We start from the raw sequence: 72,089 nt of genomic DNA, 5'->3' as shown, positions 1-72,089 counted from the left end.
AGGGTTGTCTTAGTGTCGATTTTTTGTTTGTGGAAACTTTCTACTTACTAAAATGGTCATACAATCTTAGAATGTCCTAATTTAATATGGGGAAGTTCGTCTTGGACATCTCATCCTGTATGTTGAGGCTCACTTCTATATCATTAGTAATTTTGAAATTATGGCATATTTTTGGTCTAAAGTTTTGGTATAAAAAATTCAAGCTCAATTTTCAAGGCCTTAGATGCTTCGGATGGGCTCTGAAACTTTTTTTATTAGAACTTTGATGAGTTAGGAATAGTAGATAAGAAGTTGAGGATTTTGGAATAGGTTTTTAATATCCAATCAACTCAACTATTAGAAATTTAAGGTCTTCTAAAGCTGGTCCATCTGAAAAGCCCAAATTAAATTTCATGATTATTTTGATCCAACTCTATATGTAGTTTTAGGGTTGGTCAACCTTAAGGGTTAGGGTTTTATGTCTAGAACCTTCTTGAGTGGTGTAAAATTGCCTATATAAGGAAGGCTCATATATTGTCTAGGAAATTTCTAGGTGATAGTTGAATCTTTTTCTTGTATATTATTGTGAGGAAGGTGCTTATGTGGGTTTTTATATTGTATTTTAGAATTCTATAATTCCACATTTGTAGAGATAATAATAATCCCATTCTTTTCACACAAATTTTGTCTTTACTCTATTTATGTTATCTATGTGAGATATTAAGAGGAGAACCTTTCATTATTTATGCATTCAAAGAAGTTCTATGAAGGAGAATCTCATCAAGGAGAAGCATGGAGGAGGATTAACTAGACATTTTGGTAGAGATAAAATCAATGCTTTGGTTAATGATAATTGTTATTTGCCACAATTGCACCAAGATGTCAATAAATTTGTCTAGAGTTATAGAGTATGTTAGTTGAAAAAAGGAGTAAAGTAGAATACTAGGTTGTATCATCCATTACCTATACCAAATAAATCATGGGATGATGTCAACATGCATTTCATTCTTAGTTTACCAAGGACTCGGTGAGGGCATGATTTAATTTTTGGGGTGGTTGAAAGGTTTTCAAAGATGTATCATTTCATTCCAAGCAAGAAGACTAGTGATGATGTTCATGTGGCAGAGTTGTTTTCTAAATAAGTGGTGAGACTACATGGTTTTCCAAAGAGTGCAATTTCAGATCAATATACCAAGTTTGTTAGATATTTGTGGCATAGATTATGGGAGAAATTAAAAATATATTTGAAATTCAATCACATTGTCCATAGACTAATGGATAGATAAAGGTTGTGAATAAGATTTTGGGAAATTTTCTAAGATATTTAGTTGAAGATAATCCAAAAGAATGGGATCTTATTTTACCATAGGCACAATTTTCATACAATAACTCTCTCAATATAGGAGTATTGGTAAATCACCATTCCAAATTGTGTATAGGAGAAGCCCTAGAAATGCTTCAAAATTGAGAAATTTGGATAAAGAAGAGAAAAGTAGTGATGAGGCTAAAGATTTCGTAGAATATTTGAAGCACATCCATGAGGAGGTGAGGAATCACATTACAAAGATGAATACATAGTACAGGGCTAAGGTAGATGAGAAAAGGAGGCATACAAAATTTTAGTTTGGGGATCAAGTCACTTATCATTTGGGGAAGGAGCATTTTCTTGTAGGTGCATATAAAAAACTAAAAATGAAGAAGATTGGACCATGACAGATATTGAAGAGAATATCGATGGTGTAAGAGAAATCTTACATCATGAAAAATAATTTCTTTTATGTATCTTGAATGATAGTTGTCTGAATGTAGAGTTATTTTTTGTGGAAGGTTTCTACTTAGGAACTTTTTAATTCCATATTAGAATGTCCCAATTTTGAAGGTGGAGGATTCATCTTGGATATATTAGCCTATCGATTGAGGTCCCCTACCATATCATGAGTATTCATGAAGTCATTATGGATTTTAGGTATGATTTTTTCATATAAAACTTTAATCTTAGTATTGAAGGCCTTAGAAGCTCTAGATGGGCTCTAAAACTTGGTTGATTGGAGCTTGCATGAGTTAAATACTATAGATTAGAAGTCTAGGATTCTAGAATGGGGTCATAATAGCCAATCGGCTCAGTGGTTCACAAGTTATGGTCATCAAATTTGGGGGAGCCAAAAATCCCAAACTAAAATTCATTATTATTTTGAGCTGAATCTATGTGTAATTTTAGGATTGGTTGGCCTCATGAGTTAAGGTTTTATGTTTAGAACCTTCCTGAGCAATGTAAAATTGACAATATAAGCAAGGCTCGTAGATTGTCTAGGACAATTCCAGCTGATAGTTACAACTCTATCTTGTAAATTATATTAAGGAAGGCACCCATGTGGATTCACATATTGAATTTCAAAACTCTATAATTCCACATTTGTGGAGATACTAAGTAGTGAATATTTCATTCTCACAAATTGGTGTTGTTACTCTATTTATGTTATGTATTTTCACTATTAAAGTGAGCACCCTTCATCAATTATGCATTCCAAGAAGCTCTATGGGGGAGAATCTCATTAAGGAGAAGCATTTTGGAGATTAGCTAGATATTTTGATAGAGATATATCTTTTTCTTTGGTTAATGAGAATTATTACTGGCCATAGTAAGAATTTTTTATAGAGTTGAAAAGTATGTCAAATGAAAAAAAGGAGTAAAGAAAAATATTGTGTTGTATCAACCATTATCTATACTAAAGAAGTCATGGGAGAATGTTAGAATGGATTCAGTTTACCAATGACTCAATGAAGAAATTAGTTAATTTTTGTGGTGGTTGACAGGTTTTTAAACATGGTACATTTCATTCCCTAGAGGAAGACTAGTGATGTTGTTCATGTGGAAGATTTTTTTTTCAAAGATGTGGTGAGACTACATGGTTTGCCAAATATTACAGTTTTAGATAAAGATATCAAGTTTTTTAGGTATTTTTGGCATACATTATAGAAGAAATTGAAAACAAATTTGAAGTTCAACTCATCATATCATCTACATAATGATGGAAAAATAAAGGTTGTGAATAGGAGTTTGTGATATTTTCTAAGACGTTTGGTTGGAAATAAGCCAAAAGGATGGGATTTGATTTTACCACAAGCAAAATTTATATACAATAATTCTCTCAATAGGAGTACTAGTAAACTACCATTCTATATTGTAGATGGGAGCATCCTAAGAAATGCTTCTAAAATAAGGAATTTGGATAAAGGAGAGATAAGTAGTGCTAAGGTTGAATATTTTGTAGAACATTTGAAACACATCCATGAGGAGGTGAGGAAGAATATTAAAAATATGAATACATGGTATAAGTATAAGGAAGATGAGAAAAGGAGGTATAAGGAATTTTAGGTTGTGGATGAAGTCATGGTTTATTTGAGGAAGGATCATTTTCTAGTAGGTACATATAACAAGCTAAAAATGAAGTTTGGACCATGAAATATACTGAAGAGACATGATTTTGGAAATACCTATGAAGTAGAGTTTCCTGTTGAACTAAATATTTTGGTACTATTTAACATTTAAAATCTTACAAAGTATCATGAAGGAGGTGATGGAGATGAAGTCATAGAAGCATAGTGGAGTATTCTAACTACTACTTTGGCTACAAAGGAGATTGAGGAGATATAGGATAGTCATGTTGGTAGAAGTACAAGGAATAGAACATATGAAGAGTATCTGGTTAAATGGAAAGAGAGGCTAGTAGAAGATTCATCATCCTTGGTAAGGGAGGAGGTTAATCATCCTAGTTTTTCTTTGAACACCTAAGGCATGATAGGGTCACTTCTCAAATTACCTTGGGTGTTGGATGTAAGAGCATCTAATGTGTAAGAGAAATCTTGCATCACCCAAAGATATTTATTTTTCTCTATTTTAAATAAGGGTTATTTCAGTGAAGATTTATTTGCGGAAGCTTTCTACTTAGTAATTTAGTCATACAATCTTGGAATGTCCCAATTTGAGAGTTGGAGGTTCATCTTGGATATATCATCCTGTCTATTGAGTTTCACTACCATGTCATGAGTATTTATAAAGTTATTTCAAATTGCTGGTATAGATTTTTGGTGTGAAAACTTTAGGATCAATTTTGAAGGCCTTAGGGCTCTAGATGTGCTCTAAAACTTAGTTGATTAGAGATTGTGTGATTCAGGCACTATAGATGATAAAGTGAGATTTTTGAAAGGGGTCATAATAATAAATTGGATCAAGGGTGTGTAAGTTATGGTCTTCTAAAGTTGGGCCACCCAAAAATCCCAATATAAAATTCATAAATTATTTGAGCTAACTCTATACGTAATTTTTGAGTTGGTCAACCTTAAAGGTTAGGTTTGTGTCTAGAACCTTCCTGGGTGGTGTAAAATTGCCTATATAAGGAAGGTCCATAGATTATATAGTATATTTTTGTTGAAAACAATTATTCAATTATATGTTGTCATTGATGTTACACAAATGTTAAATTCTAATTGAGTGGTGTCAGTAGCAACCGATCTCAAAAGACTCTACTATTAGCTGAGAAAAATTTTAGAAGAAACCAAGTTTAGTGATCAAGTGCAAAGAGAGCTAGGTCATTCATTAAAGGATTCATGTGTATACCAAGTCAGGTTGATTACCAAATGGGTTCAACGTAAACAAAGTTACGTCAGTTATCATGGAACTGTGTGGTAACCAAGTGATCCAGTTTTAGTGTCATCCCACCTACAACAAAATAGTTTGTTTATTATTTGGTTTATGCAAGCTGACTTAGTGGATGTTAGTTCTTTTTTTTTAAGGGTATTCAAGAAAACTTGACATTGGGTTTTATATATATGAAAGGTCAAGTTATGGATTGAAATATGAATATGTGCAAGAAGATAAGTAATGAACAAAGAAGAATAACTAATTAAGGGCAGAACACCCAAGGAGTTGCAAAGAATATTCTGATCAAGAAGGATGCAAAGGATAAGCCAGAAAAATAATCTAAATCTACAAGTCTTTTACTTCATTAATCAATTTAATCATCGTTACTCTCTAACAGTTGTAGTAGTGAAAAAATCTAGAGTTGACTTAATAGACATTTTGTAAATCCTCTAACAAGGTGGCATTTCTAGATTGAAGTTTCTTAAAGACCTCTAACAAGGTGATTCAAATCCTTTAATAGGGTCACACATAATAGTGTGTTTTGTGACCTTTAACAAGGTTGGCTCCTAATAGGGCTCACTTTAGAAGAGTGAAAAGTTGTGAGTAGTTGCATTGGTGGTTTTCCCAAATAGGGTTTCCATGTTAAACCTTGGTGTCTCATGTGTTTTTGTCATTTTATTATTGCTTTATCTTTTTACAACTAAGTTACTAAAGGTTAAAACACATTAATATCTCAAGATTGTTTTGTTAACCAAGTTATAGTAAATATTTAGTCTTAACTAAGTTGTGCAAGGATTTGAATTAATAAGAAGTTTGTATTGACATCTAAGGCATTTGGAATTGTTTTAGTGGTAACTGATTCACTCCTTCCCTCTTAGTTACTCCTCTTATATTTCCAAAAATTGGTATTAGAGACGTTGATGCTAATAGGAAAGGTCTCAATGACCTAAGCTAAAGATCAAGATGTCTTACAGAAGAGAGAACAAATAAAACTTCAAAGCATGGCAGGAACTCATGAAGTTTCATTTGGGAGCCATTGGAGATACAAGCCTATGCTTCTTGGAGAACCAGTATGTGGCACCTCCTAATCCTTTGACTATGGATCATATGGTGGATTAAAAAAATCACAAAAAAATGATGATTGACATTGATTTTTCTCTCAATTATTCTAAATTTGATGAAGTCAAATATTTTCCTACTACTCATGAAATGTGGAACAAGATGGAAAAGATCTATGGAGGAGATGACAATATGATGAGAGCCAAAGCAGAAATTCTAAGAGGCTAATTTGATCAAATGAAAATGAGAGAAGATAAAATTATTTTTAAATATAGTAAAAGAATCAAAGAAAGTATGAGTGCAATCAGAGCTATAGGAGGAAAAATAGATGATGTGACAGTAGTCAACAAGGTATTAGAAACTCATCTTCCTATTTATGCAATCAAAGTTTTAGTTATTCAAGAAATGAGATGTGATCTCAAAAATTATATAACTTTGGCTTCTCTAGTAGGAAGGTTAACATCTTTTGATTTTGATAACTTTGATAACTATCTTCCTAGATCTCGCAACATAGAATTAGGATTCAAAGCAAAACTAACTCTTGGTAAAAAGGGAGGAAACTCAAAAGGAAAACAATCTAATAGCAAAGAAGAAGAAGAATCATATAATGGCCTTGAAGCTATTGAAGCCCTACTTGCAAGAAGGTTTCCAAAAGTAAAAGGTAAATATGAAGGAAAATTTTCATTATTTTTTTTGTCTTGTGAAGAAATTGATCACATTGCTACAAAGTGTCCAAACAAAGAAGACAAAGATGACAAAAAATTCAACAAGTTCAAAGGAAGGAAATATTTCAAAAGCTACAAATACTACAAAGATAAAGGTAATAAATCTTGTTATATTGCTAAAGATTCTAATAGTGATGATGAAGATGAAATGGTATACTTTGTTATTAAAGATGAATCAGATGATGAGAATAATGGAAATAAGGCATTTATTTCTCATGTTAGAAAAAATGACACATAGATAATAGATAGTGGTCGTTCTCATCACATGATTGGTGATAAAACTTAGTTTGAACACTTGGAGCACTATCATGGTGATAGCATTAAATTTGGAAAAAATAAACCATGTTATGTGAAGGGAAAAAGGGTGCATTGCATTAACTAATGAACTCAAATGTGACAACACTGACTGGGTTAAAGGACTAAGACACAATATTCTAAGTGTGGCATAGCTGAACAACATTGGGTACAAGGTAGAATTCATGAATCGAAAGGCCAAGCTTCTAGATGGTAAATAAAACCTAGTTGGAAATGGAACTCAAACAAAAGGTAATCTATTGCATCTATATCTCACTAAAAATTCATGCTTTTTGTAACAAGTAGAAGAAATTTGGCTATGGTATAAAATAATGTGTCATGTAAACTTTGACAATTTGGTTACTATGAGTAAGAACAAAAGAGTAATGGGTATTCCAAATTTGAAGAAACCTGAAATGGCTATGTGCAAACAATGTCAAATCAGAAAGATTGGTAAAACTAGTTTCAAAAGTAAGAATTACAATAATGAAGAAGTCTTGGAACTAGTTGGTACAAATATTTTTGGACCAATAGGCATAGAAAGCTATAGTGGATATAAATATTTCATTTTGTTTGTTGATCATTATTCTAGGATGATGATAGTAATGTACTTGAAGTATAAATCTAAAGCTTTTCAAAAGTTCAAGTGATATCTAGCTAGAGTTAAAAAAGAAACAAGAAAGAGTTTAAAATATCTAAGGCCATATAGAGGAGGAGAATCCATCTCTAATGAATTCAATGAAAGAGGAATCAAAATATAGGTATCTGCACCTAGTACACCTCAATAGAATGGCATAGTAGAAAGAAGGAATAGATCCATCATGGATTGTGAAAGAACACTAATGATAGAGAAAAATGTTGCATCCAAATACTAGAAAGAAGCAATCAACATAGAAATTCATACCTTGAATTGAGCTCAATTGAAGAAAGGTATAGATCGCACACCTTATGAATCATGGTATGGCTATAAACCTAATGTTTTTTATTTCAAGGCATTTGAAAGAAAATGTTATATCTTGAAAGACACAAGGAAAGGAAAATTTGATGCAAAAAGTGATGAAGGCATATTTCTAGGCTATTCCAACAAGAGAAAAGAATATAAATGTTTGAATCTTGCTACTCACAAGGTTATAGAAAGTGTACATGTAAAAATTCATGAGTTTGCATAAAAGAGTGGAGAACAAAGCAACAAGGATCTTGAAGGATACAAAAATTTTGTTTATTTTGATCCTGATACTTTACCAAAGGTACAAGCAAATGTGATTGGTCAATAAGAAATTTCTACACCTCAATAGATTGTGCTACTAGAGTCACCTAAGTTTGCAACACAACCTAAGTTGTAGCCAATGAAACCTAAATTAAGTCCTAGAAAGAGGAACCTGAGTCATAGTAAGATGAAATCAAGTCTCAAACAATGGAACCTAAGTAGAGTTCAAAATTTCACAGAACCTTTGAGCATTGTGAACCAAGTGAAATTAGTCCAAAATATAGAAGAAAGGAACCTATACTTGCTAGATAGTCAAAAGGCATCATACACCTAAACAAAAAAATTAGAGATCAGACAGGAGACACAATAATAAGGAACAAACTAAAAGGTACATGTTTTCTTATTAAATTTGAACCTAGAACTATTAAAGATGCATTGAATAATGAAAGTTGGATAGAGGCAATGAATAAAGAAACTGAGAAAATTGAAAGGAACAATACTTGGACTCTTATTCCTAGACCCAAGGGAAAAAATGTAATTTATTAAAAATGGGTATTTAGAAAAAAAAATTGAATGAAAATGGTGAAGTATCAAGTAATAAGGCAAGGCTAGTATGTAAAGGATATGCTCAAGAAGAAGGTATAGACTATGGAGAAATATTTGCTCCTATTTCTAGACTTGAAGGGGTTAGAATAGTGCTTGCATATGCTACATTTAAAAGATTCAAAGTGTATCAAATGGATGTAAAATCAACTTTCTTGAATTGAATCCTAGAGGAAAAAGTTTACATTGATTAGCCTAAAGGTTTAATTGATCCAAATAAAAGAGACATGGTTTGTAAGCTACAAAAATATTTATATGGTCTAAAACAAGCTCCTAAAGTATGGTATGAGAGGCTACATGGATATTTGGTAAAGATTGGTTTTGAGAGAACCAATGATAATAGTAGTTTGTATATTAAAGAAGGACTGGAAAATAAGATATTGCTAGTAGAACTATTTGTGGATGAAATATGATTCATAATTCATGATAACTTATGTAAATCATTCTCTAAATAAATGAAGAAAGAATCTGAAATGTCAATGTTTGGAGAGATAAAAATTCTTTGTTGGTTTGCAAGTTCATAAAATGAAGGATTACATCTACCTTAGTCAAAATATATCAAGGAGATATTGAAGACCTTTGAAAAGGAAGATTCCAAACTAGTTGAAACACTTATGTGTATTGGACACAAATTTTCTAAGGATAATGATTCAAAAGAGGTAAACTAGACTACCAACAGATCTATGATTAGGAAACTTCAATATGTTGTTCACAAAAGACCTAATATTGCATTAGCAATTAGTATAGTTATAAGGTTTTTTACAAATCCCAAAGAAAAACATATGATGGAAATCAAAAGAATTGTGAGATATCTAAAAGGCACTCAAGCATATGGTCTATATTAAAAGCAAGGAGGAAACCTTGAGTCAAAAGTCTTTACTGATGCAGATTGGTCTAGAAGCATCGATGACATTAAAAAAAACTAGTAGAGGAGCATTCTTTCTTGGAAAGAGGCCAATGTCATGGATTAGTAAGAAGCAAAATTGCATCTCTCAGTCTATTGCATAGGCAGAATATGTTATTGTAGTAGTTAATTATTCTAACATAGTCTGGATCAAGCAACTATTTTCAGGAATAAAGGAATAAGTAAAGGACCAAGTGGTTATCTACTATAATAACACAAGTGCAATCAAAATATTCAAAAATCTAGTTATGCACTCTACAACAAAACATATTGCAATCAAGTATCATTTTCTAAGAGAATTAGTTCTAAATAACGAGGTTAGATTGAATATGTGAACACAAAGGAGTGAGTTTCTTACATATTTACCAAACCATTACCTAAGAATGCATTTTTGTATCTTGAAGGAAAGCTAGGGTTCATTCCCCTATCTAAGTATAGATTAGTGATGCATCAACCTAACTGCACTGAAGATCCATCAAGTTGGTACAAAGAAGTTAGAGCTCATTGCATATGAAGCAGTACATCAAGTACACTATCAACTCATTTTATAAATTCTTTGGCATTTGATTTCAAAAAGAGAGAGATTGAATATGTCATGTTCATATCAAAATAATTTAGGGAGAGTTTGATTGATTTCATTAATCATACGAGAATAAATTTTTATAGCAGCAAGGGAGAACTTCATCAAATGGAGTCTGAAGATAACATGTTAGAGGGAGAATCTTGGAGGGAGTTCTCATGGTTGAAAAATTAGAATGAAACTAAGAATATTATAAATCATTCTATTTTCTCTAATATTCCTTTTCTTATGACATGTTGTGTTACCATCAATACCAAAGAGGGATATTGTTGAAAATAATTATTCAATTGTATATTGGCATTGATGTTACACAAATGTTACATTCTAACCAAGAACTACCAGTAGTAATTAAGCTCCAAAGACTCCAGTATCAGCTAAGAAAAAATTCAAAAGAAGCCAAGCTTAGTGATCAAATGTAAACTTAGCTAGGTTAGTCATTTAAGGATTATTGTGTAAACTAAGTTGTGTCAATTACCAAAGGAGTTCAGTCCAAACTGAGTCAAGTCAATTACCAAGGATCTCAGTAGTAATTGAGTGACTCATTTTTAGTGTCAACCAACCTACAATAGAACAGTTTTGTTTATTATTTGGTTTATGCAAGCCAACTTAGTGGATGTTAAGTAGTTTTTTGTAAGGGTATTCAAGCTAACTTGACATTGGGTTTCATATATATGAAAGGTTAATTTGTCAATTGAAATATGAAGATGTGGAAGAAGATAAGATGTGAATAAAGAAGGATATGTAATCAAGGGTAGAACATCCAAGGAGCTACAAAGAATATTCTGATCAGGATGGATCCAAAGGATAAGCCAAAATAATGATCTGAATCTACAAGTTAGTTTCTTCATTAATAGGTCAATAATTGTTACTCTTGAACAATTGTAGTAATGAAGAAATCTCTTAGCAGAGTTGGCTTAACAATCATTTTGTAAATCCTCTAACAAGGTGGCATTTCTATATCAAAGTGTCTTAAAGGCCTCTAACAAGGCCACTCCTAATAGGGTGATTCAAATCCTTTAATAGGGTCACACCTAACAATGTGTTTTGTAACCTTTAATAGGGTTGACTCCTAACAAGGCTCACTTCAGAAGAGTGAAAAGTTACAACTAGTTGCATTGGTGGTTTTCCCAAATTGGGTTTTGACATTAAATCTTGGTGTATCATGTGTGTATGTTATTTTCTTACTACTTTATCTTTCTACAACTAAGTTACTAAAGGGTAATACACATTAATATCTCAAGATTTCTTTGTTAACTGAGTTACAGTAAATATCTAGTTTTAACTAAATTGTTCAAGCATTTGAGTTAATAAGAAGTTTGTATTGACATCAAAAGGATTTGGAATTGTTTTAGTGGTAACTGATTCACCCTTCCCCTCTCAATTACTCCTCTTATATTTCCAAAAAAATATTGAGTGATAGTCACATCTTTTTCTTGCAAATTATTGTAAGGAATGTGCCAATGTGGTTTTTCATATTGTATTTCAAAATTTTGTAATTCCACATTTGTGGAGATAATAAGAAGCCCATTTTTTTCTCACAAATTATTTTTGTTTCTTTATTTCTATTATGTGTCAGTGTTATTAAGGGGTGTATCATACATCAAGATAAAAATAGAATCAAACCATGACGAAAATTGCTTTTAGAACTACTATACAGAAAGATAAAATAATACTAACCAAAAGTGCAAGCACTAGTTGAGATTTTTCTAAAGACTAGGTAAACAATATTGAAGAAGAATAAATGAAGCTTATTGAAGGTATTACTCTAATCTAAAAAAGAGAACTTATAGGAAAGAAATATTTTTTTTGTTGGCATTGTAAATAATTTGGTCATTTTTCATGTTAGTGTCCTAAAAGAGAAAGAAAGATAAAACCTATGAAACCTCACAAGTCAAAAATTAATAAAAATTGCTTCTTTACTAATGAAGATGATGAATTTAATTTCAAAGATAAAATTTTCTTGGAAAGTGATGATGAAGATATCCTACTAAAGAATAAAAAGAACTACTTGTTGACATATCAGTCAAGTTTGTTATTAGTGACACACACTTATTCAATTTGTATATAGCTACCGAGCTCATTGTTTAGTTCATAGTATTTGCCATGTAATTTAGTTGTCACCAAGTTCTACAGTTGCACCCAAGTCCTTTGGACAAATTCTAGTGTTTACTGAGTAGATTTAGTTAATGTGAAGACCAACAGTGTAAACTATGCATTTTAATTGATGTCGAGTTTATCAATGGTTACTGAACAGTGCAATGTTCACCGAGTTCACAGTGTATGTGATGAGAGTCCAGTGTTAACAAAGCTTCCCAGTGTTAACCAAGAGACTCAATTTATACTGAGCTTGAGGTGAGAATGTTTACCAAGTCATACAATATAAATCAAGAGACTCAATTTATATGACGAGTTTCATAATGTATAGTGAGTCACTAGTGCAAACCGAGTTCAAGAATACTTAGAAGTGATCAGTATGGACCGAGCTTCTATGTCTACTAAGTGCATGATGATTTTGAGTATTGATAGTGGATGTCGAGTATTAGAACCTCACCGAGTTAGTCTTCAGAACCCAAATGTCTTCATGTGGGCTGACTTTGTAATATTTGTGAAAACCTGTATGATGGCCAACTTTGTAATTTGTATAATTGGATTGATATATATGTAATTCATTTTTTTATATCCAAGTATGCATGTGTGTGAAAATATGAAGATGTAAATGCAAATTATATCAGAAAAAAGAAAAAGGAGTGAACTATAAAGGCCATAACAACATAAGGAGTAGTAGAGACATATCTATCACAAAAAGGTGATCAATACACAAAGGAATCTCATTCAAAAAACTAAGTTGTAGATCATGTAGGAGTTGATGAAATAAAACTCCACAGTCACCAAGATCACCTACATGCAAATAGCTTGCTGAAGAGAAACCGAAGGAGCAAGAGCTTGAAGCAAACAATGCAAGAGAAAATATTTCACAATAGGAAAATGAAATTGCTATGTGAATTGATGAATTTACAATGAGAGAGAGACCAAATATAAAGGCCTCATGGAAGCTTGTAGAACAAGCTGGAAGGAGGTAGAAGATAAGGTTGACAACTAAGTACACTTTCCACAAAAAGGTGGAACATGCTAGAAGGGAACAAACTCTTATGTTGTCAACAACTCATTGCTACAACTATTAACTACTAAATATTAAATAAATGCATTAACCTAAGTAAGATTAAGTAAATAGAATAAATAATTAATTATTAATTATTTACTCTAACACCCCCCCTTAAGTGCAACTTAGGGGAATGCCTTAAGCTCACAAAAACTAAGATGGAATGTAGAATGGATTCCAGCAACAAGGCCATGTTAGGTACCCATGTACAATGCAAAGAAATGTAATCTCTGAAAATGGGGAAAGAGGGAAAACCTCATGGAAAAAACCCTCCCCCAAAAAGAGGTAAGTACAAACATGCAAAAAAAAATGAAGTGAAAGAAGGAAGGAAGGCCTCAACAACACCCCCCAAGGACAACTTCCAGTAGAAAAGAGTCAAGAGATATGATGAAAACCATAAGTAAAACCAACCTCCTCATGAGAGATGCTAAAGCCTCAACCGAACAAAGGAGCCCCTGAAGGAGGGTTCAAACCAATGCAACTCCAATGTGGAAGAAACAAGGGTACATAACAAGGGAATCCCTGAATGAGAGGCAAAACCAAAAAGCCTAGCTAATGCCCAGAGGATAATGTATGAGGAACTGGAAAGGGAATCCCCAAGGTAGGTGTGATGAAAATGTCATGAACATCCACTGTAGTATCTACAACAAGTGCTCCTAGAGTCTTAATGAATGAAGCTGGATGATTAGGCAGAGTAGAAGAAGAATCTTGTGGAAGAGAAAATCCCTCAACTAGATGTGGTGTGGCAATCAAATCAGGGATCTTAGGAACAATACAAAGGTTCAAGTATCCTGACTGCACCACATGATGCTCTTGCAAAAGAGAAGAAGTGTGCTCCAACAATGGAGATGGTGGACAAAAGTGCAAGAAGGTGTAGAGACAAGTGGAAGGATCAATGGCCCCTACAGCAATAAGATATCCTATTACATGATCTCGAATGAAGATTGAATCAGCAGTGAACTCAACTTTCTTCCCTGATCCACTACGTATAATCTAAGAAATCGAGAGAAGGTTGGCAAAAAAAGATGAAACATATAATACATCATTGAATATACCATCCTAGATGTGAACTGAACCTTTCCCACCAACTGGTAGTGCAGTGTTATTCACCATGCGAATATGAGGAATAGGAGAAGCCTCAAGAGTAGAGAAGACACTTTGAGAAGATGTCATATCGTGAGAAGCACCTAAATCTAGTATCCAAGCAACTTGTGAAGGAGATGTAATGGTAGCCTATAATGCATGACCCTTCCAAATATTTGATGTAGATAGTGAAGATGTGGAAGAAGATTGAAAGGTAGACCCCTGTGAGGTAGAAGAGGATGGAGAAGAAACAATGTTCTTCTGAAGAAGAGCTTGCAAATCTGCAATTTGTTTCTCATCGCCATCAAATCTCTTCTGAAAATAATGTGCCTCATCATGAGATCCTTTCTAACAATAGGAAAAGGTAGGAGTTTCAGTCTTCTTTTTCTCCTTCTTCTTAGAAGATGATGAACTAGTAGAACAGGGATTTGATATCTACTTTGACTTCTTCTCTTGTGTATCCTTGACAAGCAATGCCTACGATTGTGAACCTAAAAGTGAATCCATCTAATTGATCTTGGACTATTCACAAGTTAACTGATCACAAAATATCTCAAATGAAGGCATCCTATGTCTATCACCCAATGCATCCATAGTGGAGTAGAAAGTAGAAGAGAAGATTTGATACTGTCCCCTCAATTTTGAGAGTATCAAAAAGATACACTCATCATCTATCTTGGTTTTCCCACATCCCAGAAAAAGTGTACGCAGAGATTTGAACTTCATCAAGAAGTCTTCAATGGTGGGAAAGATGTTAGGTGTCAAAGAAGTCAACTCTACATCTAGCTGAAGTGCCTAGAACTCATTCACTTGGCCAAACAAAGTCTGAAATTTGAGCCAATAAGCTCGTGGAGTAGTCAAACCATCCAAGTGAAATAGTAGCTTTTTTGAAATGTTCAATGCAATCAATCCCATGGCCTCATCCATTTTTTTCCTATGCTGAAGAACCTCAAAAGATCGTGTAAGAACAGGTTGATTCTCATCCAGACATGAACATAAGCCCCTTGACATGAGAACCCATGTCATTTGTGCCTTCTAGGTGTGATAGTTGTGTGGTGTGAGATGAGTCATAGATGGATCTGCCATTAAGAGAAAGAAGAAGACAAAAGTAGAAGGGTCTTATTCTAAAGTAAATTACAGAAAAGAAAATGCTCCCCCACCCCCACAATCTATAACTTGGGCACTCTTTACTTAGTGTGATTACAATAGCCAATTTAGGGCCTATTTATGAAAGTAGTATTTCTATCCACATAACATATAATCTAATTTTAGATCTGGAAAGTAGACAAAAAATATACACTTTGAAAAAAAAAATGGAACTTGATTATGTGTCCAGATGAGCCTGTACAAAGCATTTAAAGTGGCAAAAATTGGAATTTGTAAGTTGTAGAAAAATTTAGGAACAAAGATCTCAAACCACCTGCACTAATGTGTAGATCATGAAATCCTAGCCTAAAACAAAAAACATTGCTCAAAAAAATGAGTTCATATGAGGGAGATATCATTGTTTGAAAATCACCTCTGTAGTTATTTATTTTGAATCACTGCTGTCGCACCTCCAAAAAATAAAAATAAAAACCCAAAAAATATCAGATCTGTTATGCCAAACCCTCTTTCTCCTTTTTTCTCCAAATACTGAAAAAAATGCTCTTCCTCTTGATTGAAGAAAAAATCACAAACAAACTAGGGTTTTTGTCTCCAAATCGCAGCTTCAAAAAAATCCTTCAAACAATAAGTAGCAAGGAGGCTCTGATACCATGTAGGAGTTGATGAAATGTAACTTCACAGTTGCCAAGATCACCTACATGCAAATAGCTTGCTAAAGAGAAATCGAAGGAGCAAGAGCTTGAAGCAAACAATGCAAGAGAAAATATTTCATAATAGGAAAATGAAATTGCTATGTGAATTAATGAATTTACAATGAGAGAGAGACCAAATATAAAGGCCTCATGGAAGTTTGTAGAACAAGCTGGAAGGAGGTAGAAGATAAGGTTGACAACTAAGCACACTTTCCACAAAAAGGTGGAACATGCTAGAAGGGAACAAACTCTCGTGTTGTCAACAACTCATTGCTACAACTATTAACTACTGAATATTAAATAAATGCATTAACCTAAGTAAGCTTAAGTAAATAGAATAAATAATTAATAATTAATTTTTTACTCTAACATATCAAAGATCTTCTACTGCTTTATCCTAATAGGTGGATCAGTCAAATCCTTTCACAAGGTAGACCTGACAGTCTTTTGTAAATCTCTTTACCAAGTGCATACTTAATTATATGTTTGTAAATCCTTTTACAAGGTGGACCTAGCAGTCCTTATTGCTCCTAATAGGGAAGATCATCATAAGTGATCAATGTAAACTTTAACAGGCTAACTTTATATTGTAGTACTAAAGTTGTGGGTATCATCCCCACCCCAGGTTTACTTTCTATTTGGAAGGTTTCTGGTTCACCAAATCTTTGTGTCTTAGTGTTATGAATGCTTTCAATTTCTTATGCATGCAATTAGATCAAAATTTATTTGGTAGATTAAATGGTAATTGAATGATTGAATTAAAGGTTGAAATTGTTGAAGTTTTAGAAATTACTAATTCACCCCTCCCCTCTCAGTAACTTAGCTTAGTCTTGAATATTTCCAACACTACTATCACACATAGAAAATAAAAAAGTCAAATTGGATCCTAAATATTAGATGTTCACATTGCACCATTGATGATAGAAACAAATTTGTTGAGTTTAACAACTATAACGGTGGAGAAGACACAATTGGTAAAAATGCACCATGTCTTATTAAGAAAAAGGATCTATTATACTTGATGGAAAAACTAACACTAAAGATGTATATTTTGTTGAAGGATTGAAACATTGTGCAAGAGAACCTAGGTTAATTCCTAGTCCTGGTTCCACACTTTCGTTTTTGGCTTGTACTGACCATAGAAGGTCATGTGAGTTTTCTTCTAGATGGATTTGATTAGGCTCAATCCATTCTAGATGTTTTTGTTTGCCTTTGTGTTTAGGTGTTAGGAAGCAAGATTAGGGTTATGGGTCTTATACCCTAAAAGTTTGGGAAAAGGTTGGTTTTAAGTTTAATTTGTCCTCTATGGTGTATTTCCATCTTTTTGTATACTTTGGAGGTCATTTATTGTCATTTAATGCAAAGTTGGGAAAGATGTCAATTGTTGAAAAGTTGTCAAATAGGCCAAAATGGTCCAAATCAGGTAAGTTGAGATTTGAAGGCCAAATCAAGCTTAGACATAATAAAGAGACCATAATTTGTCTATTTGGAAGTTTCCAAGGGTTAGATGCAAAAGTTTCTAGAAGTTGGAAAAAGTTGTTAGCAATTTTGAAAAGTTGCATGACAATATTTGACAAGAAAGTTGCATAGCACAAGGATGAAGTTGATAGTTATTTTAGTGTCTCTCCTAATCAATTTATGTAATTCATCATGATGGATGCAACACTGATGATATTTTTTTGTAATATTTATGTGAAATTGAGTGATGTAAATGGATTATTTTAGCACACTGAAAAAAATTGTTAAATTAGGTGATTTAAAGCATTTATTGCTTCAGCTGTACTATTATATGCAATTGTACATGATGGTGCTATTTAGTGTGCATGATTTATGTCTTTGGTAGTGGCACATGGAGTTAGTAATTCAGCTATGCATATTTAACCAATTTATCCCTTTTAATTTAAATTAAACCTTCTGGTGATTTAATAAATCTAGACACATTTGTATTATGTCATCCCTCTATGGTTAATGTATCCATTTTAATTATTTAAACTAAACATTCTAGTGATTTAATAAATCTAGACTCATTTTCATTATGTGATTAGACCTATGAGCATGTATGTGCATTTAGAGGTTTGCATTTGTCATGAAAGTTATTAAGGAAATTTTGTGATTTTGGTTTAAGGGAATTTTGGACTTTATTTTATTTTATTTAATTCCTGACAGCTTTGCCATAGTTAAATTATAATTACTTCAAATAGCATGTTTTCATTTGAGTTGATTTAGGGTTTAACTAGATGACCTGGTTATTTACTCTAATCCTTTATACACTTGAAAAGTGAATAAGTATCTAAAAAGGAATTTTATTCCTCACTCCTCACTTTTTGAAATAGAAATTTGAGAGAAAATTCCAAATCCTCTTTATGAGTAAATATTGTTTTATTTGTTGTGGGAGCTACAGGTGGGATCATCGTTAGGTTTTTCTCATTGGATCTAGCTCAAGGAGACCTTGGATTGCTGCAACTTTTGGCAGTTTTTTTGAGGTTTTTCTTTTATTTCTCATGTTTATGTATTTTCCCTTGTGGCTATGAGGTAGGAATCTCCTATTTTATTATTTCAGCTCCATTTCTTCTTTCTTCTTTGGTAGTCATTTGTTATGAGGTTGAGAACTAGTGTTCCCCTCCATTTCAATATGCTAGCCCTACCTGGTTGGGCGAGTATGAGCATTTACCTATTTTTTGGATGGAGGTTTGGAGTTTTGCACCTTATGATGGCCTTTTTTACGTACGGACTCCAAACCCATATTTTATTCGATATTCATGGCTTTTTATACCCAAAGACCAAATGCATTTTAATTTCAAATTTTTTGAGTTTTGAGGTTTTCACCTCAATTTGTGTGTCGCCCAAATTTATGTGGTTTTCCTAGCATAATGTTGGTCATGGATTTAGATTATCCATAGGATGTCAATCCAACCATTGTTACATCTTTATGTTTGCATGGGGATGTGTTTCACATTCGTACTCTTAACTTTGTGTTTGGTTGAGTAATTTTATATCTGATGTTATTATTTTTGGCCAAACCCTTGTTGTTATTTCATGGATGGTAGGATTCATGTAGAATCCATACTCCTAGATTAAGGTCAGTTGAGTGAGTTCATGATGTTTGGTTTGGTTACATTATTGGGATTCATGTAGAATCCATACTCCTAGTTATAGGTTGGTTGAGTGTTATTTTGCTTGTGTTCTCATCTAGCCCTTGTTTTATGATCTTCATGTTGTTGGTGCACCATACACAATCACATGCGCATACATTTTTTGGCTTCTTGTGAGGCCTAAACTCCTAGTTGTATTTAGTGGAGTTATCTTCTCTATAGATTGGGTTGGAAATTAGCATTGCCTTTAGGCACTCATTGTGTGATGAGCATGGGTATGTAGGGTAGATGTGTGAAGTGGCTTCTCTCGTGTACCCCATCCAAGAAGTGACCAACAAGGTAGCATGAAGAGGTTCTAACAAGTGATAACCAAATTAATAAATGGGTACTAAAACTTAATGAAAGATGAGATTTTGGAACATCTGACCTCCTGAGGGAGTTGATCAAAGGCTTGAAGTACTTGCACTACCTGATGGAAAGCAATGACACTCCACTAGAGTCCTTGCATAGTTATCCATAGAGGCTCTAACCAGTGACCTAATTTATTGCATGTCTTCATGAGCATATAGATTTTATATCATGTTCTTGATTGGCATGTATATTATCCATGGGTGATTATCTTGTGTGTTTATGGTTAGATCATTATCTCCATCAGTATGGCTGGAGTGGGCCTATGAGTTCCATGTGGTTGGGAGGCATATCTACCTATACCACTACTAGGGACCCATGTATAGAGATGGTCTATTTCTAGTTGAGACCGATGCTTGATGTTCACTTAGTTTATCTAGGTTTCTAGAGTATGTTTCGTTGTGATTTATGTTTTCATTGGAATGTATGGATATCATGTTTAGATGATGTTAGTTCATTGGCGTATTCCTTTATTATGATGTTGTAGCATATGGTTAGATGATGTGATTCACTGCTAGTTGGAGTATCTATGCTTTTTTTGACTAGCATGTTAGATCTTCTTATTCTTATGATGTTAGTTACTTTTGTAGTAGTAACACCCTCATAATATAGCTTTGACTATCTAGTTAGTAGTTTGGGATGTTACATGTGGGGGATGACTAGGGCCTTTGAGGTCTCATGATGCTATTACAGTTGGGAGGAACAATGCATGAGTTTTAGTTGTGTGGTGCTTAGATGTTTATGATTTCTTTATATGATGTTTGGTTTATGAACTATGTATGTACATTGCGATGTTGCTTTCTGCATGTTCTTTCATATGTTATTATAGATTGGATGGATAGATGTTTTCTACTTCCTATTTCATGGTGTCTTTTATTTCATGCTCTTGAGTGATCATTCCTCGATTTACGTAGATCTGGTACTTCCCAGTGTGGAGATTTTATATTTTTATGCATTTTTTTCTAATCTTGTTATTGCATTGTTGGCATTCCTCACATGGGAAGGGTAGTTCCTTGCGTGAGAAATTATTTCCTCGCACAAAGTTTGTACTTCCTCACATGGCATGTTGGGAATCCTTGCATGGAGTAATGCACTTCCTCATGTAGAGTGATGCACTTCCTCATGCATAGTGATGCAAAGTCTCACATGAGATTGGAGACTAATGCACTTCCTCGCGTGAGAAACATGGAGCATTTAGGCTTGGTCGAGGAAATTTTGGTAGTTGGTTTTGGGTAGACTACTAGGTTTCCCACCTTCCTAGTTCAAAACAATTTTTTTATGGGGTTTAAAATATATTGTTTAAGTATACTTAAGATATACTTTAATATATTTTAATATTTATGATGATTCACTTGAGATAGGTTTCAGAGCTCTCCAAGTTAAGATAAAGATTCTAAGAAATTTTAGGGCTTCAAGATTTTAGACTTAACCAAATTTCAAGATTCAGCATTTAACTTTTAGCATGGTGTTTAGTAGATGAGTGGTGGTAACTTTTAGCCCTCGTCCTGTGTTTGACCATTGTAGGTCTCTACTTGTAATTTTGAATTATGTTATTGTTAGTTGGAAATGGAGTTGTATGGAAATGGACTTGTATGTTTAACCATGCTAGGAACTTGTTCTTTGGGGCCTACAAAGAACATTTCTCCTTGGTTTATTCTCTTGATTTGTGTGATTGTTGGTTTTTAAGTTTTGGTTTTGTGCTTGGAAATCTTTGGAAGTGTTTGTAATACTTCCACTATTGTAAGTGAATATGTGAGATTAGTCATGTGCCTTGTTTTATTGTCTTGTATAATTATTTCACTCTTGCACTTGGTTACTTTATGTGGTTGATAGTAACTTATCTTATGAAAAAAAAAAATTCAGTGTATGTTTTATCCTTGTGTTCCAAGGATCTCTAGATGGGGCATTATAGTTATGGTAGTTTTTTGAAACCTCTAATAAAACCTATAAAACCATGAAGGAGACCCATTCCAAGGGTTGGATATTGTAATAAGTGAAGTTTGAATACTAAAAACCTTGAATTGTTGTTCTAGAATTAATAGTTTTTTGTTTTTGTATTGAAAAAAATCTTTAATGGATTGAAAGATTCCTATTTATGTTAGATCCTCATAGTTCATTTTTTTACAATACATTTATTTTTCAAGCTGGTATGAGCTCATTTGTTCATAGTTTAAAAATCATTTGTATATAGCCAGTTTGTTGTTCCTATTTTGGATTCTTTGTGAATAATGGCTCCCCCATGAACCCTCATCATGGAATAATCATGGCCTTGAGGGATATGGAATTGGAGTCTTTTTATAGTGTACATAGAAAAGGAGAGGCATGTACAAACTTTTTTTCCATTTTCCAAGTGATGACCTAGGAAAGCTTGCAATACATGGCTAGGCAATCATAGTGCTTGCAAGATGATTTTGGTAGATTGAATGTATTAGAAACTTCAATCTAAGTGTTTTATAAGGAGGAGGGATGAATGATCAAACTATGTATGAAAGGAGGAGTTCTCAAGACAAGATTTCTTATACATTTCTTTAGACCCTAGTGAGTGTTGATATGGAATGTTAGAAACCCTTATTTTAGGCATAAAAATAGAAATGGGGTGTACGGACAAGTTGAGAACCTAAGACCCACAAAATCTTGAAGTATTCCAAAAGAGTATTGATATTGGTGATTATTTTTTCATCTTTTTAAGCTAAATTTGGATTTATGGCCCAAAAACCAAGTTTGAAGGCCTAATTCAACTACATCTAATTAGGACAATTCCCTAGTTTGAAGAAATCTGTAGAGAAACTTATGAATTTTGAGACCAGGAGTATAGTGGAAGTCCAAAATCCCTCAAATTGAATCCCTCACTCCTTGTTGAAAGTAGAATGATGAAATTTTTCGAAATTGAGAGGTTGGAGGATAAGATGAAATGTCTCCATGGTGGAAGCAAGTTGTAAAAACATTGGTGTAGTTGGGTATATTGGAGGATAAGATAGCAATACTCTTGAGGTTAGGGTTAAAAAGGGAAACCCTACTAGGCTAGAATGGAAGCCTAGGTGAGTCCTTAATGAAGAAATGTGCTAGAAGTAATCTAGTTTACATCAAATTGGTATTAGAGCCACCAAAGATTTGGAGCTAGTGGCATGTCTTTATATATACTAAAGAGTTAGTAGGGTAAGCTAACATGGTGACGAATGTAGAACTTTCCAAAGAGATAAAGGAGCATAAGGAGAGGAAGAAATAGAGGAGATGAAAACAAAATTGGAGGTGTATACACAAATCTAATGTGCTAGAAATACTAATCTAATGAAAGCATTTACACATTAAACTAACATAACATATAACAGAGACAAAGAGAAGACAAACTCAAATGAGAATGTGAGCCATGGATAGGCTCTCTCAATGAGATTTGTTCTCTTATTTTTGAGATGTGTCTATGTATAGATTGGGGATGTATGCTCAAATGCTTAAATTTTCTTCAATGGTGGAGATGGATAATAGCAAATTGGTAGTTTTGTGAGCTCTCAATTTGGCATTATAAGGGTATGGGTATGGCTTTTGGCTCTCAAAAGGGCATGGTAACTTTAGCTCAAATATTTTTGATGAAATGGCCTAAGATGGGATTCAATTTATAGGCTAAGGGGTAGAGGGACGGAGGGCTTAGATGCAAGGATGGATGAAGGCTTAAGGAGGGCTAGGATGCACTCAAAGGAGAGCACATGGATTGTGCTTGTTTAGCACCAATGGGAAGGTGACACTTGTCACAAGGAGGGTGAGTGTGAGAGGGTAGGGTAAAGGGTTGGTTAAAGGCATGATGAGTGGGGTTGAGTATGTAAGAGAGATGTAATAGGAATGAGTGTGGAAGAGGGAAGAGTGTGGAAGATGGATGTAAGAGTCATGAGTGGGTTTGTAAGAGTCTTTTATGGTTTGTAAGAGCACTCATGACTTGGTGGTTGGGATTTTTGAGGGGAGACTTTGGTTTGGATTAGGAAAGTCTTAAACTTGTTTAAGGAATGTGACAACATTAGGGGTTGGATTAGGCTTGGGTTTAGGATTAGATTAGGAATGTTAGAGATGTGCAAGTGGATGGCATTAATGAGGGTGGGTGAGTTAGTGGCTAAGCTTGGTTAGTATGGGTGGATGGGGCGGATTAGGTTAAATGGAGGATTAGAGATAGGTTAGGGGTTTTTGAATTTGAGGATTTCATTTATCAAATAGATTTATTTAATAAATGGGGATTTTTGGAATTAGATAGGAGAAAAGGATTTAATTGATAAATAATAGATTATTTGATTTATCAATTAGGACTATAGATGATTAATTAAATTAATCAACTAGGGATGGAAAAGGATTAATTAAATAAGAATTTAATTAATGATGCCTTTAGAGATAACTAAATAGGATTACTAAAGTGGTGTAATCAAATTTAGGTGTCTACATTTTGCCCCTCTTTGACATAGTGTTGAGACAACACTATTTCAAAGAAGTTCGACTGAAGACGACACGAGGAAGATGTTTTAGCAATGAGGTTGCCCCAATCTCAGATAAGAAGAGGAGAGACTAGACTTAGATGATGCCCTCTCAAGAAGGCGGCGGGGAGAGAAATGAGGCTCGATGACTTGTTGAAAAGTACAAGAAATTGAGACAAGCTGAGATGCAGGTTGGCAAAGAGAAGGGGCTGAATTAGCTCAAACTCTCACTATGGGAGAATGATAACAGGAAATCAGAGGCACAAAAGTAAAGCAAGCTTAAGACTTTCTAGGATTGAGGGGGGGAGGATGGAGGAGCGGAGCGCTATAAAAGGAATCCGTGGTAGGGAGATAGAATGATAAAGCTGATGCAATAGGATTTCAAAGAGTCAGATTGGCGAAAGATGGGTTTCGGAGATCCCTAGGACTGGGATTGTGGATCTTGAAAGATGAGGCTTGGTGGATTGATTTGATTGGTGGATCCCTAAGACTAGGATTGTGGATCTCTAAAGCTAAGCGTGAGGAGTGATTCAAAGAGATACTGATGCATAAGCTAGGGTAGGAGCGACAGATGTAGGATATGGATGGGGGATAAAGGAGATGAAGGGAATCCATTGAAGCTTTTTGAGCGGGGGGATACTTCAAAGAGAAGTACCACAATGTAGTTGAGCACTAGATTTGCTATAGGACTATTGGTTAATTCCCAAGGTTACCAAGAACATCAAGACCTTTTTACCAACCATCCAGAGGACTGACGAACTGACTCGCAACAAACACACAAGGATTGTCCTAGTATCACACATGAATCCTAGAGGAAGCAGTGTGGAAATGACACTAGGTAACCTACAAGCAGAAAAAGAAAACAAGCAAAAGACCTGATCAAGACCTTATGCTCTGATTGCCCCATTCGCAGCATACCATGATATGTAAGATCATGGCAACCTTGAGGAGGGAACAAGGATATTTCTTGGAAAAGATACTTCAAGACCCAAAAGGGAATATCCCAAATCAAAAGAAAGTGAAAATCCAAAAGAGAACCATTTGCCAACAAGATGGGTAGGATGAGGTACTAACGGACCAAAATCAGACATGAGGAAAGCTATATCCTGCAAGGATCTATTGGAGAGCACCTAAGCTAATGGATCAAGATGAGTGATGCGTTTGGCAAGTTGAACTAAGAAGGATAACACTTTGGTGACATGAGATCTAGCTAAAGGATGCATTGGAATAGCTAACCAAGGTGTGTGATATGTGCAAGATGTTGACCAAGGATGAACTAACATGAAAGCCGGATAGATAAAATGATACTAAGCTAAAGAGGATGTACAAGCTGACGGACCAAGATATGTTAGAAATGTACAAGTTTGTTCATGTTTTGGTTTTTTGTGAGATGGAAATGTTTGTGAAAGATGGGATGTCTATAATAGTTGATAGGTGGATAGGTAGATGGTTTGTGAAAAGCTTAAGGAAAATGGGATTCTTTGTGTGCATGTGATAGGATACAAGCTAGGATACAAGATTATCTACAAGATGAAGCATGGTACAAGCTTTGGACAAGATTTGGATATACAAGGTATGATACAAGATTTACAAGGTATAGTACAAGCTTTGGTACAAGTTTTTACAAGCTGAGGTACAAGATTTTACAAGCTGTACAAGATGTATTTACAAGCTTCATCAGATTTTGGATATTTGGTTGGAACACCAAGGGAACAAGCAGGTATTTTATGGGATGGTGAATGGATGGATGAGGGATAGGATAGTGATAGATAATGGATGATTCTTAGTACACAAGGTACCTGAATTACCAGGTTTTCACCAAAGTACCTATCCAAGGTGCCTGAATTGCCAAGTTTTCACCATTGGACACTTATTTCTCTTTACTATTTTTTTGTATTTTTCAAAAGCTGGGTATACCAAGGATCTTCAAGCATAGAACTTCTTGAGATGAATGATCTTAGTAGGATCATTCAAGAGTTCTCCTTCCAGTGTAGATAGCTGATAGGCTCCGGAGCCAAAGGAAGCAATGACAACATAAGGACCAAGCCATGTAGGTTCAAACTTGCCTTTCTTTTCTCGCTCTACTTGGACTTTCATGTTTTCTTTGAGGACCATGTCACCTGGCTGAAAGTGTCGTGGAAGCACCTTCTTGTTGAAATTCCTTTTGAGACGAGTTTGATAGACTGTGAGATGATCATAGGCTTGTTGTTGCTTCTCGTCTAAGAGATCTAGCTGGGTGAGTCAAGCTACTCTATATTCTTCATCTGATATTTGCCCTCGCAAAGATATGCGTAGTGAGGGAAGTTCAACTTCTATAGGTAATACCGCTTTGACACCATAGACTAGGGAGTATGGAGTTGTGCCTGTGGATGTATGAAAGGAAGTTCAATAGGCCCATAGAGCCAAATTTATTTGTAGGTGCCAATCGCGGCCGGAATCATTAACAACTTTCTTTAGGATTTTGAGGAGGGTTTTGTTAGTTGCCTTTGCCTGGCCATTACCTTGTGGGAAATATGGGCTAGAAAAGCGATGATGGATGCGAAGGGAAGTGCATAATTCTTCCATGTTGATATTTTTAAAGTTACCTCTGTGGTCAGTGAAGATGGTGGATGGGATGCTGAAGTGGCAAATAATGTGGTACAAGATGAACTTGGAGACCTGAGCTCCTGTAGCTGAGACTAGGGGGACTGCTTTCACCCACTTAGTGAAATAGTCTGTAGCTATTATTATCCATTTATGTCCATCAGATGAGAGAGGTGTGATATTTCCAACTAGATCAAGGCCCCAACAAGCGAAAGGCCAAGGTGGTGCAATAAGCTGTAGATCTTGTGTTGGAGAGTGCACAAGATTTGCATGCTGCTGATATGGGAGACACTTTCTGACAAAGTCACAGGAGTCTTCTTCAATGGTAGGCCAATAGTAGCCTGCTCTAAGGATTTGTCGTGCTAGGACAATACCACTCGTGTGGGCACCGCAAAGTCCAGAGTGTACTTCTTTTAACGCCATTGCGGCCTCATTTTCATCTAAACATCGAGAGAGAGTATCGTGATAACCCCGACGATATAGGGTATTGGCTATGATAACATAGCGGGATGATTTTCGGATGAGGTTCTGGCGTTGGGTACGTGTGAGGTGAGGAGATATGATACCATCGTTAAGGTAAGTGTGAATTTCATGGTACCAAGGGGATTGGGGACCAACCAAGATACAAACACGATTTGAATCCTCATTCGCATAGGCGGGTGTGAGGAGCTGCTTGACTAAAAACTCATACTATGTAGCTTCTTGGTGAATTTCCAAGAGCGAGCCGATAGTGGCTATGGCATCTGCTACCTTGTTCTACATTCGAGGTAAAATTTTGGGTCAACTGATCAACTAGCTCTTTGTAGGGTAATAGCTTTTCATCTTTGGTTTGATATTCATTTAAGACTTGTTTGATGATGAGCTAGGAATCGCCAAAGATTTCTAACTCATTGATATTCCATTCTGCAGCTATCTTTAACCCTGCTACAAGAGCTTCATATTCTGCTATATTGTTGGTGCTGGGGAATTGTAGCTTGAAGGCTTTTGGAATATAATCTCCTTGAGGTGTAACTAATAATATTCCTACCCCTAATCCATGAGATGTGTATGAGCCATCAAAATAAAGCTTCCATGGGGGTTGTTCTTCAATTAGGCAGATATGCTCGTCTAGGAATTCTGTGAGCAAAGGATATGCATCTACTAGAGGTGCATCAGCTAGGTGATATGCTATTGCTTTCCCTTTGATTTCCTTTCGATCCACATACTGGATATCAAATTTGCTAAGGAGAATAACCCATTTGGCCAAATGGCCTGTAAGTGCTATTCTAGAGAGAATATACTTGAGAGGGTCAATCTTGGAGACTAGTTGGATGGTATGACTTAGCATGTAGTGGCGAAGCTTTTGAGTTGAGAAAACAACTACCAAACAAGCTTTTTCCATAGGAGTATAATTGAGTTCATAACCAGCTAGGGTTCTACTGATATAGTAGATGGCTCTTTCTCTACTATAATCATCATGTTGTGCTAGAAGTGCCCCTAGAGCAGTAGGTGTTGCTGATATGTACAAGATCAAGGGACGACCAAGAACTGGTGGGACCAAGATAGGGGGATTGGCTAGATACTGCTTGAGCTGATCGAAGCTGCGTTGACATAAAGGATCCCATTTGAAGTTCTCATCCTTCTTTAGCAAGTGTGAAAATGGTGTACACTTATTTGCAAGCTGGGAGATGAAGCACCGGATAGATTGAAGTTTTCCTTGAAGAGAGTGAAGCTATCGCAGTATCTGGGGAGGAGGCATGTCTAAGATATCCTTGACCTTTTTCAGGTTGATTTGTATACCTCGTTTAGAAACTATGAAGCCTAGAAGCTTGCCAGATGTGACCCCAAAGACACACTTCTTGGGATTTAGCATGAGATGATATTGGGCCAACCTATCAAAGACTTTCTCCAAGTTAGCAAGATGATCCATGAAGGTGTGAGATTTGACTAGGATATCGTCCACATAATCTTACAAAATGCTATGGATAAGATCATGGAAAATGGCTGTCATAGCTCTTTGATAGGTAGCCCCAGCATTCTTTAGGCCAAAAGGCATCATGTTGTAGCAAAAGGTTCCCCAAGGGGTAGTGAATGTTGTCTTATGTTGATCCTCTTCTGCAACCTTGATCTGATTATACCCGAAAAATCCATCCATAAGAGACAGAATTTCATGTCCAGTTGTAAGATCTACAATCATATCTATGTTGGGCAAGGGAAAATCATCCTTTGGACAAGCTTTGTTAAGATCTCTAAAATTAGTGCAGATTCTGATGTCACCGGAAGGCTTAGTGATAGGGACCATGTTGGAGATCCACTCTGAGTAGTCAATAGGTCGGATAACCTTAGCAGCTAACATTCTTTCTAGTTTAGCTTTGACCAGTAATGCCACCTTGGGGTGCATTTTTCTAAGCTTTTGTCTGACGGGCTTGATCTTGGATCGACTGCAAGATGATGAACTACAAGCTTTGGATCAAGTCCTGGCATGTCCTGATATGACCATACAAATTGGCCAATGTTTTCTCGTAAAACCTCAAAGAGGAGGTCAGCTTGGTCTTGTGATAGGGATGCAGCAATGTGAACAAGTCTAGGGATCTCTGAAGAACCAATGTTGACTTCTCTAGTATCCTCTATTAGAATAGAAGACACCTCTGGTCGATTATCTTGAGGAGGCAATACTAAATCCTCATGTTCTACTTGTGGCTCTGGATTTTCTTGCTGAGGGGTTCTCTTTGCTGCCTTAGCTAGTCCCAGATTTACCTTAGTTCCAGTTTTGGGTGTATCGAAACTAGGTTGGGGATTTTCTCCAAAATACCCCTTGGGATCTAGCTTGTAGATGTAGGCAGAATCTGGCTTTGTCTTCTTATGAGGAGTTTCAACTCCCATGAATATTAGAAGTGCTTCCTCTGATGCGAACTCATCAATATGTATGACACTTGGTTGGTCCCAATCTATGAGTTGTGGATGAGCGAGTGGTAGGTCAATGAGATGGATTGATAGTTCTCGAAGAACAGAGTATCCTAGGAAGATTTGGTTGGGGATATTGTCATAGGCTCTCTTTTCAACTTCTTCAGGAATGTCTTCAATTTCAACAAGGTCACGGTGGATGTTCAAAAAAGCATGACCATTCTCATTGGTGCCCCCAGTTGTGGGTATGCCAAAGCCAAGACCTGACTTCATTTCTCAATTATGTGCTTCGATGGGACATTGCATGCCCCTTTCTTTTGGTCCTAGTCCACCTCCTTGATAGTTCCATTTTTTAGTGATGAGCTTATGTTCTTGGGGATACTTTTGGCTGAAGTGATCAAGGTGTGCTTAATTTCTTGGAGGTGCATCCTTATGTAACCAATTGTTGATATCTGGAGTGAGCTCTTCATGAAGAGGGGTTTTTGAGGACACAAAGGTGGTTGGGCCAAACTATTTGTATCGAAGAGGTGGAATCTCCTTAGCTTTGTGATATGTTGGTCGTCCATGGGTATGTGGATCAAGTGGGATTGCTCTGACAGAAAATGCATCTGACAGACTATATTCTCCATAGCCTTTGTTGTTGATCTTTACAGTAGATAGGGTGGAGGCGCAGATGGTTTCTGCGTCATTACAAGTGTGGGATGAGCTGGCGATGGCTGTGCCGATGTCTATTCCAGGGCAATGGTTTGTATATGAAGCTTCAACTGCATTGCAGTAACCAAAGGGTTCTGGATCGGTATGGATAGTTACCTCAGTGCCCTGATGCAAAAATTTGATGCACTGATGGTAGGTGGATGGAACGGCCTTCATAGCATGAATCCATGGGTGACCGAGGAGGATGTTAAATGGTAGGTTTAGATCAACAACATGGCAAACTATCTCTTCGATGACTGGCCCAACCTTGATTGGTAGCAAAATAGTCCCTTCTGTGGTTCTTTTCAAGTTGTCATAAGCTTTGATGGTGATAACTTCACTGATCATATCTGCCTCAGTATACCCAGCTTGTTTTATGAATTTTAGGGTGCAAATTTTCAAGGCTGATCCATTATCTATCATTACTCTTTTCACAGTGAAATTGGATACCATGATGGCTATGCGAAGCGGAAGGGTGTGATATGGCTCAAACGTGGGTATGTCGGTGGGTTTGAAAGATAGGGCACATGAGGATGAAAGGTGTCCAACAAGATTACGAAAATTAGTAGCATTGATATCAAAAGGGACACGAGATTCTATGAGAGCACTGTCAAGGATGTCTTTGTACACAGGACTAGTGCAGAGAAGGTCTAAAATGGAGATTTGGGCTGGCATGTTCCCAAGGTGTTCCAAGATATTATACCGACTTTTTGATGGAGCTAATGGTACTGATGAAACTGGTGGGCCTGCGATGTTAAATCGCGCTCTTCGAGTGGTGATTGCACACTCATTGTCTGATCTTCGGATATTGATAACATTGACAGAAGGCTCTTTCTTAGATATACAACCTATAAGGCTACCATAGTCTATATAGGATGAAGTGTGGTCATTGTTCTTCCCATGCTGTTGGTTTGGCTGGCGGTTGTTGGTGTTGTTTTGGATAGGTGCTTTTCCAAGATTTTGGTTGTTGTGTGGAGGAAAAGCATTTTGATAAATCTGTAAGTCTACATTGGGAGAGGTTTGGGCACCAATAGTGATTTCTTTCCGATCAATGAGGTCCTACACATAATCTTTCAGTTTCATGCATCTGAGGGTGGTGTGACCGTTTACCCTATGGAACTTGCAATACTCATTGTCCTTGTACCATGTAGCTTTGGATTGGCTTGGATCAATTTGCTGGGTAGGAGGAAATTTGATGAGGTTTTTCTTAGCCAATTTCTCAAAAATGACATCCAATGGCTCACCAAGGGGTGTATAGTTTCTAGGTGTGGGTTGGAATCTGGGTTTTTGCCCTGCAGCTACAGTGATGGCATTAGCTTGATTGTTAGACCCTTTAAAGTTGGGTCTTGTATTGTGGTTTTGATAGCTTTGGTTATTCTGTTGTTGGTAGTTGATAGCTTGTTGATTTTTTGTTTGATATGGTGGGTTAGACTGATTTTGGGAAGGACCAACGATATCCACATGTCTGGTGTCAGTAACCCCATCTGTTGTAACATGCTTGTTTTTGTTCCAATACCTAGACTTGTGATTGGAATGTGATTGATTTTGGTTGGCCTCTTTGTAAATCTTTACCACACCATCTTTGATGAGTCCTTGCTCAAGGATCATTCCTTTCTCTTTGATATCCTTATAGGTCTGCAAACAGTTCATGGTCATGTGGTGAGCCAAGCTGGGATGTGCATTATCAATAAACATTTTCACCACATGGCGTTCTGGCAAGGTGCAGGATATGCGGGTGGTAAGGGTTTGCCATCTTTGTAAGTATTCGGCAAGGCTTTCTCCACCTTTTTGCTTGGTGTGGACAAGATCAACTATTGATAGCTCTGTTTCAACAAGATGGGCATATTGGGCTACGAATGCCTCAGATAATTTAGCAAAGTTTTTAATTGTGCCATAGGGGATTCTGTAAAACCATTCAAGAGCTGGTCCAGCCAAGCTTTTGGGAAAAAGGTGCAAGAGAAAGACATCATTGTATGCCACGTCCTGGCAGTGCATGTAAAATTCTTTGATATGTGTGATAGGGTCTCCTTTTCCTCTAAATTTGTCAAATTTGGGTACCTCAAAGTGTTTGGGAAATGTTGTCGTGGTAATGGCTCTGTCAAATGGGTAAGGACACACATTCTCAAACTTGAATGTCTTCGAATCATTCCCTTCTTGGATGGCTTTCAAAGCTATCTTCATTTGCTCCCATTCTGAATTGATAGGTGATGGCTGGGGTGCCCCCAATGTAGGAGTGCCTTGAGGTAGGTATGCGCTAGATGGGGCCACTAAATATGGATGGCTGTGAGGGATTTGTTGATAGGGATTGTACATTGTTTGGGCAGCTACATGGTGGATGATGGGTTGCTGAGGGGGAAGTGGCACATATTGCTGCATGTGCTGCGAGGCTTGCTTTTGATATGGGATTTGAGGTTGGGATTGAGGAACATAAGCTGGCTGTGGGATAAATGGATTGCTTTGTGGGGGTAAGGTATAAGATGGTTGTGAGGCTTGGGGAAAGGATCGGGGGGCTTGTGGGGTTTGACCAATATATGTGGGTTGTGCCCCCATTTGGGATGGTATTTGCAAATAATTGGTGGTTGGCTAGATTGGTGGATTACCTCCTAGAAGTGGCATTGAAAAGTAGTTGGTAATAGGAGGTAATGGATTACTTGGTGGTGGAGGTGGTGGGAATTGAAAGCTTAGGAATGGAATTGATGGGGTTTGATAGCTTGGTGGCTAGATTTGGAAGCTTGGTAGAGTGGTGGCGGGAGCTGGGGTCACTTGGGAGCTTGGTACAAAATTGGCAGTAGCTTGTGGGATTTGATAGCTTTGTGGAGTGAAGGTAGTAGCTTGTGGATTTGTGGCTGATGGTATTGAGCTCCCAAGACCTAATGGAAATGATGGGATTGTGCTTTGGGTTGTGGTGAACAAGCTGGGAGCGATGAAAGGTTGATTACTTGGCCCCATGGGTGGTATCTTTGTTGTATATTGCTGAGGTTGGCCAAAGATGCTAGCACTGATTTGGGAGATGGGTGGATTTGGAAGGCTGGGTTGGGGAGCAGCAGCAATAGTGAAGGGGGTGAATGGTGAGGTGTTTTGGGTAAAGGGGGTTTGGAGCGGAGAGGTATGAACCAAGGATGGACTGGTGGTGGCTGGGTTGGCTTGCGGCATGGAGATTTCAACTTGGGTGGATGATGGTATGTTTGGGTCTATTGGATCATATGGATTGGCTAGAGGCTCTTCTTTTGGCATATATTGAGGATAATTTGGATCATAAGATCCTATGGGTGATGGCAGCTGCCCAAACAATGGGTGAGATGGATCTGATAATGGAGGGGGTCTTCCAAAGTCAAAGGTTCCTACATTGTCCCTTCGAAAATTAGCCATGATTGTCTCTTTGTTCTTGTCTATAATGGCGTTTACCAATACTGCATTTCCTGGTTGGTTCATGAAAGCTTCAATGTCTGTAGGTGATGGCATAGCTTTCTCTGGGCTAAAGGATGGTTGATTGCTCAAGGGGGGTGAGGCTACTCGATCCAAATGATAGGGCTCCATTGTTTCTTTCTTCTTGGCTAAGCGAGTGACGGGTGGCATGAAAAATGCTCCTAGGGATGAGATGCAATAATACTGATGGATACAAAAGGGGGAAGGCTTCTCTATGCAAATGATTTCCTAGGTTGAGGCAAAGCTATATGACAAAACCTAAGGAGGATTGGGTTGGGGATTCTAACTTCAAAAATATATTGCCAAAGCATGAAAAGTATGCTTTCTTATGTGCAAGGTTGGTGGTGATTGTGTCAACTTAAGGATAGACTGATGATCCTTTAGGAAGAACACGAGATTGATCACTTGTGGATCCCAACCTTTAGCTCAAGGTGATAAGGGATAACAAGTGACAAAGCTAGATTACCCTAGACAAAGCTCTGTCAAAGGGATAACCTTGGTGAGATTGGTGGATTTGAAAGATTTTAGGAATGGCAAATTTTTAGCAAGGTGACAACAATTTTGAAAGCTTAGATGTGCATGTTTTGGATTGTTGGCTAGATGGTTTGGTTCTAAATGAGATGGATGAGCTAATAATGCTTACAGGGATAACCTAAGATGGCTGGCTTTTCTACAAAGATGACTCTAAAGTGAAGCTTATCCAAGAATATGTGGAGAAACAAGGGTGTCTAATCATAGAAATCATGCCTAGTGGGTAAGGCATAAGCAGGATTGACTCCTGGACGTTGGCTAAATTTGATGGTGCACTCTAACCAGGCCTCTTGAAGTGCTTCGTTGACAGCTTTGTCCTTTGCTTTGTGGAGTTTGGCAATTCGTGGGCTTGGTGTTATTTCTTTTCTCTTGGCTGAAAGTTTTTGGTATGCTAGAGATGGCTTGAGTTTAACCTTGTGAAACTTTTGTTTGGGTTTGGGTTGTTCCGACATAAATTTCTAAATTTGCTTGGCTTTTGAGAAATCTTAGTTGTTTTGCTTTGACTCGTTCAACTTCTAAAATAGGCAGTGACTACGCTAAGTGTGCCCTAAGCTAAGATTGATCAAGTTTGGCAAACATTCATTCAACAAGTAAAATAAAATCAAGCGATATATAGGAACACCCAGATAGAAGTTTGTGGTTCTCAGAATGTGATACTTGCGCCAAGGAGTGTGTATGTTCTACAAATATTTTGATCAGTCACTCCAAACACATTAACATCTTAGATGGTTTTCTGCAAGGCTGACAGTTGGTTTAGCTAGGGAGTCCTCAATATATGCAAGGTATGTGAGGCCCAAGTTCGTAGATGAGACCAAAAGGATGTCACACAGCCGAGAGGAGCGGTAACCCACTTCTCCTCTTTCACTTCTCAAGGGTATAAAGTTCCTTGAGGCTTAGCCCGAATGACAAAATCTTGATCCCAAGAGAGGTGTCTTTCGATTCACCTCCCGATTCTTATACTCTGTCAGAACGCTAGAGTTGAGGTCGTCCAAGGGGTGATGAAATCCCCAAGCAGGCCTCCTAAAAAGAAACAAGGTTTTGGATCCTAATCTTATGCACCCAAGATGGCCTCGAAAGACGACAAGGGGAGAGAAGACTTGGATGACCTTGGGCTAAAAAAACATGCTTGTTCTATTACCAACTCACTCTTATGTGTGCTAATCTAGACTTTGCAAGCACTCATGTTTAAGAGACAATGTTCAATTCCAACTTGAAGCGCCAACAAAAGTAAATCGATCGAAGAATGCAAACAATAAGAAGAGTTAGGGTCAACAAAAGAAAACTCGCGCGCCCGGAGGCCCTCCACGTCAAGTATCGATTAATTTTCTTTAAGGCATTCAAGATTGAGTGTGAGTTTGTTTTAAGCCCAAAACAAAAGTGTGTGAGATTCAATTCCAAGCGCGCACTCGGAGGCTCTCCACGTCAGTTGTTGTTCAATTTTAGTGCCCAAACTTGAAGTGTGATCGATTTAATCTAGAGTTTTGGCCATTTAAGAATTTTGATAAAGTTAAATCAAATGTTCAAAGACCAAGTGAGTTAGTTAGATTGTGAAACATTTAACACCTTTTTCAAGTAGACCCATGCCCATAAATGGCGCTGAGATTGCAACCAATGGTTGAATTGATGGGTGATTAGAAAAGAGGTGAGTCCAAGGAACTACTCAAATTGATTTTTGCAAATTTGTGTTTAATTTAACAAAGTTTCTTAATTGTCCAAAAATCAAACTTTACCTAAATTGCATGTGAAAAAGAGATTTGTTTTGTTCAATTTTAGAAGCTCCAAATGAAGTGTTTGATATTGCAATGGTTAATTGATCCTTGGCATTCAAGATTGGATTTGTTGTTTTAAGCATGCATTTCAAGGAAAGTTGATTTTAATCCATGGCATTCAAGAGTGTGTTTTGAGCAACATTCATTCAATGGATAATGTGTTTAACCATTCAAGTTATTTTTTAGCAACATGCATTCAAAGACAAATGGTTAAACATTCAAGTTCATTTTTTTAGCAACATGAAAACCTGCAATAAACATGGTTAGTGGTTCCATATGTGCTCCAACCTGCAATGAAACAAAAAAAAACAATTTAGTTAGTTAGCCAAAATCTTCATTAATGAGAGCTTAACTATGGAAAAAAAAAATTTAACTTTTTTTGTTGTTTTTCCTACGCATAAAAATGCTTAAGATGGTCTAAATCGTACGAAACCACTAAAAGTCAAATTTTGATTTATACTCTCTTTTTTTTTCTTTTTTCTTTTTTTTTGAAAAACTATAGGTTCATTTGTTAGAGTTTTGAAAGCATTAAAAGAAAATGACTTGAACAAGACAGCCAAAAACTAGGTGACAAATCCTGAAAAATAGTATAACAAACGGAGACGCCAATCTGCGCAGACGCTAATCTGCACAGACGACAGTCTAATGAAGAAAGTAGCTGGCGGTGTCAGAGATGACAGTTGGCAGATTGCGGCAGCAGAGACGATAGCTTGACAGGCGGAGATGCCAAAATTTGCAGATGACAGTCTAGGCTTTCGGAGACGGCAGTTAAGCTCGCGCAGACGACAGTTATGCAGGCGAGCGCAAACTACAATTGAGCTTTCAGAGACGATGATTGAGTTTGTGCAGATGATGATTGAGATGGCGGAGACAACAGTTGAGATTGCGGAGACGACAGTTGAGTTTGCGCAGATGACGTTTTGCAGAGACGACAGGCGAAGACGCCAAACTGCGAAGACGATAGGCAGAGATGCCAAACTACTTAGACAATAGGTGGAAACGGCAATCTGCGTAGATGACACTGCACGACGTGAACCGACGGGTGCGGGTTTTTTCTAGACTTCTTTTGTTTTCTTGGTTATTTTCAAATTTTTGAGGGTATGTCTTCTTCTCTTTAGTGTGTCCTTCAAACTACAAAACAAGCAAACAACCTTGCAACAACTCAAACAACATAAACCATTAGATTGTTAGTTTTTAAAAACAACATGTAGATTGAAATGGATGAAAAAAAAATGACCCATAGCGAGGTCCCACCGGGTGTGCCAAAATGTATACACTAATCTAATGTGCTAGAAATACTAATCTAATGAAAGCATTTACACATTAAACTAACATAACATATAATAGAGACAAAGAGAAGACAAACTCAAATGAGAATGTGAGCCATGGATAGGCTCTCTCAATGAGATTTGTTCTCTTGTTTTGGAGATGTGTGTGTGTGTAGATTGGGGATGTATGCTCAAATGCTCAAAGTTGCTTCAATGGTGGAGATGGATAATAGCAAATTGGTAGCTTTGTGAGCTCTCAATTTGGCATTATAAGGGTATGGGTATGGCTTTTGGCTCTCAAAAGGGCATGGTAACTTTAGCTCAAAGATTTTTGATGAAACTGCTTGAGATGGGATTCAATTTATAGGCTAAGGGGTAGAGGGATGGAGGGCTTAGATGCAAGGATGGATGAAGGCTTAAGGAGGGCTAGGATGCACTCAAAGGAGAGCACATGGATTGTGCTTGTTTAGCACCAATGGGAGGGTGACACTTGTTACAAGGAGGGTGAGTGTGAGAGGGTAGGGTAAAGGGTTGGTTAAAGGCATGATGAGTGGGGTTGAGTATGTAAGAGAGATATAAGAGGAATGAGTGTGGAAGAGGGAAGAGTGTGGAAGATGGATGTAAGAGTCATGAGTGGGTTTGTAAGAGTCTTTTATAGTTTGTAAGAGCACTCATGACTTGGTGGTTGGGATTTTTGAGGGGAGACTTTGGTTTGGATTAGGAATTTCTTAAACTTGTTTAAGGAATGTGACAACATTAGGGGGTGGATTAGGCTTGGGTTTAAGATTAGATTAGGAATGTTAGAGATGTGCAAGTGGATGGCATTAATGAGGGTGGGTGAGTTAGTGGCTAAGCTTGGTTAGTATGGCTGGATGGGGTGGATTAGGTTAAATGGAGGATTAGAGATAGGTATGGGGTTTTTGAATTTGAAGATTTCATTTATCAAATAGATTTATTTAATAAATGGGGATTTTTGGAATTAGATAGGAGAAAAGGATTTAATTGATAAATAATAGATTATTTGATTTATCAATTAGGACTATAGATGATTAATTAAATTAATCAATTAGGACTATAGATGATTAATTAAATTAATCAACTAGGGATGGCAAAGGATTAATTAAATAAGAATTTGATTAATGATGCCTTTAGAGATAACTAAATAGGATTACTAAAGCGGTGTAATCAAATTTAGGTGTCTACAGGAGGAAGTTGTTGAGGTAGCTAATAAGAAAGATCAAGATGGTGAACCTAGTGATAGAGGTAAAGGAAAGGTTGATGAGGAAGACATCATCCCTTAACTAGACCCTTTATTGACTGAAGAACCATTCCTAAAAGAGATCAAGGCATTGGGTGGAAAATCTATAGAATGAATCCATTTTTTTAGTGGAAATATGGGCATTGATCTTGTGATGGAATGGATTGAGAGGATGGAAAACCACTTCAGGTGTGAAGGTGTTACTAAATCACAAAAGGTTAAGGTAACCAAATCTAGGCAAAGTGGATCAGCACTAACATGGTGGAAGTACCTCCAAGAAGAGAGGGAGAATATGGGAAAGAAACCCATTGCAAATTGGAAATCCATGGTGGCTAAGGAAAAGGAAAAATATTTGCCTGAAGACTATGAAATTCAATTTCACAAGAAAATGAAATGTTTAAAACAAAAGGACATGGATGTGACAACATATACTGAAGAATTCTAGAGGTTGTGTTTGAGATCAAGATTCCAATAAGAAGAGCCTCTTAAGCTAGCTAGGTATCTAAGTGGGTTGAATTGGAACATACAAGAGGAAATCAACCTATGGACACCTACAATAGTCGATAAATGTTTCTAATTGGCACTAAAAGTGGAAGAGAAGAATAGGAAGAAATCAGACACAAACTTTAGAGGTAGGGGTAGAGGTAGAGATGGTAGGAATCAATGAGGTTATGGCGGTAGAGTTTTAGATTCAAGGACCCAACGGAAAACCAAGTGGACTGAACAACAAGGAAACTAAGATAGAGGGAGTTTTAGTAGGGGAAGAAGCTCTAATAGTAATGAAAGAGGAAGAACTATTAGCCAAGGTAGAGGATCCTACATTGCAACTATGAAGTGTTATAATTGCAATCAGATGGGACACCCTACATATGCATGCCCTGAGAAGGGTTCTACTTCCCAAGGAAGTGTAAAAAGAGTCAATTATGTGGAAGAAGAGTCTAGTAACAAACAAAAAAGCATCTAAATTTCTCTTAGAATCAGAAGAAGGGGAAAACTTGATGATAAGGAGGGCATTGATTAAATAACCCATACAAGAAGAACCAAGCCAAAGAAGAGCACTATTTAGGGTAAAATGCAAGATGATTGGAAAAGTGGGTAAGTTCATCATAGACTCAAGTTTCATAGATAATAGTATATATTAGAGGAGGCAGTTAGCAAATTGAATATGAAAATAATTCCACATAAAAAATCCCTATCAAGTTACATGGCTCAACAAGGGACAACATGTTCTTGTAAGTGAACAAGCATGGGTGGAATTTTCAATAGGAAGGTATAAGGATAAGGTTTTATGTGACATTTTACCTATAGATGCATGTCACCTTCTACTAGGAAGGCCATGGTAGTTTGATAAACAAGAAATGCATGATGGGGTCAAAAACGCATACTCCTTCAAACAAATTGTATGACATTCAGGATTCAATCCTTAGTAGAAGAGGAAGAAGTGAAATCTTCAAGTCCTAATGTCATTATGGTGGGTGAAGTGGAGTTCATAAAGACCTTGGAGGAAGGAGAATGAGAAGGTTTTTCCTTAGTATTGAAACCCAAGCAAGAAGTTTCCAACAAGGCAGGAAAGAAGACAGAGATACCTAAAGAAGTTGAAGAAATGCTTGAAGGGTACAAGGATATTCTTAGTGATGGACAACCTGCTACCCTAGCTCCCAAGAAACCTATTAGCCATCAAATTGACTTTATTCTAGGAGCCACCCTTTCCAAAAAATCTTCCTATAAAATGACCCCTCAACAAAATGAGGAAATTGCCAACCAAATCTAAGAACTCTTAGAGAAAGGCCTAATTAGGAAAAGTATAAACCCTTATGTTGTACCTACTAGTTTAGCACCCAAAAAGGGGGAAACATGGAGACTATGCACTGATTCAAGAGCCATTAATAGGATAACCATTAGGTATAGGTTCCCAATACCTAGAATTGAACACATAATGGATTGTTTAGGGAAAGCAAGGTACTTTACCAAGATAGATCTGAAAAGTGGCTATCACCAAATAAGGATAAGGGAAGGGTGTGAGTGGAAAACAAACTTCAAGACCACAAAAGGTTTGTATGAATATCTTGTAATGTCATTTGGGTTATCAAATACTCCCTCAACTTTTATGAGGCTTATGAATGAGGTATTGAAAGATTACATTGGTAAGTTTGTTATTGTCTACTTATAGTAAAACTAAATAGGAGCATTTTAAACGTTTGCAAATTTTTTTCAAGAAATTGCATGAGGAAAAGGTAATGATAAATTTGAAGAAGTGTGACTTCATGAAATAGGAGTTAGTGTACCTTGGGTTTTTATTTTCTCAAGGAAACCTCAAGATGGAGCAAAGTAAAGTGGATTCCATCCTCAATTGGGCTATTCCCAAAGTTGTAAAAGAGTTGAGAAGTTTTCATGGCTTGGCCCAATATTATAGGAAGTTTATCACATTTATGTGCTATTTGTGCTACTATGTTAGACAGCATCAAAGGTGGAATGAAGAAAAAGTTTCACTGGACTCCTCAAGAAAATGAAGGGTTTGAAACACTCAAGAAGAGGATAGCCACTTATCCCATTCTTGTTCTACCTAGTTTTGACAAGCTCTTCATAGTGGAGTGTGATGCTAGAAATGTGTCTATTAGGGTAGTCCTAAGCCAAGAAGGGAGACCAGTGGTTTTTCATAATGAGAAGCTCAATGATACAAAAAGGAAGTACTCTTCCTATGACTTAGAGTTATATGGTCTAGTCCAAGCTTTAAGAAAGTGAAGGCATTACTTGCTTCCAAATGAGTTTGTAGTATATTCAGGTAACCAAGATCTCAATTTCCTTAATTCTCGAGGAAAGCTCAATAGAAAACACATGAAGTGGGTGGAATAACTAAAAGCTTAAACATTTAACTTCAAGCATAAGAAAGGAGTGCAAAACAAGGTAGTTGATGCATTAAGCAGGAGACTCCTAATAGTTCAAGAGGTTTAATTGAAGTGCATTGGTACTAATAGATTCAAGGACCTATATGCTAATGATGAAGATTTTGTAGATACTTATAAGGTATGTAAGGAGTATAAGAATAATTTCCATGGTGAATTTTCTAATTACACTTTGTAAAATTACTTATTGTTTAAAGGGGGTCAACTATGAGTTCCTAGGAGATCATTGAGGGAAATTTTGATTCAAGAAAAGCACAATGGGGCACTTAGTGATCATTTTGGGGTCAATAAGACTCAAGATTTAGTCACTAGGTTCTATTTTTGGCCTAAGATGAATAGGGATATCAAGCAATATGTTGAATGTTGTGTGGTATGTCAAAAAGATAAAGGAACATCTTCCAACGTAGGCCTTTACCAGCCCCTTCCAATTCCTAGTAGGTCATGGGAGTGTTGATTATAGACTTTGTGGTAGGATTACCAAGTACCAAGAAAGGGTTTGACAATATTTATGTTTTAGTGGATAGATTCAATAAAATGGCACATTTTATCCCTTGCAAAATAGTTCATGATGCTTGTCAAATTGCACATTTTTTCTTCAAGGAGGTGGTAAGAATCCATGGCTTACCCTTAAGTATTATTTCAAATAGGGATACATAGTTCATGATCCATTTTTGGAAAACCTTGTGGCATAAGTTAGGCACAAATCGATCTTTTGGATATGTCTATCATCCTTAGATAGATGGTTAAACTGAGGTCATAAATAGGAGTCTTGGAAACTTGCTAAGGTGTCTTACAAAGGAATATGGAAAAGTTTGGGATCAACTGATTGGATAGATTGAGTATGCATACAGTGATATAGTCAACATGTCAATTGGTCAAATCTAATTTGAAATTTTTTATGGATTGCATCCTAGAGGGGTGTTTGAACTAAGGGAGCTAAAATATGGACATGTTGATGACTTTTTCCACTCCATGAGGGAAGTCCATGAAATAGTGAGGAAGACCTTAACTGACAATGTTGAGAAACTCAAGCACAAGGTGGATGATAGTAAAAGAGATGTACAGTTCCAAGTTGGGGATCTTGTGATGGTTCATCTACAAAAATCATGATTGTAGAAGGGATTTCCTCATAAGCTTCAGATGAGAAGGTTGGGACCTTGCACAATACTGGCCAAGTGTGGAAACAATACATACAAAGTGGAGCTTCCTGAAGATATTGGTTTATCACCAATTTTCAATGTTTTTGATCTAATTAGGTACAAGGGCCCAACTCCAAATGTTGATCAAATACGTAAGGAAGTCATTTAAGAGGTAGAAGACTTGAACTTAACTCCACCACCTAAGACAATTGAAAAAGTGCTTGACTCAAGAGTTTACAAGAAAACTAGGATAGAGTCTTATTGGGAACATCTTGTCAATTGGCATGGCAAGGATGATGTAGAAGCTACTTGGATCAAGGAATAAGACTTCAAGAAGTTGGGCATAGACTTCAGCTTTATCAATCCAAGGATGGATTGAACTCTTTGTTTTTAAGGGAGTATGGTGCAGGAGCACCTAGGCTAACTCCTAGTCCTAGTTCCACACTTTGGTTTTTGGCTTGTGTTTACCTTAGGAAAGTTATTGGGATGTGTTTGGACCTTAGAAGGTCATGTCAGTTTTCTTCTAGATGGATTTGACTAGGCCCAATCCATTCTAGATATTTTTGCTTGTCTTTGTGTTTAGGTTGTTAGGAATAAAGATTAGAGTTATGGGTCTTATACACTAGAAGTCTGGGGAAACATTTTTTTAAGTTTGATTTGTCCTCTATGGTGTTTTTACATCTTTTTGCATAGTTTGGAGGTCATTTACTATCATTTGATGTAAAATTGGTAAAGACGTCAAAAAGATGTCAATTGTTAAAAGTTGTCAATTAGGCCAAATTGGTCCAAATTAGGCAAGTTGATATTATGAAAGCCAAATCAAGCTTATACATTATAAAGAGACCATAATGGGCCTATTTGGAAGTTTCCAAGGGTTAGATGCAAAATTTTATAGGAGTTGCAAAAAGTTGTCAACAATTTTGTAAAGTTGCATAACAAGATTTGACAAGAAAGTTGCATAGCACAAGGATGGAGTTGATAGTTATGGAAACTATCTAAAACCTCTAAGAAAACCTATAAAACCATGAAGGAGACCCATTCAAAGGTTTTCATATTGGAATAAGTGAAGTTTGAAATCTAAAAGCCACGAATTGTTGTTCCAAAATTAACAATTTTTTGTTTTTGGATTGCATGAATGCTTTAATGGATTGAAATATTCATGTTACTATTGGATTCTTGTATTTAATGTTCTTAAAATACTTTTTTTTTTTATTGCAAGTTGATAGGAGCTTATTTGTTCATAGTTGAAAAATCATTTCTAAATAGCAAGTTTGTTGTTCCTATTTTGGTAGTTTTGTGAAAAATGGCTCCCCCATGAACCCTCACTGTGGAGTCATCATGGCCTTGAGGGACATGGAAGTGGAGTACTTTTATAGTGCACATAGAAAAGGAGAACCCTATACAAACATTTTTTCCATTTTTCAAGTGATGCCCTAGGCAAGCTTTTAATGCATGGCTAGGCGACCACAGTGCTTGCAAGATGATTTTGGTAGATTGATTGTATTATAAACTTCAATCTAATTATTTCACAAGGAGGGGTATGTATTAGGAAAATATGTGTGAAAGGAGGAGTTTACATGACAATATTTTCTATGCATTTTATGAGACCCTAGTAAGTGCTAATATGGAATGTTAGAAACCCTTATTTTTAGGCATAAAAGTAACAAGGGGGTGTACAAACAAGTTGAGAACCTGAGACCCACAAAATATTAAAATATTTCCAAAAGGGTATTCATATTGGTGATTATTTTTCCACCTTATTAAGGGTAATTTGGATGCCTAATTCAACTAGGTCTAATTAGGATAATTTTTCCTAGTTTGAAGGAATTGATAGAGAAACCTATGGATTTTGAGACCAGGAGTATAGTGGAAGTACAAAATCCTTTAGGTTGAGTCCCTCACTCCTTTTTGAAGGTATAATGACAATTTTTTTGAAATTGAGAGGTTGGAGGATAAGATGAAATGTCTCCATGATGGAAGAAAGCTGTAAAAACATAGGTGTAGTTGGATAGGGAAGATTAGAGGATAAGATAGCAATCCTCTTGAGTTTAGGTTTACAAAGGGGAACCCTAGTAAGATGTAAGGGAAGCCTAGATGAGTCCTTAGTGAATAAAAGGACTAGAATCAATCCAATTTACATCAAAACATAACTTGTTGAGGGTTGGACATCTTGTTGACAAGGGATATCTTTTGCAATTCACTAAGAAGGCATGCATAATCAAAGACAATAATGGTAAACTAATTGAAACATGTACAAGAAATAGAGATAATATTTTTTGATTAAATTTGATTGAGATGACTTCTCTAGTTGCTGAAGTTGATTATAGTTGGTTATGGGATAAGACACTTTGTCATATAAACTTTGATAATATTGTGAAATTAGTAACAGTAATGCAATATGAGATTCTATAAGATTGTGAAACCTACTAACATGATTTGAAAGGAATGTATGATGACTATTTAGAAGAAGAATTAATTTCCAAAAAATGATATTTACAACATTGGAAAAGCTCGAGATCATTCATACAAATTTGTCTTGTCCTATGAAGACACGAGCATTCTATGATGAAAGGTACTTATTTCTTTTCATTGATGATTTCACAAGAATGATGCGGATAGCATTTCTTACAGAAAAGTTAGAAGCTTTTAATAAATTCAAGATATTCAAGGCTAAATTTGAGAATGAATATAGATTGAGAATCAAATTTTTAAGCTTTGATAAAGGAGGAGAATTTATATCAAACCAATTCAATAACTTTTGTGAACATAATAGAATCAAAAGATAACTTTCAACTCCTAAGACACCACAATAGAATGGGATATAGTATAAATAAGAAATAGGTCAATTAGGGAAGTAGCCAGAGAAATGATTCTTAAAGTAAATATATCACATACCTATTGGAGAGAAGCAATTAACACCATAGTATACACCATGAATAGAGTAAATGTAAAACATGAAACATGCAAGACACCTTATGAACTTTGGTATGAACTTTGGTTTGGGCATGCACCTACTATAAAATACTTTCAAATTTTTGGAAGAAGATGTTACATCAAATGAGATGATTACATAGGAAAGTTTGATCCTAGAAGTGATGAGGGTATATATCTTGGACATTCATTGAAAAAAAAGGCATATAGATATATAGATATATTAATCAAAGATTGAGAATAATAGCTGAAATTTAAAATGTGAGAGTTGATGAAAAATTCAAATATAAGAAAGAATATTTTATTATTATACTAGTAATGAAGCAAACATGAGTCATAGACCTAATAATCAAAATGTACAGTTAGGAACTATTCTATAAATAGATTATGATTTGAAAATTAAGGAACCTAAACCTCAAATCAAAGAAGAAAAAGGAACACCAAAACAAAAAACACCAAGATATGTTAAAGGAATCACCCTAAGAAATAGATAATTGGAAGCACAAACAAAGGAGTTTTGGCAAGAAATAAAGTAAGAGAAGAATTTTTTATATATCACAAGTTGAACCTAAGACTACAGAGGAAGCATGTAAAGATGAGTATTGGATAAAGGATATCAAACAAAAACTTGGTTAGATAAAAAAGAACAAAACATGGGAACTTGTATAGACCTAAAGATGAGACTATTATTGGTACTAAATGGGTATTCAAGAAAAACATGTATGAACAAGATGAATTGGTAAGGAACAAGACAAGGTCAATATGTAAAGGATACTCACAACAAGAAGGAATGGATTTTAAAGAATATTTTTCCCCTTTAGCAAAATTGGAAGTTGTAATAATGTTTTTGGAATATGTACCTAATAAGAACTTCAAGGTATATGAGATGGATGTCAAGTCAGCTTTGTTGAATAAAGAACTTGAGGAAGATGTTTATATCGAACAACCAAATGGGTTTCCACTAACTGAACACAAAGATATGGTTTTCACATAAATAATGTTATTATATGGACTAAGGTAGGCACCTAGAGTGTGAAATGAAAGGCTAGACAAGAATTTGAAAAGTTTGGGATTCAAGAAGGTTAATGCAGATAGTAACATTTATTTAAGAGAAAATTAAGATGGATTACTAATTATTTAAATATTTGTTAATGACATCATATTTGGTGGGAATGATGAGGCTAGTAAGAAACATTTTGAGGAAATGAAGAATGAATTTGAAATGTCTATGATTGGTGAGATGGAATATGTTTTGGGATTGCAAATACCTCAAAATAAGGATGGAATTTTCATATCACAAACCAAATATCTCAAGGATCTATTGACCAGATTTGGATTGAAATTTTCTAAACTAGTTGCAACACATATGGTCATAAGATGTAAACTATCAAGTAAGGATTAATCTTCTAGTATAATACAAACAAGGTACAAATCAATGATAGGAGGACTGCCCTATCTAACTCATACAAGACTAGATATAGAAAATTTAGTTAGCATTGTGGCAAGATTTCAAGAAAACCCTAAAGAGACACATTTAGAAATAGTAAAGAAGATATTTAGATACTTGAAAGGAACATCTATAGTGTCTCTCCCCTTTCACTTATGTAATTCATCATGATGGATGCAACCTTGTTGATCTTTTTTTGTGATGGATCATTATTGTGACCATGAGTGGTCTACACCATTGAGGTGATTTGATTTATGTTTCTGTATCAATTGCTTTGATTATGCTTTGGTTGATTTTTGAGATTATGATGTGATTTTTGGTTCACTAAGGTTTGTGCCAGTGGTTACCTAGATCAATGTGGTATCATGAGGTTGTTTCATGATTACCTTGAGATGTGTGCAGAGATTGCACTATGTACTATTACCTGCTACATTGGGCTAGGTTCATGTAGCAATGGTAAGTCATGTTTATGACTGTGTTCACTTATATGTTTTAAGTTCCTTTTTGTGTTGTTTAAACGACCATTGTTAAATTCTTAAATAGTTAGAAATAGATTGTCCATGTTGGATTCATTGGTTTTGTGCTGCAAATATTTACCTTGTTATATTGTGATCTAAGAGATATTTTATTCGCATGTTATGTTTTACATTTGAGATGACCTAAGGGTTAGATGTTATACTTTGATTTTAGTATCATAGATGTTAGACTAATATGTTGTTCACTGGATCATATTGCATGATGATGCCATTTTGAGATGACAGTGTGTTTTATGATGATATTTGGTTATCTGGTATTTGGAAATATCTCTAATTATGTTATGTGATGGATTTAATGCTATGGTTATTTACTTCATTCCTGCGTTGTTATGCTTTATGCAAACGTGAGTGATGTAAATAGATTCTTTTGATATAATTAAATAAATGGTTAAATTAGGTGATTTAATGCATTTATTACTTTGGCTATGTTATTATATGCAATTACACTTGATCGTGTTGTTTAGTGTGCAAGATTTGTATCCCTAGTAGTGGCACATGGAGTTGGTGATTCATCTATTCACATTTTACCAATGTCGTCCCTATATGGTCAACATATCCTTATTTTAATTGATAATTTAATCCTTTTGGTGATTATTAAAGTTGAACATATTTGTATTATGTGATTAGACTAGTGAGGGTGTCTAGGAAGGTTCACATTGTCACGAAAGTTGTTAAGGAAATTTTTTTGTTTTTGGGTTTTTGGGCTTTTTAATTGATTTATTTTAATTTCTAGCAACTTTTCCATATATGAACTCGTATTTCTAGGAATAGCCTATTTTCATTTGGGTTGATTCAGGGTTTAACTAGGTTGGATGGTTATTTGCCTTATCAATTGTTCACTCAAAAAGTGAATAAATATCCAAAAAGGAATTTAATTCCTCACTTCTCACTTTTGAATTAGAAATTTGGAGAGTAAACCCTAAAATCCTCTTCATGAGGATTTATTGTTTTGTTCATTGTGGGAGCTATGGGCGTGGGATCGTCACGAGGTTGAGCTCGTTGGATCCAACTTGAGAAAACCTTGGATTGCCATAATTTTCAACTACTTCTGCAAGCTATTTATTTTATGGTTTAGATTTTTGTTTTGCCCTTTTGGCTGTGAGGTAGGGCTTTCCCATTTTATTGTTTCAGCTCTGTTTCTGCTTCTATTTTTGGTAGTCATTTGTTTGGAGGCTGAGAACTAGTGTTCCCCTATGTTTTTGTATGCTAGCTCTATTCGATTGGGTGGATATGAGCATTTCCCTATTTTTCAAGATGAGGGTTTGGGGTTTTGCGCCATTATGTTGGTCATTTTTGCATACGGTGTCCAAAATCAATTATTTTTGGATTTTTGGAGTTTTTGTACCTGAAGGTCAAATGGGTTTTAATTTTGAAGTTTTCCAAATTTTGGGGTTTTTACCTCATTTTGTGTGCCGCCCTATTTTCTCAAGTTTTCTTGACACAATGTGGGTCGTGGACTTGGATGATCCATTTGGACATTTGTCAAACCACTATTGTACTTTTATTTTGCATTGGGATGTGTGTCACACCCATACTCTCGACTTTGTGTTTGGTTGAGTGATTTGATTTTATACCTATTGTTATGGTTTCTTTGGACCTTTGTTATTATTTCATGGACACTAGGATTTGTGTAGAATCCATACTCCTGGATTGAGGTCAGTTGAGTGAGTTCATGATGTTTGGGTCTTGCTACATCATTGAGATTTTCATAGAATCCATACTCTCAGATTGAGGCTGCTTGAGTGATTTCATGATGTATGGTTTTATTGTTCTTTGGGATTCATGTAGAATCTATCCTCCTCAATTGTTTTTGGTTGAGTGATCTTTTGCTTGTGTTCTCATCCAATCCTTGTGTTATGATCTTCATTATGGTGGTGTGCTACACACAAGTATGTGTGCATACAATTATTAGGTGACTTGTGAGGCCTGATCTTTCATGGTACTTCCAGAAGTTATGATCATTGGGGTTCGGTTGGGAATTTGCATGCTTATGGGCACTCATCATTAGATGTGCATGGGTAGGGTAGGGTAGCATATGGAGGGGGCTTCTATCCCATAGCCTAGTGATCATTGTGCCTAGAGGATTGGCAAAGAAAATTTTAACTAAGTGATAACTAAATAAAATGTGTGATTGGTAATAAAACTTCAGATAATAAAAGATGTGGGGTGCTAGAGCCTTATGTTGAGGAGTTGAATCTACACAAGTCTGAGCTTGGGCTTTTCAATGCCAAGTGACTCTCTGTGATGTCAGACCCTACTTAGTAGCCCATTGAGATTTTTGACTAGGACCTATAGTTTATGCATTGTCTATATCTTGGTTTCGGTCATCATATAGCTTGGCGTGTGTGTTCGCCATGGATTTTATTTTGCATTTTTTTGTGGTTGGATCATTATCTCCATCATCATGATGGGTGTGGACCTATGGGTGCCACATGGTTAGGAGGCATGGCTACCTTCACCACTACTAGGGACTAGTGCACAAAGATGGTCTTTTGTCCTAGTGTGACTGTTGCTAGATGTTTTCACTTGATGCTTCGAGTTTCATAGTGTGCTTTCTTTTGATTTATGCTTTCATTGGAATGCTTGTATATCATTTTTAGATGATGTTAGTTTATTTGATGCATTCCCATATTATGATGGTTAGCATATGACTAGATGATGTGAATTGTTATATTGGATTATCTATTTCTTATCAGTTTAGCATGTTAGATTTCCTTATTATGATGATCAACATGTGATAGGTGATGTTATCTACTTGAAGGATTATCTTATGCTTTACTACTAGCATTTTAGATTTCCTTATGCTTATATTGTAGCATATTTTAGTAGTGATGTCCCTATTACAATAGTAGTGATGATCTGATCAGTGGCTCAGGATGTTACGCATGGGCGATGGCTAGGATCCATGATAGTCTTATGACGCTATTGATAGTTGGGAGGAACCACGTACTTATTTGGTTGTTTAGTTATTCTGATGTTATTTATGTACATTACAATGTTACTTTTGTTCAATGTTCTTTACTACTATGGTTTAGCTGGATAGATGTTCTTCTTTCTTGATGTTTATGTACTTGAGTGTTCATTCCTCAATTTATGTGGATCTGGTACTCCTTGGTGTGGAGGTTTTCATTTTTTTATGCTATTTATTCTTTCTTTTTTGTTGCGCTAATGTGTTTTTTCTCGTGGAAACATAGTTCCTCGCATGAGAATGTACTTCCTTGTGCAAGGCAAGCAGAAGTTCACGCAGAGAAATACACTTTCTTGCATGCAATGATGCAAGGTCTCACATGCAGTGATGCAAAGTCTCACGTAAAACTCGAAACCATTACACTTTCTTGTGTGAGAAATAGGGAGCGGTTAGGTTTGGTCGAGGAAGTTTTGGAAGTTGGTTTTGGACACCTTATTACATTTCACACCTTTCCAATTCAAAATAGTCTTTCTAGGGGTTTAAAATATATTGTTTAAGTATAAGTTGACATATATTCAACTTATACTTAAGATATATTGTATTATATGTGATGAATCTTTTGAGATAGGTTTCAGACCTCTCTGAGATAAGATAAAGATTCTAGGAAATTTCAAGGCTTCAAAAATTTAGACTTAGCCAAATTTCAGGGCTTTAGGATTTCAAACTTAGCCAAATTTTGGGATTCTACATTTTACCCCAGCTTGGTGTTTTGTTGGGTGTGGTCATTTCTTCAAGCCCTCATCATGTGTGTGATTTTTTTTGGCTTATGTTTGTGTTTTTCAGTTTGGTAATGGCATTCAGAGATTCGTTGGTTGTCAAGATTGTGGTGAAGTATTTTGTTGTGATCTTTGTGATCCTTATATTGATGTTGTCATGTGCATTCATACTTGTAAGAAAAAAATATCTTGGCTTGTATTGAATCCTTGTTCCAAGGATCTCCGGGCGGGGCATTACAACATCAAATTATGGATTATGGTATGATAGATCACATGATTTCACATTTTTTGCATACATTGATATATATTGGAAAGACAATATTGATGATAGAAATAGCACAAGTGATGGATTATTTCTAGGAGAAAGATTGATTTCATGGCTTAAAAAGAAATATTATTACATCTCATAATCTACAACAAAAGAAGAATATGTGGTAGCAGTGAAAATTTGTAATTAGATCATATAGATAAAGTGGATGTTGAAGCATATAGGTATTACATTTCTAGAACCAATTATTATTCATTGTGATAATACAAGTATAGGAGTATGTCAAAGAATCTAGTTTACATTCAAAGACAAAACAAATTTCTATAAAGTATCACTTTTTTGAGAGAGAAGGTAGCTGAAAAAGGAAATTAGATTGGAGTATGTCAGTATAGAGGAACAAATAGCATATATCTTTACAAAACCATTGGCTAAGGATACTTTTGTGTACCTTAAAGGTATGCTTGGGGTAGTGCCCTAACCCATTTGAGAATAATTGATTCAAAAGTGTATCAATCTAGTATAATCAAAGCATTATTTATTTCTAGACTATTTTCTTGACGCTACTCCTATGGGGTACTAGTGGTTATTTTGGGTAGAGTTATGCAAGAACTCTTGTGTAATGTTTTGATACAACATTGTCTATTGGCACTTCGTATTTTGCATATTGGATTGAGTAAGAAAATAATGAGAGGACTCTATATTATAAGATTGGCATATTGACACCTTTTTCATTGATGTTAATGGGGGAGATTACTACATCAAAAAACTCATATATAAATGGGGGATAGTAACACCTATGGAGCAAGGATATATGTCAATGGGGATCATTTATAAGTTATATATCTTCAAAGATATTCAAGACATTGTTGGGGAAGATTGTTAAAGAAGATGGGTAGCAATATTTATTTTATGGGTTGATGATTTTTCATCATATGTATCCATCAATTCCAAAGGGGGATATTGTTAGGATTATGAAGAGAATTTGAGGAAGCCAAAGGGAGAGATTGATCATAGTTTTTTCCTTCATGTCAACATCCATATGTTTGGGATCATGACAAGCAATATTTTTGTACATTGCATAGGTTGGTTTGTTCAACAAGTTTGGAATATGGAATCATTAAAATTTGTGAGGGCTTAGATGCACGTTCAAAAATATGCTTAGATACTACATATGTATTCATGCAAGTTTTTTTGGAGGATTTCATGCGTTACAATTGATTTAGTGGAGATTGGTAGAAGACTAGTGTGCAAGAAATTGGTTTTTATTATTTCACTTGTATGTGATAAGAAAGATGGAATCAGGTAATGTGAGATTGGATCACGATTGAAGACATGTTCATAAATCTATGTTTGTATTAGCATATGCTAGAGATTATTCTATGAAGTTCATTGAAGAATTACATGTGATATATTCATTATCAGTTGACTTATTGGTTGGACTTATTTTCAAAGTTGTAAATATAATGTAACATGTGTTAGGGTGGACTCACAATAGTGGGTTACACATTTTTACCTATATGGACATTGAACTATGATTTTTTTTTAAAAACTCACTTTTAGATGCAAATCATCATCTAACTATTAATCTCATATTGGTTTTGACAAGTGAGTGTCTATACACTTAATTCATTTACTTAGTTTATGCCAAAAAAGTAACATATGCCAAGAAAAACATGTAAGTTAGAGCATGTCGAGTAAACAGTGAGTGTCGAGTCAATCATGTGTTGAGTCATTCAAGTGTTGAGCAAATAGTATGTGTCAAGTCATTTAGGATCCAAGTAAGTAGTCTATGTCAAGTCATTCAATTGTCAAGTGACAGCATTGAATTCATAGTTAATGTTGAGCACTGGGGACTTTGGATGTTGAGTAACATAATTTTGACATGGTTGTTTGTATTTGCACAAACTACTATGTAAACCATTTTTGAGCTAACTTGAGGATTTATTTATAATCTTTTGTTGATAAGGATGAGTCTTAAGTGTGAATCCCTATGTATTAGATGCATCCAATCAGGAAAAGGGAAGGTTTAAGTGGCAATATGGGTGAATCACAGCCATTGATTCATACCTAATCCTAATTCACCTAGGTCTTCTTAAGGAGGACAAACCCTAAATGTTATTTGTAGAGAGAGAAAGAGAGAAGGAGAGTTTGCATGTGCAAATAGGACATTCATGGTGACCAAGGTATTATGATTTGAGTTACATTGTAGAATCAGTTAAAGGAGAATAGAGGAAGGAAATAATGGATAGCAGTGAGACATCTGATCAGAAAGGACCAAGTACACATCATTATAGAGGTGATCTAACATCAAGAAATAGAGTGCTAATCATAAGACCATTGCTGAGACATTCTAACAGGTGAATCAGTTAAATCTCTTAGCAGAGTAGTCCTAACAAGCTGTATTGAAATCTTTTAACAATTTTCTTACTTAATTGTGAGTTGAAGTCCTTTAATTAGGCACACTTCTAATAGGGTGTTGAAATCCTTTAATAGGGTAAGACTAACAGTTTTTGTAATCTTTTAACATGGTAGACCTTTCACAGGGTAGATCATGTTTCATGATCAAACATTGTAACCTTCATTGGATACACTTTATTACTATAGTAGTGAAGATTTGTGGGTGTCATCCCCACCCCAGTTTTACCTTCTCATTGGAGGGTTTCTAAGTAATTATATCTTGTTTCATACATGTGTGAATGCTTACTTGTTTACATACTTTAGATGTATATGCTTTACATGGTATTTTAGTTTACTTGTTAAATTGTGAGATGGATGTATGGTGAATGTTTTTATGGACAAAATTTTGAAGTATTAACTCACCCCTCCCCCCCAGAGTTTACCTGTCCTATTGTAATTCCAACAATTGATATCAGACCTTTTTTCTATGAAATTAAAGCTTTGTAGCTTTGAGGAAAGATCTTCGAAATGGAAGTCTACAAGTTGGGATGATTATTGAGAACCATTAGATTAAAATACAACTCATTCTATATCAGTTGAATGAAGCAAGAGAAGATCTAAAGAAATCATTGAGAAGAAGTAAGGAAATTGAGATTGAGGAGAATGACACACAATACCAAGAGATGGACACTACTAAACTATTTGAAATTGGAAACTCCAATGAATTTGATGCAGCATTTGCAAATCTACTTGAAAAGAACAAAACTCTAGCTAAAGAGATCAAAAATCTTAAGATAGAGAAAGAATCACAAGCCATATTACTAAGTGAGGTGATTGAATAGAAAAAGAAAGACATGGAAGACAAAGTCATGATTGAAGATGACAAAAGAGTTTTAACCAACAGACTTGAAGAGAAATCATCAAAGATAAATAGGATTTCTCACATGCAATTGGAAAAAATGAATCAAGTCATGATTGCTAATCATAGAATAAATAGTAAAGACATTGAGATCACAACACTGAAGTTGCAAAATGAATAGTTGAGCAATGATCTGAAAAAGGAAAAGGAGTTTGCTTAAAGTTTCAATAAACCTAGTGAAGCCATCAAGTACTTTGAACAATTGATGAGATCTCTTAGATCTAATAATGATACATCTAGATTGGGATACACTAGTATTGAAGAAGGAGAATCATCCAAAGGTGTTGAAGAGAGAAGTAACAAAGGTAAGAACTTCAAACCTACTTGTCATAATTATGGTAAGAAAAGGCATATTTCTAATGTTTGCAAGAGCAAGACTATAAATTAGAATATTAAGTAGAAGAACATGGGTCACTACCATAAGTGCAAAAAATAAGGTCATCAGGCACATGAATGTAGAACCAAGACCATGCACACTCAACAATTTGAAGGATACTATTATAACTATTAGAAGTATGGATATAGGCTTTTGAATGTAGATCCAAACCCAAGTAGTCATCAAACAAGCAAACAAAGGTAAAGAATAATGGTAACTCTTATAATTAGGATTATAATACAAGGTATAGTTGTCACTACTTTCAAGAGTATGGATATGTTCCTAAGAATAATATTATAACACATTTAAGAAGTGACTACAAAAGGTGGTTAAGTCAAACCACATATTTTTGTTGTTTGAAGATTGGTCACATAAGAAAATATTTTCCAACAAGGTCAAAAGCACCAAATCATGAGTTCAACAAAAACAAAGAAAAGGTAGGTGTTGAGAATGTTAGAGATGAGATGAACAAGACATGGAAGAGAAAGGAAGATTTTAGCACATCAAGTGTAGATGGGATCACTTCACCCAATAGGTCAAGTGATCGCACCTCATCAAATTAAGTAATCTAGAGGTATGTGGGACTGATATATAAAAGATATTACATACATTTGTTCCAAGGTTTTAGTTTTGAAAAGATTACATATGCATGAATAAAGATGCAAAGTGTTGCTATAAATCAAGAAAAAATCTTTAAGTTTTATTACTACCGAGCATGAAAAGTTTCATATGGTTTCCAAATGAAATGTTATTGGATTTCAAGCTAACAAAATTTGTTAGTTGAGGCCAATCTCATAGTGGTTGTTGAGCGTATGGAAAAACACATGGATGCTGAGTGAGCTAGAAATTCAATTGAAGACAAGCTTACAATTGTGTTAGCACTTAGCATTAAATGCAATATTTTATGGGTCATTTGATCAATTTTTGCTCATTTAACATCATTCAAATTTGAAGAAGAGCACAAAGAGCTAAAGGTGATCTAGAGAATTTGGTTTGAGCATTTGTAGGAGATTTAAATGGTTGTTCAACATCATTCCAATAGGATTCAAAAAGTATTTATTGTGTGCTTAGCTATGTAGTTTTAAATTTCACAAACCCTAGTTTTGTGCAATGGCATCTAGTTCATTAGTAGCCAAAGGTGTAGAGGGAAAAGAGGTTTTAAATGTTTAATTTATAAGTAATGAAATATAACAACCTAGTTTTAGGGATATCCCAGATATAGCTTATAAATAGGATCCCTCTTGTGCATTATCCATGATACCACTGCAAGTCTTGATGATTCAAGATGTTAGAAATTGTTACACATGCAAAATTAGAAGCATAAGTGACATGGAAATCAGGGAAACATATGAAAAACTATGTGAAAATGGAGTGTTGAAGGAAGAGTTTAAAATTGTTGAGAAGAAAGGGTTAACTCATGCCCTAGGTTTCCCAAATGTATTCAAGATAGAGTGGATAAAAAAAATTTTGAGTAGAATTCATGATAACTTTGTATGGCTAGAAAATGGGCCAGTAAAAATCAATAAGAAGATTGTCCATAAAGTAATAGGGTATCCAAATGTAGATCGGCCAAAGACCATGAGAAGTGAAGCAAACAAAATAATTTAATAGAGAACAAGGGTTGTGTGGAATAAAAGAGGAATGACAATTGATACTATCACAAATCCTTTGATAGATTTTGCAATAAGGGTCATAGCATACAAGTTTTATAAATCTATTAGATTAAATAGTGTACCTTGCATTGTAGTTGATATGGGTTAAAAAATTGTGAAGAAGGATTCCTACTTATGATCTTTCCAAGTTGCACTTAAAACAATTGATTAATAACTTGGGACCTAGAAGGAAGACCAAACATGCACGGTGTAAATTTGGATCTATTATTTTATGTATTTTCTTTTATGTGCAGAATACATTTTCTACATTTGGAAAGGTTGCATGGAAGGTGAACAGACCTATTGTAGTTTAGATCGGTGAATTCATTGAGTAACTAGGTGAAAACTTTGAATCTATCATGACAAGTTACTTTGAAGATTTCAAACAAACAATGAAGAAAAGATTTAGGATACCAGTCTCACTAGTGGACAAACATTTCAATGATGTTTACTTCCTAGTTGATATTGATTTCACATATCTTCAAGCAAAAATTTTGAGGGTGAGATGGCTAAGGCCATTAGGATATGAAATAATTGTTGATGAGGCCTTTGCAATAATCATAGCATTTGGAAATTATGACTTGGCTAAATCAAAGATCACTATAGAATTGAAGACTTCTTCAGTGATTAAAAAAAAGAACAAACTAGTAAAGAAATTGAAAGAAAGATTTGGTAAAGGAGCTGAGAAGGAAGAAGAAGAGGAAGATGATGATGAAGAAGAAGAGGAAACACAAGCTTAAGCACCATTGGCATTGACATATGGTTAGGGAGAAGACCAAAAAGAATATAAAGTAGAAATTGCAGAAGGTGTTGAGGAAGAACAAGCCAATGAAGCACCTACAACTACTAAGAAAAAGAGGAAAGAAAAGAAACAAGTAGTGAAAAAACCAAAGAAGGTTTCTAAACCTTATCAACCCAAACCTACAACAACTACCACAAGGGCTAGTACTAGATTTACTACACAAAAGGCTAAAGAAGTAGTCAAGCTTAAGGAGAAGAAAGTTGAAACATAGAAGAGACCGAGGAGGAAGTATGTTACTCGTGTTGAATCTAATGAAGAGAAGATTAAATCAGATGACAACAGCCAATTTCAAGTGGTGAATTACAATCCCTCTTCAGATCTAGATAATTTATGTGAGAACATTAGAAAAAATGTTGGCTTGTCAGGTTTCTCTCACTTTGAGTTTAAAAATCTTGGGAAGATTGAGAAGAACAAAGTTAAAGAGGAAATATATGCCATGATGGCTACATTTTAAAAAGCTCCTCTAGAACTTGCCAACCCCATACCTAAAATTTTATATGATAGAGTTGAGCAAAAATGGCATTATTGTTTAGACACTGAAAAGAAAATTAGGAAGACAACTCTTGCTCAAGTTATACCAGAACTTAGTAAGGCTGAAACGTTTAAAGCCATTAAGAAGTATGTTGTAAGATTTGTGCCAAAACATAGGGCATTCAACATATTAAAAAATAACTTAGAGGATGTTGTACAGAAGTCCAAACAAATGTGGAAGTTAACATATAGACAGTCAACATCAAGAGAAGTTGAACAGACTTCTATTGAGGTAGGATAGGATGAAAAATATGATACTGAACAAGGCACATCTGAGGAAGGCACATATATGAATATTGAAAACCAAACGCCAACTGAGGAAGAGCAGAAAACATAACAAAATGTACAAGATACACAAATGTTGAGTGCCAACTCTCTATAGGAGACAAGTGTAAACACTAAAATTTTCAAAGTAAAGGATGCTTTTGAGACTATTGCTCAAAAATTTGATCCCCTTACAGAGGATGATTTGAAAAGGATACTTGTCTAGTCCACTCTCCAAGATAAACTATGTGACAACCCTCTACTGGTAAGTGTAGATGAAATTAAAAAAATAGAAACAATAATTGTAGGGGAGGAAATGAAAACACTAGAAACATCTACAATCACTCCTCAAGTCACAAGTGTACAACCTTCACAACCTATAGTGGTATATCAAAGGAAGGAGATAGCAAGTTTCACTATCAGTACACTTACGCAAGACACTCCAGTCTCAGTGAATGTCCAAGAAACTGAAAAAGAAAAGGATCAAACACTTGTAAAAGACAAGATAGAAACACTAGAGAATGAAGGCACTCAAGGCCAAACAAGTCAAGTAGATGCACTTGCACCTCCAGCACAAGATCAAGGTGCAACTAGAACTATAGAGGAATAAAAGGACAAGACTAAAGAGACAAATTTGATACACAAGCCAAAGGAGCTACTAGCTATTCAAGCAATAGTGACATTACCAGAATCCAGTACTCCTTCCAATCAAGCTCTTCAAAGGCTAAGTATAGATGCTACACATTACAATTCTCAAGGCTGAGTCCTATCTCATCTATAGAGACTATTGCTCAAAAATTCGATCCCCTTACAGAGGATGATTTGAAAAGGATACTTGTCTAGTCCACTCTCCAAGATAAACTATGTGACAACTCTCTACTGGTAAGTGTAGATGAAATTAAAAAAATAGAAACAATAATTGTAGGGGAGGAAATGAAAACACTAGAAACATCTACAATCGCTCCTCAAGTCACAAGTGTACAACCTTCACAACCTATAGTGGTATATCAAAGGAAGGAGATAGCAAGTTTCACTATCAGTACACTTACGCAAGACACTCCAGTCTCAGTGAATGTCCAAGAAACTGAAAAAGAAAAGGATCAAACACTTGTAAAAGACAAGATAGAAACACTAGAGAATGAAGGCACTCAAGGCCAAACAAGTCAAGTAGATGCACCTGCACCTCCAGCACAAGATCAAGGTGCAACTAGAACTATAGAGGAATAAAAGGACAAGACTAAAGAGACAATTTTGATACACAAGCCAAAGGAGCTACTAGCTATTCAAGCAATAGTGACATTACCAGAATCCAGTACTCCTTCCAATCAAGCTCTTCAAAGGCTAAGTATAGATGCTACACATTACAATTCTCAAGGCTGAGTCCTATCTCATCTAAGGCTTAAGAGGTAACTACTTATGGAGATATTAGCCTAGATGAAGAGATTGTATTGCCTAAATTTGATTATGTAGTAATCATAATTGAGTAGATGGGTATATTACAAGAGGCCATAGCAAAGAATAAACATCAAGAACTACTTAGAAGGGAGCATAGGCAGAAGAAAGCATTGATTGACATCAAAGAGATTTTCCTAGATGTATTCAGTCTTCCAACTCTAGATGAAACCAAGCCCATCATTGAACAATTAACCAATATAGTGGAAAGGGTTAGTGACATAGACCTGGATACTAATGTAAAATTACTAGAATGGTCTGAAAGAAAGTTTCAAAACAAGGAAAATAAAAAGATATCCAGTACTATTGCACAAACACAAGTTGAGCTAGCAACCAAGATAGAAAGTGTAAAGAAGGTACTAGAGCATATTCTCTATTTGTACACCAAACTATGTAATCCTACACTCTTCACACAAGAAGTAAGGAACCACATCCTAAGTTTGGAGACCCATATGAAGACATCTAGTGCTACTTTTCTGAAGTCTCCTACTCAAAGTGAGAAACCTTTCAAGAACCTATTGCAAACCCAGAGTCAGTTAACATCATTACAAATAGATGAAGCCAACATAAGAGCTATACTGATTAGCATCTAGTTGACATTGACTCCTCACATGTAGATATTACACAAGGAACTAGGCTATGTAGAAACACTTATGAAGAAAGACTCCAATCTTTCTACATTGGATGGCTTAGTACATGTTGTTGCTAAGCTGGCCATCTAAATCAAGTCTTTGGAGATCATTTTTTATAATTGGGATGTAGCTCTTTAAATTATACTTGAGGTCCATAAATCTTTTTTGGACAAACACACTAGTGGTGTATAACCCATTGTAATCAGTGTCAAAAATGGGGAGTAAGAGAAATGTGGGAGCAAGCAAGCAAAGCAAAGAGATATCTATACCCAAGGGGGAGTTAAAACAAATGGGGAGTAAGAGAAAAACAAAATGCACACATCATTTCAGATAGGCATAGAGAAAGAATATTAGTTGATGTACATCTAATCAGAGCAGGAGAAAGATTTTGATACAAAATAATGAATTGAACTGAACATTCAACTCAAGGGGAGTTATGAAATTTTGAGGTATAAGTCATGTGTTGCAAAATTTTGTATAGAAACCAAATAAATATCTATGTTATGTTGATAAGGATAAGATCATTAACGTATCACCAAGTGTTTTTGAGACTCGTGTCAAAGGGGGAGATTGCCAATCTTAGATTGGTTTTGAGGATTGAGTGTCTCGACACTTAATTCATTTACTTAGTTCATTCCCAAAAAATAACATATGTCAAGAAAAACATGTAAGTTAGAGCATGCAAAGTAAATAGTGAGTGCCAAGTCATTCAATTGTTGAGTTGATAGTATGTGTCGAGTGACTCAGGAGCCGAGCAAGTAGTGCATGCCAAGTCATTTAGTTGTTGAGTGACAGCATTGAAGTCACAGTTAGTGCCAAGCACTAAGGACTTCAGATTTCAAGTAACATAGTTTTGACATGGTTATTTGTATTGGCACAAACTACTATGTAAACCATTTTTGAGCCAACTTAAGGATTGATTTACGATCTTTTGTTGATAAGGATGAATCTTAAGTGCAAATCCCTATGTATTACATGCATCCAATCAGGAAAAGGGAAGGTTTAAGTGGAAATCTAGGTGAATTACAATCATTTATTCATACCTAATCCTAAGTCACCTAGGTCTTCTTAAGGAGGAAAAACCCTAAATGTTCTATGCAGAGAGAAAAAGAGAGAAGGAGATTTTGCATGTGCAAATAGGAAATTCATGGTTACCAAGGTATTATGATTTGATTTACATTGTAGAATTAATTAAAGGAGAATAGAGGAAGGAAACAGTGGACCGCAAAGAGACATCTTACCAAAAAGGATCAAGTAAACACCAGTATAGAGGTGATCTGACATCAAGCAACAAAGTGCTAATCACAAGATCATTGCTGAGACATTCTAATAGGTGAATCATTTAAATCTCTTAACAGAGTAGTCCTAATAGGCTATATTGAAATCCTCTAACAAGAAACTTACTTAATTGTGAGTTGAAGTACTTTAATTAGGCACACTTCTAACATGGTGTTGAAATCCTTTAATAGGGTAAGACCTAACAGTCTTTGTAAGCTTTTAATAGGACAAACCTTTCATAGGGTAGATCATGTTTCATAATCAAACATTATAGCCTTGATTGGATACACTTTATTACTACAATAGTGAAGATTTGTGGGTGTCATACCCACTCCAGTTTTACCTTCTTATTGGAAGGTTTCTGGGTAATCATATCGTGTGTCATACATGTGTGAATGCTTACTTGTTTACATACTTTAGATGTATATGCTTTATATGGTATTTCAGTTTACTTGTAAAATTGTGAGATGGATGTATGGTGAATATTTTTATGGATAAAAGTTTGAAGCACTGATTCACCACCCCCCCCCCCCCCTCTCTCTCTCTCAGAGTTTACCTGTCATATTGCAATTCCAACACTAACAATTCAAATTTGATGATGAAATGAATTAGATTCTTTTAGAATTTTTAGTGTAGATTATATATATATATATATATATATATATATATATATATATATATATATATATATATATATATATATATATATATATATATATATATATATATATATATATATATATATATATATATATATATATATATATATATATATATATATATATATATATATATATATATATATATATATATATATATATATATATAACTTTTGAATTAATTTGATTCAATTATTTTCTCCCATGAAAATTTGATATGTTGTCAAAAACCTAATTTTTAAAGAGTGACATTATTTTTGACACACATAACATTTCTTCTACAATAGATATCAATGTGATTCTTTCAAATTTAGTTTGTTAACGTCCATACTAAGATCATGGAGGTGTGTTGACATCTTTATCGTTATTATTTCATATTTTATTGACATTTAAAGTTGACCTAACTCTAATTTTGACATTAAAAAATTTGTATGCATGTAACTTATTTTGTATTTGTCTGATTTAAAGTTTTCTTTTTCTAATAGAAAGAAGACTCAAATACAAAGATTTTGGTTGTTTTTCATAATTTTTATTCTCTTTTTACTATTTTTCCATGAGTGTTCAATACAAAGATTTTTTCTTGATAATAAACCACTATTCAATTGATGTCAAAAATTGTATAACTAAAAAATTCAAATGTATCAAATCCATGGTCTTTAGGAATATAATTTTGAGTACTTGTATCATGGAAAATGGCATGTCTTTAGTGTTCCATCTAAACATGGTAATTGAGCCTGTAATCCATGAAAATAACATGAAACTTGTGGGCTCTCCAAAGCATGTCCAATTAAGCTCTTTCAATAGAAGCCTACTTTATATCAGAAGTACCTTCATACTTTCGATCAAAACCTAGTTTCAATCAAAAGTAGTCAGCCAAATTAACTTGGGTAATAGGCTTAGCCAAGTACTTTCCATTGAAAGTACCTAGGTACTTTCTATCAAAACCTAGGTCATCCTTTTTTGGAAAAATTTTCAATTTTTAGGTTCTCATATAAATAAGAAATGAATTATATTATTTTTTAATTTAAATTAATCATTTAATTCACACTTTTGAGAGGAAATATATATAGATTGTATTTTTTCAAATTTTACAAACAAATTTGTGATGGGACAAAAAAATAAAAGATCAAGTAAGTTTGCACAAAAAAATATCAGAGGAAAAGGAAGAAGAAAATTGTTGAGATACATTAACAAGATACTATAAAAGGAAGCAAGGTATGTCTCTTTTTACTAGTTTTCCTAGAAAACAAATATGTACATAATTATAAAACATTATCATAAATAAAATATGTGCATGAGAAAAATAAAATCATTGAATCAACTACCACACTATGCATACCATTTTCATTCTTAACTTAGTAGAAAATTAAAATAAATATTGCACTTGTTATAGTTTTTTGTTGCACAAGAGCTCATCTTCTTAATGCTCAAAAGAATTTATTTGTGCTACTTGTTACATTTATGATCATGTAAAATATTTTTCAGTACGTGTCATTTTGATGGATTATATTTCAATCACCTTAATTCTCATTTAAATTTTTATGTAATTACAATATAAATTTATATATTTAGAGGGAAGACTGTGCATATATTTCTCTAACCTCAATATCCATATCTCTTTATGTCTCTCCCTACATTGTATCTATTTTTCTATCTATCCTTATCCACTTTATCACTCTATATCTATATATCTTAGGACCTCTCTAAATATCTAGTTATCTAACACCTTCGTATACTCTTAATTCCCCCTACATATATCTCTATCATTATTCTCACTTTTCTCTCATCCCCTTTTGATATATATCTTTCCGCCCCAATATACTCTCCTCTCCACCTCTAACTATATCTCTCTTCCCGAGTTCAATTTCACATCTTTATCTCTCCCTCCTACACTTCATCCCTACCCTCCTAAACATCTCTCTTTATTTACGTCATTTAAAAAAAAGAAAATTCATGTATTTTTATCTCTCCCTTTCTCTTAATACTTAACCTCAAGTCTCTCATTTATTCAATAGAACTCTCTCTATCTCCCCCTTTATATATATCTTTAATCTACTTTACTCTTAAATGAGTTTTTTAATGTTCAATCATGATGGAAATTTTATTTATTTAACCCTATGGAGAAATGTTAGGATTTTATTGGGTTTAAGATTATTTTCTTAAAAGTATTATAATTTAATTTGATTATATCATCTTACTTATTTTGTTAGAAAGTAAAGGCCATCAAGTTAATTGTGGGGGACAGAAGGGGGAGGGGGTTGAATTAGTTACATGCTTAAAATAATTCTTAATAACTTAATCAATTCTCAAATGTGTAACCAAAATATGCAATAGCCATAGAAGGATAACCATAAACAATAACATTGTGTTAACTATGGAAACACTTGATCAAAGGGAAAATCTTGGTGGGAATCGTGCCCACAAGTTGGTGTACTAATATTTAAAGTTCCTTGTGAAAGGATGTGACCCTAATAGGGCCAAATTAAATACAATCAGTACATGTGAGTCTCTATTAAGAGACTTTGAATCCCTGTTAGAAGATTCCAACCTCGTTAGGAGTCCACAGGAGGACAACTAGACCCACTTTTCAAATAGCCTCAAATCATCTTCACTAAAAAATCATTAGGATAATATATCCAAGTTCTTGAAATAACTAAAAATCAACTCCTTTTCTAATACAGTTACTTTTAATCTCACAGTATATCAATCTCTACTCTGATCATACATAATTCACATCCAAAGCTCACATAACTGATGTAGGAGCATCCTAGGTTATTTGGTTATTGTGTTCAATTTAAAGTGGGTGTGCTTAGTCACTTTCTTAACTTTCTTGGTATTTGTTGTTTCAATTGGCTCAATGGATGTGTTCTATCTCCTTTCATTGAATCATTTTGACTTGGCTCAATGTGCATGTTCACTGAGTGGTACTTTTCTTTGTTCATCGAGTGTGTTTAAGAGACTATCTAGTTTTGTTCGATGATGCTTTGTTTTTTGTTCACTGAGTTGTTTGTTTCATTTTTCTTTGAAAGATGACCTGTGTATTAAATTTTTTATCTAGATTTAATGTATGGGATTGGTCATTGGGAAGAATGTGGACCTATTTTGGGCCATTACTTTATCCAATACAAATCTAGAATCTTCTATAAGTTTTTTTGCAAAATATAATTAGGGAGTCAAGTCCTAGGTTTGGGAATTCTAGGGGAAAGCAATTTTAGAGGATTGAATGAGATGTTTGGAGTCTAAAGGGTCATGGAGCATGCATGGTGTATGAATAATCCATTCTGTAATTGAATCTTTGTAATTAGTTGTAATTAGGAAGGCCTTATAGCCTAACGTGTATGAAGTGAATTTTTGAATCAATATAGATTCATTGCTTTCTCTCTTCCTAGTGTTATCTCTTGGTTATTATATTTCCATTGTGTTATATCATTAAAATTTCATGGTGACTAGGTGATCTCTTGGCCCTAGCTATTACCCTATCTTGTGTCAATAACATAATATGTGATCTCACTGATCTAACTACCACACTTACAATTTAGGAAGCAAACTTTCCTTTATACCAAGTCCTAATAACTAATTGAGTCATCCTTGATCCTTTCTCAATTTATACTAGATAATATAGGACTAGATTAAGATATTGCATTTACACATTATATTACAAATAATACTTCCCATAATGATATTAACAAAAGTCAACGTCTTGAGAACAAGATACTAAATAGACCTCACAACTCATCATAGAATGAATATTTGTTAGGATTAAACCATGGACAGAAAATAACAATTACATGCAAATATAACCAGTAATAGAAAACAATAGATCACACAAAAAAAACCACAAGACACTAAGATTTAACGTGATTTACCCAATCCCTAGGCTACGTCCAGCAAACAGCAAGTTCGATATTATTACAATCCAGTGGTTATAACTTGATTACAATCTATAATCCCTTACAACTCAATACCACCACAAGAACCAATTTTGCATCACAACTTGATGAAAATACCTAACCCTAAGCCCTTTTATACAAGTAATTTTATGCCACTTTAGGGTTACAACATGTTAGCCATAGCCCAAAAAAATTTATTTATGAAGTATGTATAGTACTTTCCTAATCAGTCACCACAAACTAACAATCTCCCACTTGGGGACTGATCAGGCTCCACACTAAACAACAATCTCCCACTTGGAGACTAAACCTATAGCTATGTCGCTACTCCATGAGGCTCCTACTGGATCAAAACCACCCTGGACTCTGATGTTCTTTTATTCATGTTCAGTCCAAAAAATCAATCAAAGCTAAAGAGGAGTCCAGCTTTAAACATATCTACTAGATTTTCATCTATATCTATCTTGTCCAGCTTTAACTGTCCATCCCCCAAAACTAATTGAATGAAATGGTACGACAACTATATGTGCTTTTTCTTTGAATGTAAAGTTGAATTATTTGCAAGATGAATGGCACTCTGACTAACTATAAACAAATAATTATCCTTCTAAGGATGTCCCAATTCTTGCAAGAAGAACTAAAGCCATATCATCTCCTTGGTTGCCTCTGTAGTAACAACATACTCTACCTCTATAGAAGATAAAGCATTAACCTTCTGTAACCTAGAAACCTAGCTCACAACTACCCCACCAATAGTAAAGACATAATCTGTAGTACTCTACCTAGTATCAATATCCCCTACCAAATCTGAGTCAACATAGCCTTGTTAATTAGTAGTAGAGCTGCCAAAGTGTAAACACCTATTGTATGTTCCTCTCAAATATCTGAGAATCCATTTGACTGCATTCCAATGCTCAATTCTTGGATGACTCATATACCTGCTAACAACTCCCACTGCAGTGCAATATCTTTCTTGGTACATACCATAGCATACATCAAGCTTCCTACAGTTGAAGCATAGGGTACCTTGGACATAAATTAGTTACATATTTTATTATTAGTAATTGTTAGAAGTTTTTTTCTTAAGAGTTAGTTAGTTATAAATTTAATTAAGTTTAGAGTTAGTTAGTATAGTTTTAATTATTTTAGTTGTGTAATTATTTTAGAAAATGCTAATTTAATGATTAGTTCATTTAGTAGTTAGTCATTAGTTGCTTAGGATCTACTTAAATAACATGTTTAGGTTGATATAATTTTAGTTTAATGTTATAATTATGTTAGTTTAACCATAATTTAAATCAATCTATTTTGTTAGTATTTAAATTTTAGATACGAATTGTTTTAGTTAATATCTCAATTAAATTAGTAGAAAATTTATGAATACTTTTAGAGTAATAGTAAGCTAGCAAGTGTCTCGATTATTATGTTAATGTTAGACTATTGTAGAATGTTAAATAGTTTTGCTTTATTCATTTAGTCAGATTTTAAATGTTTTTTTTATATTCTAAATACAATGTGTTATAAGAAAGAAATTAATAAAACTAATGTTGATATCAAACTTATAACGAGAGTTCAAATTTAATGGTGTATTCCTCCACAAGATTATAACTTAAGATGTAATGTAGAGAACCTTTACTTTAACTGTGATCGCAACCAGATCATTTCAAATCTTCCCAACATACCCACAAACATACAAACATTCAAACAACAACAAGGTAGCATAAACATGAAACAAGAATGAAATTTGAACAAGGGAGATGAAAATTCCTACCTTCACAAAGAGGTAATGGCAATGAACAAATTTGAGTAGAGCTTTCCCGTTCCTTGCTTCAATCTTCCAAGACTCCTCTCTAAATGTAGAGATTGGGTAACAACCTCCACTAGTCCAAGAAGGGCCTCTAAATAAGCCTCAAACTCAATCACCATAAAGATCAATAACTTCTTCCACCCACTTACAATTCTAGAAACTCCTAACTCAACCCACACTATGGTTAAACACTAAGTGGAGGTGGGGTAATGAAACTCATGGTAGCCATAATCAATTTTCTCACAAAAGCAAAAAGAGACTTTTTGAGTGGCCTCAAAAGTCAATAAAAGGGGCTTAGGGGTTGGAAAAGACCCCCAACCCATACCCATACCCCTTGGGTATAAATATTCCATGTTTTAAAACTTTAGGAATAGGTTTAGAGCCAAACAAAAGCTAGGAATAAAATAGGACCATCTAACAACTCTAACAATGTAGATAAGCACTAATCTGGATTAGAGGTGACTAAACTCGATTAAGAACCAAATTAGCAAACTAACATTGACTAAATTTGACCTAGGTCCAAAGGTTACACAGCTAACTTTAATCAGCACACTAAAGAGCACAAACAATTCACGAGTGTCAAGCGATAGTAAAAGAACATAGTTACTAACATTAACATTTATTGATCACATAAGGATACATACATACATCTCAATTTAAAATACTTGAACTACAAACAACAAGGTTTCCAAAATTAGCACATAGAGATCAGTTTTGTTCCTCCATCGATTTTCTCGGCTAAAATATCTGCACACTCATTGCACACATCAATAGTCCCAAAAATCACATGTGCATATGTATATACGTATCAAAAATTCACATAAATTGAAACATACATCAATCAGGGTTTCTTTCATCCTACTGAATTCTTAACCATTTAAAATCTCTTAAATCAAAGTGTCAATCCTACATTTACTGATTTCATTGACATCCATATACATAAAACATTAAATGACAAACATTAGATATCTGAAAATAACATCACACAGCATGAAATAATATAATATGTTCTAAGCATCAGATAATGTCTCGACATCTCGAGTCGTATCAAAATGATAAAGTAACAACTAAGGCTATGAAGGGTCGGGGCGAGGCCTCACATCCTCCCCCTCTAGGCATGAACTTCCTCCTGGAGTTCATCAAAAGATAAGGGCATTGAGATTGCATCCGTGTTGCATCCTCCCAAGAAATCGTGACCTCATCGTAACATTCCCACTAGACCCTAACTTAGTCCAGCTCTCGACCTCGAGGAGCTAGGGTCTGTCGAGCAATAAAATGGATAGGCTCTAGCACTAACTAGCTAACCAACACCACCTGTAGCCTCAATATCTATAGCCTGATGCTCAGTCTGGCAGTTTTCAACTGCTGTAAAAACTCTGTGGGACCTGCCCATGCCTCCAACTGTCGGCTCTGAAAAAGCCCCTCTCTGACCACTAGATGACTATCTCTGTGGACACTCTCTAGCTATATGACCCATGCCACCACAAGCGTAGCATGGCCCTCGAGTATAAGATCATGTATCCTATGATCCTGACTACTGTGGGCCTCTTGACCTGCTAGACTTTATTAAACCTACCCTTGCTTTTCATGGTCACCACCTCATCTGACAGGTTGTGTCAGTATAGAATTCGCTTGGGCAACGAGTTGCTTTCTTGGAAAGTGCTTTGTTATTGCGCAGGTTTTCTTTAGGGATTAGATTATGGTGTGGGTGGGTTTCATTATGTTTCTATTTGAGATTTTGTGAAGCGTAAGGAATGACATGGGTTATGGGAGGTCGATTTGACATGTGGGGAGAGTAGAGTATAGGTATGGGGGTTAGTAATAGGTTAGTGTTAGGTGATAGATGATTTGTTAGTTTAAAACAATTTTAGTATTTTGCTATGTAGTTACTTTTTGTTATTTTGTTAATAATTAGTTAGTTTTATATGTAATTTAAATTAGTTTAGTATAAATTAGTTACATCTTTTATTATTAGTAATTGTTAGAAGTTTTGTTCTTAAGAGTTAGTTAGTTATAAATTTAATTAAGTTTAGAGTTAGTTAGTATAGTTTTAATTATTTTAGTTGTGTAATTATTTTAGAAAATGCTAATTTAATGATTAGTTAATTTAGTGGTTAGTCATTAGTTGCTTAGGATCTACTTAAATAACATGTTTAGGTTGATATAATTTTAGTTTAATGTTATAATTATGTTAGTTTAACCATAATTTAAATCAATCTATTTTTTTAGTATTTAAATTTTAGATACGAATTGTTTTAGATAATATCTAAATTAAATTAGTAAAAAATTTATGAATAATTTTACAGTGATAGTAAGCTAGCAAGTGTCTCGATTATTATGTTAATGTTAGACTATTGTATAATGTTAAATAGTTTTGCTTTATTCATTTAGTCAGATTTTAAATGTTTTTTTTTAATTCTAAATACAGTGTGTTATAAGAAAGAAATTAACAAAACTAATGTTGATATCAAACTTATAACGAGAGTTCAAATTTAATGGTGTATTCCTCCACAAGATTATAACTTAAGATGTAATGTAGAGAACCTTTACTTTAATTGTGATCGCAACCAGATCGAACATTAGAGCATGTTAATTATTAACCTTAAAAAAAATTGTGTGTTTTTGCCCTCGTAGTTTGGGCATGACAATTTGACAAAATTTCAAGTTTTCTTATATGTTGAAAACGAAAATTATGATCATGTATGTAGATTTAGTTTTTATGATTAGTAGAATCAAATGATAAATTACATTATTGAATTAAATGGATAATTCAAATCTTTGGTATGTTAGGGTTATTACAAGTCCTTATAGATTTTCTTTAAAAAGAAATTATGACAAAGGTCGAATTATTTCAATCCAAGTTATATAGGAGAACAAATGATTATGGTTGATGATTCAACACATCTCCTTAGTCAACTTCAAATGACTAGGTAAATGTGTGCTGACAACTTTAGCAGTCTCCATAGAGAAACATTGCAACACCTTCTCAACATAATCAACCTAAGATAGCATCAATTTCTTGTTCTTTCTATCTCTGCAAATTTTCATACAAAGGATTTGTTTTGTTGCACCCAAATCCTTCATAGAAAATGCATGTGCTAACTGGTGTTTCAAACCCTTAATTTGATCCATGTTAGACCCAGCTACAAGCATATCATCAACATATAAACATAAAATAATGTAGTTATCATCATCCAACTTCTTAAAGTAAACATAGTCATCTGAATGACACCTATTGTATCCATGCTCATGCATAAAACTATCAATTTTTAGATACCATTGCTGAGGTGCTTGCTTCAAGCCATATAAACTTTTTTTCAATTTGCACACTAATTTCTCCTTACCTTTGACCTCAAATTCTCATGGCTGAGCCATATATATCTCTTCATCCAAATCACCATCAAGGAAGGTTGCTTTTTAACATCAAGCTACTCTAAATGCAAATCTTCAGTATCTACAATACTTAAAATAGTACGGATAGAAATCATCTTAACAGCAAGAGAAAATATCTCATCAAAATCAATGCCCTTTTTCTATGCAAATCCTTTTACAACTAACATGGCTTTAAATCTTTTCTTACCTCCTTCCTCTTCTTTCAACCGGTAAACCCAATTATTCTGTAAAGCCTTTTTACCTATAGGCAACTTGCATAAATCCCATGTCTTATTCTTCAACAGAGAGTCCATTTCATCTTTCATTGTAGACTCCCACTAAATCTTAGTATCCACCTGCAAAACTTCATCATAACATTTAGGTTCACTAGTATCTATTAATAAAAAAGAATACAAAGAGGGAGAAAATATTTTTAGAGGTCTAATTTGCCTTGTTGACTGTCTAACATGCACTAGTGTGTGTGATATTTTTTGTTGCATTTGTTGCACATCATGAGGAATGGTTGGAACATTATCTTGTGGAGTATCATCCAACACTACATAATCATCTTCTTTCTTCTCATGTTGCTGCAATAGATCTTTGTACAACACTTTCTCATTGAATATGACATCCTTGCTTCTTACAATTTTTTGATTTTCAAAATCCCAAAGCCTATAACAAAATTCATTAATGCCATATCCAAAAAATACACATTTCTTTGACTTAGCTTCCATCTTGGTTCTATATTCAGAA

This window comes from Cupressus sempervirens, chromosome 10 (genome assembly GCF_028749045.1).
Source record: "Cupressus sempervirens isolate cs-2001-9-10 chromosome 10, ASM2874904v1, whole genome shotgun sequence".
Lineage (NCBI taxonomy): Eukaryota > Viridiplantae > Streptophyta > Pinopsida > Cupressales > Cupressaceae > Cupressus > Cupressus sempervirens.
This window is presented reverse-complemented; position numbering follows the sequence as displayed.